At 44.9% G+C, this 57832-nt stretch overlaps 2 protein-coding genes across 4 annotated transcripts in view; one reads left to right on the plus strand and one right to left on the minus strand.

The window, feature by feature from the left end:
- Nucleotides 1-7150, plus strand: part of RASSF5 (Ras association domain family member 5) — a 133510-nt gene extending 126360 nt beyond the window's left edge. For all 3 annotated transcript variants that reach the window (XM_054981730.1, XM_054981731.1, XM_054981732.1), the window contains 3 exons: nt 1577-1874; nt 3254-3369; nt 5096-7150. In XM_054981730.1, coding sequence (XP_054837705.1) covers nt 1577-1874; nt 3254-3369; nt 5096-5248 — 567 coding nt within the window. In that variant the 3' untranslated portion in view covers nt 5249-7150. The remainder of the gene's footprint in view (nt 1-1576; nt 1875-3253; nt 3370-5095) is intronic.
- A 2647-nt stretch (nt 7151-9797) lies between these two features.
- On the minus strand, nt 9798-53980 carry EIF2D (eukaryotic translation initiation factor 2D). Its single transcript, XM_054980630.1, has 15 exons — nt 53287-53980; nt 52074-52264; nt 50438-50521; nt 48080-48170; nt 46485-46592; nt 45250-45548; nt 44425-44542; nt 43461-43506; nt 42379-42482; nt 17839-17997; nt 17320-17409; nt 16516-16611; nt 14900-15020; nt 11878-12052; nt 9798-10092 (listed from the first exon to the last, which is right to left on the minus strand). The coding sequence occupies exons 1-15, from the start codon at nt 53340-53342 to the stop codon at nt 10022-10024; spliced, it is 1809 nt and encodes a 602-aa protein (XP_054836605.1). The 5' UTR covers nt 53343-53980; the 3' UTR covers nt 9798-10021.
- Nucleotides 53981-57832: the final 3852 nt, after the last annotated feature.

Raw genomic sequence — 57832 nt, forward strand, 5'->3', positions numbered from 1 at the left:
TAGACCATCCAATTCCTATGTAGTATAAGCCTTCAATAACCACAGCTCTCCCCGCCAGATGCATCTGACAAAGAGAACTGTAGTCCCCGAAAGTCCACGCCAGGCAATAAGGAGGGCAGCTTCCCTCAAAAGGATAGACTCCCTCTGAATACAAAAGGATTTTTCTCTCTCTCTCCATCAGTCCTCTTTCAGAGTTTATTCTAAGAACCTTCTGTGTAATTGGTGTCACCCATGTAGCAGCTGGGATGACTGTTCTGTAGCTAATTTGTGTCTTCAATTGAAAGTCTTTACAGCCACTGCAGCACCCTATGAATACCAGTAGGTGATTTTCCAGAAATAGTGGCTGTATTGTTCTAGCTTGGATGAGTCAAGATGAATATGTCCCACCCTTACTGTGGTACAGCTGCTGCCTCACATCCCACGTTCATTAGAAGTAGATAGGTTCATTTTTTTTCAGCCAGGGTGTAGAACCATTGAGAATCTGCATTTAGGTTTGAGTTCTTGACTATGTCCTCCTGGAAAAACAGCCTTTTCTACAGAGGCACCAAGGGAAAGCTTGTTTAAACTAATTGGAAACGAATCATTGTTCATTTGGTCAGGGGATCTTTCCACTTGTTGGATTTTCCATGTCAAGATGAACCAGTTCCTGTTACCATACAACACATCATCAACTTTATTTCCAATCACAGTGAACAAGGGAAGATAAAATGAAACGTAGTTTTTGTTGTGAAGTTACAGCTTCTTTATAACAACATTTTGTGATGGCAATGGAAAAATGTTATAAAACAGAGTGGAAAGACATGAGCCAAAAAAATTATTTTTGTACAGTGTCTAGTCTACTAAACATGGTCTACCTGGCAGTCAAAGACGAAGGGGTCTCGCAGAACCATCATTATAAAAGAAATGACTGGAACATAACACAGATGGTTATGAATGGGAAATGGTTTAATGAAGATGTGAAAGATTTGTACAGCTCTAAGGCTGTGTTGAAGCTATATTAGCTGGAAGGCTTTTTTTCAACTTCCATCCTTGCATTACATAATAATAATGTAAATAATAATACATAATAAACAATAATATTTGATTTATATACCGCCCTTCAGGACAACTTAATGCCCACTCAGAGTGGTTTACAAATTATGTTATCATTATCCCAACAACAAAACACCCTGTGAGGTGGGTGGGGCTGAGAGAGCTCCGAGAGAGCTGTGACTAGCCCAAGGTCACCCAGCTGGCTTCAAGTAGAGGAGTGGGGAATCAAACCCAGCTCTCCAGATTAGAGTCCCGCGCTCTTAACCACTACACTAAACTGGCTCTCTACATGTCTTGTTAGGTCTTCTGTGATGTGTTTTATTTCTCAAAGCATTTAGCCCAGGGTGATTACCAGTTGGGTACTCATTCATATAACCAGAAAGGAATAACACAGGCATGGAAAAATGGTGAGTTTGCTACCTCTGGAATGAAGTTATTTATGGAAATTAATCCTGTGTTCCAGCTAAGTAGAAGATAAAACAAATGCGGCCCAACTTGTCTTATCCCCAATAAAGTGTCACTTTCTTTGACTTTGCCTCCACAGAATGATGATGGTACTTACACGGGTTTCATCAAAGTGCACCTCAAACTACGCCGGCCTGTGACAGTCCCGGCAGGTATCAAGCCACAGTCCATCTATGATGCCCTCCAGGAGGTCAACGTAGCCAACATGACAGAAAAGAGAACATCCTTCTACTTGCCCCTGGATGCCATCAAGCAGCTGCACATCAGCAGCACCACCACTGTCAGTGAGGTCATCCAGGCACTTCTGAAGAAATTCATGGTGGTGGACAACCCACAGAAATTTGCACTTTTCAAGCAGATGCAGAAAGATGGCCAAGGTGAGACAAATAGGCCCTTGGAGGCAATCACAATTTTGGTATCCGGCTGCAATTAAGAGCTGCCTGCAAACTCAAAACTGGGTTCATTTTCAAACCCAGTGACACTGCTGCATATGTAAATGGTAAAGCCTGTAATATCCATTTGTGCCTCCCCCACCCCCTTAGAGTGGCCTGAGTTAGTACTTTAAAGGTTTTTAATGGATGTCTGTTCATAATTTTTGGCTGTTAAAAATTGGCATCTGATGTACCCAATGTTGAATTTTACCTGAAAGCCACTTAGAATTAGGCAAACGTATCTTAGATTATTTGTTTTTAAATTATATGTCTACTCACTTAAGTCTTTTGCAGCTCTCTGAATAAAATAAAAGGGCGGGGGTTGGAATGGAAACATGATTGCAAGCCAGCATGGAAATGCTGGCCTTCAATTACATTTCAGATGTAATCACATTTTTCAGAATGTACTCTGTGATATGCCCAACAACGAAGTGTCTTGCAATTAGAAAATTTTGTCTGCTCAAGGGTCTTACTCATTTCTGTACTTTGTCAGTGGGAGGAAGGTTGTCAAATCCAGGATTTCTCTCATTATATAACATGCTTGAACTGTTATTTAACAGACATATGGCAAAGCCATGATGCTGTGCATGGACCTTGCCTTCATTCAAATTCTTCCTCATGTGGCTACGTACAGAAAAAGGATAACCTGTTGTGGGAATCTGAGGTCATAAATACTGGTAGCCAGTGGAGAGGGAGCTTGGAATAGGGAGCTGAAACTTGAAACACTACCTTTGCTGAGTGACCTTGGATAGGTCTGCTCATCCGTACGAGGTCAGTTGGTATTAAGCCTGCTCTTGTAAAGTGCAAGTTGGGCCAAATCGTGCTGCCGGGAAGCTGCCACCTCCACAAGGGATAAGGTAAGGACATGTACGTGCACAGGTGCTTTGAGTTCATTATAATCCAGTCCATCTTGAGTTTGATATCCACAGAAGGAAAATGCTTGTAGCAAGAGGCCTTCTGTCTCAATAGCAAAATCTCAGTGCTGAACCAATTGACCTAGCCCCTCTTTGTCCTTCCTTTGCTGGTGGAATCTAAAATAAGTGTTATAAAGCACTGTAGTGACTCACTGCCAGTCACTCATTTGGGAAAAAGAAGTGGGAGGGTGCAGTGTTTTTCTGTCTGATCTTTGAGAACAGGGGCTCTGTGTCTAGGATGGCCTTAACCCTCTAATAACTATGACGGGTAAAGGAAGGTTTTTCTGAATTTCACTTACTTCTGAGTATTGCTTCATGTCCCTCACAATGGAAAAATATGCTGCTCTTAAGTATACATTTGCCTGTGTTGTTCACAGATCTCTGACAGTCCTGTGTTTGTCCCTTTTGCAGTTCTTTTCCAGAAACTCTCGGTAACAGAGTATCCGTTGTACCTCCGACTTATAGCCGGTCCCGACACAGACATTCTCAGCTTTGTGTTGAAGGAAAATGAAACTGGGGAGGTTGAGGTATGTCTGGAAGCAGCTTTAACTTTTGAACCTGCACAAACATGCTCAGCTTTCTGAACACATACAAGCAGAGAGTTGTAGCTACAAAAGCAGAATCTGAGTGGGTGGAAAAAGCAAACTTCCTGTGCTTGGGGAATGAAATAATATTAGATACCACCATTCCAAGACAAGAGGAATGCTAAAGCAAATCGAAAGATTTTTTGAGCCTTACTCTAGTCAAACCACTGATTTATCAAGGTCAGTATCTGTGTGTACAACAGGGATCACCAAATCTTTTTGAATGTATGAGCACCTTTGGAATTCTGACACAGGGTGATGGGTGCAAGTACAAAATGGATGCCAGTGGAGGTGTAGCCAAGTATAAAATGGCTGCTGCAGGAGGCAGAGCCAACTACAAAATGTCAGGGAGTAAGGTCATGCATAACTCTAATAGTAACTCTTCAGCGTTTATTGAAAAGCTCTGTTCGACAAAATTCCTTTCAAAATGAACATACTGCTTTAAAATATTTTCTTGCATACACACACAGTAACTCAGTGAAGATTCTTGTGCTGTTTTTAAAAATCTGCATAGCCAATCAGATCTCCAATGCCAATAAGTCCTACTAGGCAAAAGCTCCACCTGTCCTCACCTGCTTTCTGAAAACACTTGGAGAGTTTGCCAGACTGAGCTTGGAAGTGACTTGGCGCTGTCAGTAACATCGACATATTTTGGGCAGTGGTAACAGAGGGCTAAAAGCTGGAAACCTTATGCCGTAATGGGAGGCCTTTTAATATATGGTGTCACCCACCTTGGAAAGATTGATGAAGCTTTTGCTGATTTATTGGGAGTGGCAATTGTGGCAAGATGAAGCTACGTTATAACTGAGAACTATTTCAATCTTGTATTAACATTAGGCTTGAATTTTCCTCTGTATTTCTGCAACAATTAATGACTGAAGATGTTTACATGAGAGAAAGTGAATATGTCCTGCTGAAGATTTCTTTATATTTAATCTGATGAAGGAACTGGATTCCAGAAACGGGATAAATACTGGAAGCCCGTTGTACTGGTCATCTGTTTGTGGCATTGTTTGCATTAAACCATTGTGAATATTCTGTAATTTAATTTGTTGAACTGTTACTGACACATTATAATGTTTAAAAGGACATTGGTGTTACTTGAGTAATTATGAATTACTACCACCCAGTGGCTCCGTTGTGTTGTTATTTATACCACAACGTGGTCCATTGTATGTATTATAATGGGAGGCCTGACAGCTCTAGCACCAGGAAAAATGTCAGGCACCATGACACCTAGGGGCACTATACTGGGAACTCCTGGTCTACTCTGACTCATTGCTACTTTCCAGAGTCTGAGCTAGCAGTGTTTCACATCACTTACTGCTTGATTCTTTTAATCAGAGATGCTGAAGATTGAACCTGGGGCCTTCTGTAAACAAAGCAAATGCTCTATCACTGAGCTACCCCACCCCTCAGGTCTTTTTTCTGCTTTCAAACTGAGATAGGAAATGGTGTGGCATTTGCAGTCTTTCCCTGCTTTTTTATCTTGAATGTTCTGGAGCAGCAACTGTCAAAGGAAAAATGTGGGACAGGAAGGGCAGATGATTAAGGATGTTTTCACCAGCAGACAAGGCTATTTTTTCTTTCTCCTTTTCTCTTTCTCACACACATCCATATTTTCTGTCTGCCAATCTTAAGGGTCACTTGTGTGTTTTTTCCTCTGCAGTGGGATGCCTTTTCTATTCCAGAGCTACAAAACTTTCTAGTAATACTTGAGAGGGAAGAAAAGGACAAAATCCAGCAAGTGCAGAAAAAATATGACAAGTTTAAGCAAAGACTACAGGAGGCCTTGAAAGAAGCCAACGGGAAGCCTGGATAACAAACCCTGGAAGTGTGGCTAGTGATGAACTTCAAGTTACAATTATTTAAAAAAAAACATTAAAAATCAAGACTTTTTCTCAGGACACTTTCAATTAGTTGCTGTCTAATATATCAGAGCTGGTAACTATTATATGGATATTGATATTTCAAATCTTCTGGTCCTCCAGAAACCAAAAATGTATGCTGCTTCTCCTTCCATCAAAGTGATACTTAACGGCACAGTTGGGAAACTTTGCAGCAAGTGCTGAATGTCCAAGGAACTGGGCTGCTTGCACTGTAAATGCTGAGGGCCAGACCAAAACTGCTCTCTTCCTTCTCAAATGCCGGTATCTCGGCTTCTGGATTTGTGTATGTGTGGCAGAAGTGCAATGAATGTGCTCTCTGTGGTCATTTCATCACATGCAGAATGTGATACCCGAATCTCTGCATTAGCAATGGATTCTTACTGCTTTAGGGGTGTGCCTGTGTGCGTGCATGCATGTGTGTGGACACTGTAGGGGATGCCAAACAGTGGTTGCACAGTGTGAAGAGAATTAACTAAAGAGATGTCACAAAGGCTAGAGAACTAGAGCTGGTCTTGATGAGCTTTAGAGTGCTGTTGGCCTTGAGTAAGAGTTTATATTTTCTCAGGGGGAAAGTCAGCTGCTTATATCTTATTTTTTAGGCAACTCAGGAGGACTGTTTCCTTGGTTAAGGCCCCAGCCTGATGTTTTAAGCTTAATCCCCACTATTGCCAACCTAGTTCCCTCTTGCCCTGTAGAAATTAGAACCACTGTGAGGAATCTGACAATGAGCTGATTTGGGCAGTCAGTGCTAAATACCAGTCTTCTAGTAGAAAAACTATACCAGGAACCTGAGGAGAGGATCCTGTTATCAGAACACAGACAATGGGAGGCTTGTGGCTGCCCACCTTTCCCTGCAACTGTATTTTCAGTGTGGGCAACTCTACCTGATTAAGGTGGTGCAAGTTACAACCAATTAGTCCTGTTGTAGTATGGCAAAGACAAAGATTTCACACACTGAAATTAATGGGACCTGCAGAAGTCATAAAAGCATTTACTCCTGAATGTCTTGCACGCCGTACCCTGTAGCTGTCATGCTTTCTTCTGTGTTATGAGGAACTTCTGTGCAATATTGGGAAACTTAAATATTTGTGATGGTACAGGGGCTAGTATGAGAAAGGTGCATGTCAAACAATGCAGATAAAACTACTTTGAACTATTCCTGCTTACAAATCTATCTTAAGTGTGTGAGTAGACTGAGGAGCCGTTCTGACACAGCCAGAGCGGTGCAGGAATCCTTTTTCTATGAGGCATCCCTTGTGGGCAGAGTTTTGCATGTTAGTGATGCAGTGATGGTTGGTGCGGGTATGAATGATTCAGTGGAGAAGACGGACACAGTTCAGTTATTCCAACACTGCCTGATTGGATCACCTCATGGAAAACTGGCTCACAGCCAGCACTGGCTAGGTCTGAAGGATATCCAACACAGTCAGGATGGTGTGTACCGCTTGCTAGCTATAGTAGAACAGTCTTTCCCTGTTTATCTGTAGTTGCAGGCTTTGAGAGACACTTAACCCAGATTAAATTCTCTTTCTCTTCCCAGCACCTACAGTCTTGATTGTTAGTCTAGCTCAGGGGAAAAGGGGGAACTGCTTAAATTGGGTTAAGTGTAAGACGGTAGCCCCTATAAGCCTGGAGAAGATGGGCTAAGAAGAACTATTGGCACAGCGCAGAGAAGGCAAGGGACATAAACAAGCACATGTAAACACCACGCCCTGAAAATTATTCAAAATCTTCATAAAGCACTGTAGAAATGTATTGTCGAAGGCTTTCATGGCCGGAGACCGATGGTTGTTGTGGGTTTTCCGGGCTGTATTGCCGTGGTCTTGGCATTGTAGTTCCTGACGTTTCGCCAGCAGCTGTGGCTGGCATCTTCAGAGGTGTAGCACCTCAGTGAGAGATCTCTGTCTTTTGGTGCTACACCTCTGAAGATGCCAGCCACAGCTGCTGGCGAAACGTCAGGAACTACAATGCCAAGACCACGGCAATACAGCCTGGAAAACCCACAACAACCACTGTAGAAATGTTTGGATTCATTCATTGAGGAAGGACTCCAGGAGTTTTGCCAACTGTGGCACCAGTGAGAGAGGGCGAGCGCAAAACAAAGGATAGTTTCATAAGTCATTGACATTCTCCCTAGAAATGGTGAGTATTCCTTTTTAAAAAAAAAAATTAAACAGCTTTTTGGAGCCTGGCACCCTCCTGCTCCCCTCAGCATGTCTTGAACATTTTTCTAGAAGGCATGGCTTCTTATGCAAGTTATGTGAATGCTGCTGACTAAGCCTCCTGAAAAACAGGAGGGAGTGTTTTCTTTTTTTTAAAAAGATGATATAACTATGGGGCACAAAGAAGAGGCTAAATTAGCAATGCTCCAGTTGCAAGAGAAAGGCAGAGTCACTGGAACTGTGGCAGAGCAGCCGCCCTAGAGTCGCATTAGAATAGCCCCCGCCCCCCCGCTGAACCTTAAGAAGCGCAGACTACTGCTGGCAGTGCCTTTGTTAGTATATTGTGTTGCTTGCATATGTATGTGTGTAATCCTTCCCTTCTCTTTAATGTAAAAGATGTAAAATCTGTATAGAATGGGAATTAGTGAATGCTTATGTGGTAAATACATTTTTGCAATGCTGTAATTTATTTTTACTACCAGTTTAATCCTATGACATTAAAGAAGTCACCTTCCAGCTTTTTTTTTTAAAGCTCCTAAGCAATTTGTTCATGCGATACAAACTGTGTAAGATGCTATTAAAAATAAACAGTCCCTGTTAAAGCTGTTTCAAAGAGAGCTGGTTTGTTAACTTGTGCCCTCCTCTGGTATTCACTAATATTTCAGTGCATAAGCAAACAACGTTTATTTTATTTATTTATATCTTTTTTCTCTCCCTGGGAAGACTTAAAACACCAACAGCACTGCGAGGGAGAGTGAGCCGCCCAAGGTGACCTAGTGAATTGGTGCAGTGGGGACAGGAACCTGGGTCGCTTCGCTCCGAGTCCAGTATGTTAATCCCTGCATCATGCTAGCTCTCACTTTCCTCTTCAGAAACTTTTTTTTGGACAGGGACTGTATTTTTAATTGAGGAACAGACTAGCACCACAGCCTTTGCCTGCCGTTTCACTCCCTTTCTGTGAACAGTAACAGAGGCTACAGCAGAATCTTCCGTGTAGCCCTTCAACTGTTCCCTCCATTGTCCTCTCTCTGTGTACAAAGTGCATGTTGTCTGTGGCACTCTTCCTTTTTAAAGGGTTATTCTATACCAGTTTTGTTTCAAATGCTTAAAGTAATCTGAGCCTGTTATCAGAACATTAACTCATTTCAAAATTGGACAGACAACATTTTTCCTCCTGTAGAAGTTCTGTATTGGGGGGGGGAATGTTCCCCCATTTACATGGCATTAAGTAACAAGCCTATTTATGAGAATTAGGTTAAAAAAAAACTTGGAATGAGGAGTCAATCTCTATACCACTCATGGAACTCAAGCAAGCAATTTAGCAGTTACCTCTAGAAAATAAATAATAATAATAACATTTGATTTATATACCGCCCTTCAGGACAACTTAATGCCCACTCAGAGCGGTTTACAAAGCATGCCATTATTATCCCCACAACAAAACACCCTGTGAGGTGGGTGGAGCTGAGAGAGCTCCAGGAAACTGTGACTAGCTCAAGGTCACCCAGCTGGCTTCAAGTGGAGGAGTGGGGAATCAAACCCGGCTCTCCAGATTAGAGTCCCGCGCTCTTAACCACTACACCAAACTGGCTCTCCAAACTGAAATGGCCAACTCCATTATCAACAGAATATTATTTCCAAGATATAAATACAGACATACTGAGTACTGCCAGTTGGGCACCACACTTGGAAAATGTCAAGAAAGGATTCAGTAGAGAGTTAATAAGATCCAAAAGTTAAATGATAGGAAGAAATACAGATAGAATAAGGCATTGTTTAACGTACAGAAAGGTCTGCACTAGTATATCATTGTACCATACAGTGAGGCATAGCGGATTGAATTTGGGACTAGGAATGGGGAAACTCAGGTCTTCTACCACAAAACTCGCTCATTCTCTATGTTATCTACCTCACAGAGCTGTTGCAAGGCTAAAATGGAGGAGGGGAGTACACCGTCTCTCCTGTTGTATATTACTGCTTTAGTGCAATATCCAGCCATGTGTGGATGCAGCCTAAGACTCGTATGTAGCTTAATCATTAATGTACCCAAATGATACGGTTTCATGAGTACCCTTAACCTGTCAATGACTTTTTTCAATTGCTGCTTCTCCAGTGATAAAAACAAACTGATGGAAGAGGCCACAGGGGACAGGGGAATACAACAGGTATATATAGTTATTGTTCTGCTTTCAGAGGCCTGTAAAAAATATATAGTGCAATCCTAAAACGAGTTACACCTTTCTAAAGCCACTGATTTTCAAGAGTATAACTCTTGCACTGTTCACTATCTAATTCTCACAACCCTGCCAGTACAAAGTGATCCAGTAATTAAGTAGATTTAATAACTCAGACTGGTACAAATTGTGTTACATATTTATACGGCACATATATAGCCCCAACCAGCTGTGTAAAAGCTCACCAAAACATCTGGGAAAACCATTTATTTTTTAAATAAAACCATTTTTATAGCTAAAGCAGTTGGATTACTTATCTCTGTTGAATAAAATAATCTATAAATAATTGAACTCTAATCTTCAGTCTTGGCTATTTCTTTCGACCAGTCTTTGGTGCCTTCTCTAGGCCCTGGATGTATTTGCGATTTATCTGGTAGTCCTCTGCAACAAAGTCAAATATTAACAAAATAACCCATCTGTATTGGTAATTAAAACACTTCACACACAGTAGGATTTGCAGCTTGATACAAAAAACTTACGAATGCAGCTTGATACAAAAAAATAACATACAAATAACAATTAGGCCTATTTTTTTAAAAAAAATTAATTGTATGAGTCTTTCAATTAAATGGGTATACTTTTTTTAGAAGACATACAACTGTTTCATAAAACAGGCACCATCTCTAAAGGCACTCCCACTATGAAAGAGGAGGAACCCGCAAGTATGCTTCTACTGTCGTTTCTGGTTCATTGCACTGTTTAATGTCATGTTAAATTGCTTATATATTTTGTTTCAGCTCTATCAGATTGCTGCTTCTTTTCAAATTTCTGCAAGCCATACCCTGTTGTATTGTTTATTCAATGTCCCAGCCATTGATTGTATTGACTTACACTGTGTAATCCGCCTTGAGTCTCAGTGAGAAAGGCAAACTATAATTTATTTATTTATTAGATTTTTAGTCTGCCCAGCCCAATGGGCGGGCTCAGGGCGGAGAACAACATTTTAATTTACATAAAAACATATAAAAGCAGATAAAACATGACAATAAAATTTAAAACACTATATACAATAAAAACTTCTCAGATCGCAATGGAAGAGTTACTTCATTTCAGACATGGCCCATATATCCATATCTATAGATATATATAGGGTGGCGGACAGATCTTTTTAAGTCAAGTCAAGTATGGTCAGCGGGGGCCCAGCCTAGCTTCCACCATATGCCTGGCGGAACATCTCTATCTTACAGGCCCAGCGGAAGGATAATAAATCCTGCTGGGCCCTGGTTTCATTAGACAGAGAGTTCCACCAGGCCGGTGCCAGGACCAAAAAGGCCCTGGCTCTGGTCGAGGCTAGGCAAGCCTCCCTAGGACCAAGGACCACCAAGTTTTTTGTGTGTAGAATGAAGTGTCCTCTCGCGTATATTTAGGGAGAGGCAATCCAGCAGATATGCTGGAGCCAGTCCACATAGGGCTTTATAGGTCAGCACCAAAACCTTGAACCAGACCCGGTACTCAACTGGTAGCCAATGCAGCTGACATAATATAGGTGTTATATGTTTCCCTATTGGGACTCTTGCAATCACCCGTGCAGCAGCATTTTGAACCAGCTGTAATCTCCAGATCAAGCCCAAGGGAAGCCCTGCGTAGAGTGAGTTGCAGTAGTCTAATCTAGAGGTAACCGTTGCTTGGATCACTGCTGTTAGGTCGTGGATCGACAGGTAGGGGACAAGCTGCCAGGCTTGTCTCTGATGGAAAAATGAAGACCGGACAACTGCTGCGATCTGTGCCTCCATAATCAAGGAGGCATCCAAGATCACCCCCAGGCTCCTCACTCTCACAAGCGGTGCAAGCGGCACTCCATCAAGAACAGGGAGCTGGAGTCCCGTACCCATGGACCCCAGACCCACATGTGGGACCTCCATCTTTGTGGGATTTAATTTCAACCGACTCTGCTTCAACCACCCAGTCACAGCTTCGAAGGCACGCTCCAAGACATCCAGGGCAGAGTCAGGCTGGCCATCCATCATCAGATGTAATTGAGTGTCATCGGCATATTGATAATTAAACAAACAAACAAACAAAGCTTCTCCTGAGATGGTGCATGGCATCAACAAATCTACTGCTTGGCTAATGGGAGAGACTTCTTAACTGATCACAAGATTCTGATCTGAACCAGCTAATCCCAATATTGCAACCCCATGTGCTACCACTTTTCTAGTTACTTACCCAGCAACAGTTTAGCAAGATGGTTGATTTGATTGCCTTGTATCTGAACCTGAGCTCTGTCCTTGGCTCCTGGGAGTGTGTTGACTGTGGCACTGGCCTGGACCCTTTGCTGAAGAATATTGGCAACAGCTTGTGGATCTAAACCATACAGCTCCAGATTCTTAATTATTGTTACCTGTGAGCAAGACAGAAAAAAATGTATCGTGAGCTAATGGCAGTCTATTATACTATTTTACTTTCACCTGAGGCATTCTATTTTTATAGGCAAGTAGCACCAGTAAGCCCAAAATCTGTGTCTATAGGATGTTAGTTTGCACAAATAAATGGTTTATAACACCAATATATAAATTTACCAACGTCTTCAATACCTAGTGGTTTCAATACATGATACCACAAATGCTTTAATGCACCTTTTAGATCTATATAGCGACTTTTTAAATGCAAATTGGAGCTGGGCAGTATTAGCAACAAAGTCGGCAGATGATACCAAATTATTCAGGGAGGTGACAAACAGGACAGATTGTGAACAGCTCTAGGAGAATCTGTTTAAATTGGGTGACTGGGCAACAGTATGGCAAATGAAGTATGACAGTGTTGAAAAGTGTAAGGTAATGCAACAAAAAAAATCCTAACTTTAAATATATGCTGATGTGATCAGAACTGGCTAAGAGAAGAAAAGATCTTGGGGTTGTAGTGGAACACCAACTCAGTGTGCATCAGCAGTAAAAAGGGAAAACGTCATGATTATTAGGAAAAGAATCCTATACATAAAGCCAAGCCGTGTTGGCAAAGACTCACTGTGGGTGCACCTGTACCAGGATAAAAGGTCAACTGTCGGCGTGGCAGGCCTCTGAGGGGCCTTGGAGGTGGCAGGGAGGTGCAGTGTGGAGGAGCCCTGGCCCCACCCTGTGGCCTTCCTGCCACCCCCACAGCCATTGGAGGGCTGGGCTGGGCCTCCATGCCACCGTCGGCAGGCCTCTGAAGGCCTGTGGAAGTGGTGGGGAGGTGCAACATGACGGACCCTCGCCCGTCCCCATGTGGCCTTCCCACTGCCTCTGTGCTGGCAGTGGGGCCGTCGGAGGTCCATGCTGAGCCTCTGTACCGCAGGCGGCAGGCCTCTGAAGGGTCACAGAGATGGCAGGGAAGCACAGGGCAGGGGAGCCCTGTGTGCCCCCCCCCCATGTGGCCTTCCCAGGCCTCTGTGCTGGCTGTGTAGCTGTTGGAGGGACACACCTATGCAGCCCTCCCAAGGCCCTGCTATTACAGCCTGTTGTATTTATTTTCACAACGGGCTCTGCCGCTAGTTGAAAATAAAAGGACCAATATTGTAATGCCCTTGCACAGATACAGCCTCATTTGAAATAACATACAAGTTTGGTCACTGTCTCTCAAAAACATATTGCACAGTTGGAAAAAATGCAGATTGAAACACCTGGAAAAATTGCACAGCTGGAAAAAAGGGTTGAAACACCCCTCCTATGAAGGAAGACTGAAGAGTCTGAATTTTCAGTTTAAAAACACAGCTAAGGGGGAGAAGAGACAGGATAGAGGTAAAATTATGCTAGGACACTATGAGCTGCACAGGTTTTTTTAAAGCACACACACACTTTACATCTAAATTGAGCTCATCCATGGACTCCTGACCAGGACAGGCTTCAAACCCTAATTCATCCCAGGTTTGTAATCATAAATCATGAACATCACTATGGACAGCGTAATGTATTAGCTTAACATCCCCGCCCTCAGGCTGCTCTCCAGTGGCAAAGGAGTTAGGTAAAGATGTAAACCCCAAAAATACAGGTCTGCAAAAAAGTAAGACAAGTGCTGTTTGAGGAGAGAAAGACATAACCCTGGGGTGAAAAGACTGTGCCAGTAGTTCTTGTCAGTCTGCAGGAACTAGACCGATGTCCCACCCATCTTTCTTTCCCCAGGCATGTAACAAGGAAAGCAGTCTGGCCTGCAAAGGGCATTTCTAAATTAGCCAATTTGTATACATTGTTCAGTAATGCAAGAGATATATGAACAACGGGCTCTGCCGCTAGTTGAAAATAAAAGGACCAATATTGTAATGCCCTTGCACAGATACAGCCTCATTTGAAATAACATACAAGTTTTTATCTTAAAAAAGATATCATAGCACTGGAAAAAGTACAGAGAAGGGCAACTAAAATGATTAAAGGGTTGGAACACTTTCCCTATGAGGAAAGATTGAGGCGCTTGGGGCTCTTTAGCCTGGAGAAAAGACGACTGAGGGGAGACATGATAGAGGTTTACAAGATAATGCACGGGTTAGAGAAGGTAGAGAAAGATGTGTTTTTCTCCCTTTCTCACAATACAAGAACTCGTGGACACTCTATGAAATTATTGAGCAGTCGGGTTAGAACAGATAGAAGAAAATACTACTTTACACAAAGGGTGATAAACACATGGAATTCGTTGCCACAGGAGGTGGTGGCAGCTACAAGCATTGCCAGCTTCAAGAGGGGACTGGACAAATATATGGAGCAGAGGTCCATCAGTGGCTATTAGCCACAGGAGATAGATGGTATTCTCTTTGTGGGGAGGTGGTGCTCTGTTGTCTTGGTGCTGGAAGGAAGGCAGTGGGAGGGCTTCTGGTGTCCTGGCCTCACTGACAGTCCTTTAGATGGCACTGGATTTCTAGCCACTGTGTGTGACAGAATGTTGGACTGGATGGGCCACTGGCCTGATCCAACATGGCTTTGCTTATGTTCTTATGTAACAAAGCAAACCAAGTAAGTTATTACCTTGCTCACTGTAGAAGTCTGAAGTAGTAGACTTTGCGCAGAACACTTCTTCCTGACCTACATCTTTTCCACACTGTGACACTGAGAGATCTCTATCTTTTGGTGCTACACCTCTGAAGATGCCAGCCACAGCTGCTGGCGAAACGTCAGGAACTACAATGCCAAGACCACGGCAATACAGCCCGGAAAACCCACAACAACCATCGTTCTCCGGCCGTGAAAGCCTTCGACAATACATCGAACACTTCTTCCCTTACCTTTTTATTTGATGATCGCTGTGCTATGGTTATATCAATGGGGTCAATATTTCCTTTCCTCACTATGGGTTCATGCCCTGCAAAGGTCACCTGATGGAAGGACTGCAGATGGTTGAGACACCTGTCAGAGAGTTATCATTAAAGAGTTAACCTGCCCAGTACAACCTGAAGGGATGCTAGCTGTCAGCATGTCTGGCTTTGCCATTCCTGCAGTACTTAAGTATCAACTAGATCTTTTGAAGGAATACATCTGTACATTACAGCTTTGTTTATCTGTAGGTGAGGCAGTATAGGCTGACACTGGACTATGTATGAAGCGCAGCTACTAGCAGGCAACAGAGCCACAACGGGGAATAAGTTATGCCTGAAACATGGTAGTTTGCTAGGCTGTGGTGCTCCTCCTCGGTGTTTCTCTGGATGTTGGCCTTTAGTTTGCAAAATCTGAGCAAGGCTATCAATGATGGGATATTTTGAGATCATTAATTCATAGGGTCACCATAAATCAGAAGTGGCTTGATGGCTCATCATACTCACTATGCACACAGGATTTGCATTTAGCCTCAGGTTCAACCACCTTACTGGCTGCTTCACGCAAGAGAGTTCTTGATGTTGTATAGGAATTATGTCCCTTCAGATATATCATGAGAAATATGCCCAAGGCTTAAGTTGTACCACTGTCCAGGCCTCGAGGCTCTTTACAACAGTGGGCTTAGAATATTTACAACATTCCAGAAGTGTGCTCCGAGTACGATTGGATGTGCTGGCCCTCAGCACCAAGTAGACACAACTTGGGCCACAACCCATTAAAGACAAGCACTTCCCAGGTTTTCAAGCAATCATGAGTATGTCCTGAGCCATCTAAACAAAATGTATCTGAAGCATAGAGGAGACACATAAAACCTGTTAAGAATTAGTTAAGTTAGTCAACAGTGAAGAGGGATTCTATCTGTGTGTCCTTCATTTCCAATACTTTTTTCAAAGTCTATAGTCATGCTGCCCATGGAAATGGGGAATTTTTTAGCATGTGCTGGAACAGATTACTTCATGTAATGCACACAGGCAAAGAACTCTGTTCTGGCTTACACACCACAGAGCACCAAAGTACTAGGTACTTGCTTGGCCATATGCTGATTTAGACCTATGAGTGATTTCAGCCTTCTTGACATTACTGAATACTCCCACATTGCATTAAAAGCAACCAAGAGAGTTATTAACAATACTATCAAATACTCTTTCAATATAAGAAGAGTACGCAGGGAGTCATTTTTAATGGCTGCCCATCAAGAGCCAGTTTGGTGTAGTAGTTAAGAGCAATGAGACTCTAATCTGGAGAACCAGGTTTAATTCTCCATTCCTCCACTTGAAGCCAGCTGGGTGACCTTGGGTCAGTCACATTCTAGGAGCTCTCTCAGCTCCACCCACCTCACAGGGTGATTGTTGTGGGGATAATAACAACATACTTTGTAAACCGCTCTGAGTTAAGTTGTCCTGAAGGGTGGTATATAAATCAAATGTTGTTGTTATCAATGCACTGCAATGTGATGGTTTGCATTATATGAGAACCCAAGGCAAAGGCTACAGTTGGCCTTTAGCACACTAGAACTCTCTTTCCTTACCTGCTAAAAAGGTCATCCCACTTGAGTGCTGAGATTTCATCTTGCTCTGATTTGTTCAACAGGCAGTCACACAAAACAGGATTCACCTTTACAAAGCTGCAGTCAAATAATATTAAAAAGAAGCTTGTTCTCTCCCCACTATCTGTTCACTGATACTGTTTGCCTCTTCAGCATATTATTAAAAACTGGATTGGAATATCTAACATTTGCAAACTCCATCTTAGACCCCAACTGCCCCCTTGGCTAGTAAAAAAAGACTAAATGACAAAAGCCCTGTTTACTTATTACATTTCTGAATGTCCTATGTTTGGCTCTCCTCCACCTGGGCAAAGAATTAGCCATAACTTCTCTTGAGCTGAAGACTACATGTCTGTTCACCGCTATACCACAAAAGAAGGTAACTGGGCTGTGCGTGCAAGAAAGCAGGCTGTTCCAGCTAAGGTGTCACACACTGCTTTAAAGCCTTCAGTTGGGATGCAGTATTAGGGTACACTTACATCCAGCCCACAGGCACAACCTCTGATGGCAACTCACATGGCAGCAAATTGTGCTCATTTCCTTTCTATAAAAAAGACAAGTACAGGCCACGTGTATGACTGAAAAGGCAGAGATTTCAATGCCAGAAAAGGTGCCTGTTTTTTCTAGCAACGCTTCCAACATTTTTAGTTTAGCATTAATGTGCTGATCCAAGAGCAAAGGAAGCAACAGTACACCAACAGTCCCTCTAGACAATCCATGCTATTGGCACAGGCAAAGAAACTGGTATCCTACTCTCTGCTCAATACAGCCTCAGTTTTTACATACTTTTTGTTTGTTGCATCAACCAACTCATTAGTCTTCACATAGTCGATAACAGCACTTCTCACTTCACTTCCGGAAAGGGTGTCGCCTTTCCTGTAGGTAAATGGAACTTTCATTACTTGATCTGTTATACTTTTGAAACGCAATCTTTAGTATGTGCAAATCAGATTCTGGAAAAACTTCCTATTACAGAAAGATTTCAGAACAACTTCTCTTTTTTAAAAAAGTGAGGGAAATGGTTCAATCAAACCAGACTCTTGAAAGTGCCCCTCACCAAACATTAATGATTTAGGGGTTTTTCTTTCCTGGTAGGCCATTTCCTCCAAACTGTTATACAGATAGCTGGCCAGCTACAGTTCTGGCACTGCTTTTTCCCCTAAGGCTATGGACAGACATACACACCCACATACACACCCTTAAGCACTTGACTGTTTCCCCTCTCTAGACGTCCTGGGCCATGGTATTAGGCAAAGAACAATGGGATGAGACAATGCAGATGATTGGTTTACTTAAATGCCTTACTTATATCTAGACTCCTGGAACAAGGGTGCCATTTTGGATGAGATACCATAGAGCGGTATTATCTCAGGAGGGTGGTACAGCTGCTCTCCATCAACACCTTTACAATCTTGGGCAGGTGATTCAGATGCTGCTATTTCAGGTACCAAGAAAGATCTAATGCTGAAATACAAAGGGGGAAAATCAGTTTCATATTGTTTACTGGAGACATACTGTGAAGGCTAACAAAGCTAAGAGACAGGAAGGACAAGCCTCTGCTCTTCTGCCTTGGAGGCAATAAACGCTCTATATCTCTCTTCACATCAGACAGTACCATGTGAAAGTCCCAGCACCAAGTTGTTTAACAAAGTTCATGCTTATTCCAGCTTCTCGATCAATATCTGTTTCCCTAAAATAAGCCTCACGTGTGGCTATTAATAAAACGTGTGTGTGTTTGTGTGTGCCAAAATACAATCTAAATAATATTCCTGAAGAATTTAAAAACCACATAAGGAACAGATTTGCAACACTAAGTTTAATTGATCATGAGCCAGAACAACTATGGGCTGAAACCAGAGATATTATCAAGGAAGAATGTGCAAAGACTATTCCTGTAGCCAAAAGAAAGGAGAAACCTAAATGGATGACTGAGGAAACTCTTAAAATTGCTAAAGATAGATGAGAAGCAATAGCGAAAGGCAACAGAAATAAGGTCAAAATTCTAAATGCAGCTTTTCAGTGGCTTGCATGCAGAGACAAAGAAATCTATTATAATAACCAGTGCAAAGAAATAGAAGAGAACAACAAAAAAGGAAGAACAAGAGACTTGTTCCAAAAGATCCGAGAAAGCAAAGGGAAATTCAAGCCACGGCTTGGGATGTTGAAAGATCAACATGGAAATATAGTATTTGATCAGGACAAAATAAAGGAAAGATGGAAACAATACACTGAAGAACTATATAAAAGAGATGGAAGGATAACAGATACTTTTAACGAATCTTTGGATGAAGAACCAGAAATCCTAGAAAGTGAAGTAAAAGCTGCACTCAATGCAATTGGGAGAAACAAAGCACCTGGAGTAAATGGAGTACCAGTAGAGCTATTTCAAGCTACAGAAATGGAATCCATCAGAATCTTAACAAGAACATGTCAACAAATATGGAAAAAAAAACAATGGCCCACAGACTGGAAACGCTCAGTCTACATTCCAATCCCCAAAAAAGGGGATGCCAAGAAGTGCAGCAGCTATCGGACAATTGCATTAATTTCCCATGCAAGCAAAGTGATGCTCAAAATTATACAGCAAAGACTCTTACCATTTATGGAATGAGAAATGCCTGATGTTCAAGCTGGATTTAGAAAAGGAAGAGGCACCAGAGATCACATTGCAAATTTATGATAGCTAATGGAACATACCAGGGAATTTCAGAAGAAAATCAGCCTGTGTTTTATAGATTACAGCAAAGCTTTTGACCATGCGGATCATGAAAAGCTATGGAGAGTCTTAAAAGAAATGGAGGTGCCACAACATCTGATTGTTTTGATGTGCAACCTGTACTCTGGACAAGAGGCTACTGTCAGGAGGGGAAATTGAATGGTTTCCAATTGGCAACAGTGTCAGACAAGGATGCATATTATCTCCCTAAGAGTATATCATAAGGAAATCTGGATTAGATCTATAAGAAGGTAGAGTGAAAATTGGTGGGGGGAACATTAACAATATGAGATATGCAGATGACACCACATTACTAGCAGAAAATAGTGAAGACTTGAAACGACTACTGAAGAAAGTTAAAGGAGAAACTGCCAAAGCAGGATTACAACTGAACATCAAGAAGACAAAAGTAATTACTACCGAGGAATTACACAATTTTAAAGTTGACAATGAGGAAACTGAAGTTGTTCGAGACTTTTCTATTCCTTGGCTCAATCATCAACCAACAGGGAGACTGCAATGAAGAAATTAGAAGATTGAGACTTGGAAGAGTAGCTGTGAGGGAGCTAGATAAGATCCTTAAAAATAAAGATGTCTCTCTGGGAACCAAGATCAAGGTAATCCAGACTATGGTATTCCCCATTTCCATAGATGGATGTGAAAGTTAAGACAGTAAAGAAAGCTGACAGGAAGAAAATTGATTCATTTGAAATGTGGTGCTGGAGGAGAGTTTTGTGGATACCATGGACAGCCAAAAAGACAAGTGGGTACTAGATCAAATTGAGCCTGAATTCTCCTTAGAAGCTAAAATGACAAGACTAAGGCTATCGTACTTTGGTCACATCATGAGAAGACAAGATTCTCTGGAAAAGTCAATAATGCTAGGAAAAGTGGAAGGCAGCAGGAAAAGAGGAAGACCTGAAATGAGATGGCTTGACTCAATAAAAGAAGCCACGTCCTCCAGCTTGCAGGATCTGAGCAAGTCTGTTAAAGATATGACGTTTTAGAGGTCTTTCATTCATAGGATCGCCATAGGTAAAAGACGACTTGACGGCACATAACACACACATTTCTGTTACCAGAACTGCTTTTTATTATAAGGGGGAAATTAGCTTTAGCAGTCTGTAACTTAAATTTAGCGCGGATCTTAACCTATGTTTACGGAGGTCCCGATCCCAGACACTCTAGTGAAAAAGAGGCAGACAAGGAGTAAGGTCCAAACACGTGTATTGAGTGTAGCGTAAGCCTAGCTTGCACAATCATACAAAGAACATACAAGGTCTAAGAAATACAGAGTAGGAAATACAGAGACGTTCGCATTAGCTGGTTCCCAACGATGATAGGGGGAATACTCACTTATCCTGAAGCGAAGCAGAGACACAACAGCGAGGTGGCCCAATGCCAGCACTGGAACCACAGACGGACAGCAAGGAAGTCTGGATAGGAATGGCCTAAGCACCGAGTGGTCTGGGAGACCAGCTTAAATACCCCAAAACGTACCCTGGGGCTGGTGCTGTACTTGGTGGTTCTCACAGATTAAAACAAAGGGTCTAATGGGCTACTGAATGGCTTGGATGGGCCACTTTGGTAATCAGATTGTGATAAGTGACACCTCAGGAAGAGGGGACAAAAGAGGGAGGGGGAAATCCAAGTGGGCTGAAAGGATGTTCCAGCGGACAGGGCTTGTCCTGATGTCATCAGCTTTGGAATGCGGAGGTTTCTTTGAGATGCATTCTCTAAGTGCTTGGGATGGTCGGCACTTAGTTCCTTCTCCGGGGCGGCTCCTAAGATATGCAGAGCGGGGCGAGGGGCTCTCGCTGCGGACGTGGTGTGCCCGCTTCGCCGAAATGGCTTCCCAAAGCAGTCTTCTTCCCAGGGTCTTCTGGCTGCCTGAGAACATGGATGCCGGCTGGGCATAGCTGGGGCTGAATAGCAGGCTGCCCGGTAGCGAGGGCAAGCTCGGCGACCGACCCGCGGGAGGCTCCAGGCGGGAACTGACCAGGGAGCGCCTAGCCAGGCTCGCTGGAGGTTTCCCCGGCAGGCGCCCGGCTGCTAGCCGCGGCTTGGGCCCATATGAGGCAGGCTTCCATGGAGGCAGCGGGAACAACACTTTAAAACACAGTCCAAAGCAGGGAACAGGCACGGTCCGTGGCAGATGGCAGTGCAGGCACGGGGCACACTTGTAACACAGTCCAAAGCACACTGGGAGGTCCAGATACAGGTTAGGGCAGGGTTGCCCAGAAGGAGAGTCCTTTGTGCAGTTATCCAAACATGGAGTCAGTAAACTACACAGTCTATTACAGCAGCAGGGTAATTGGCACGCAGGCAGGAAACTGACACGTGTATCAGAACACACACGTGCAAAGCAGTCTTTGTGCAGCAGTGAAACAGTAACGCAGGAAACTTTAGCACAGTTCATAGCAGGCTTCAAAGCAGGGGAGGGGGCCTACTTGGCAACAATTCCCCCCCTCGGAGACCCCGGGACGTCAGGCGCGCGGGTCTCCGAACTTGACTTCAAAGGCGAGGTGGTCGGCAATGTCCGGTGGTCGAGCTTCGAGCGAAGAAGGAGTGGGAAGGGAAGGGGGAGGAGGCGTCACTCAAAAATTTAGTTTGGAGAACCACCTAACCGAATAAGTGCAATTTAGATCAGCCAATGGGCTGCAGGTCTCTGGGTTCACACCAGGGGGTGTGCTAAGTGCAATTGTCAGAATAGATAGTAATAATTCATAAGCAATAGCAATTCATAATTACATAAGCAGTAATGAGCAATTCATAGCAATGAGTAATTCATATGCAGTGGCAAATTCATGGGTATAAGGTTAAAAGCGAAGGCAATTCATGAGCCAATTCATGAATACATGATTAAAAAGGCGAAGGTAATTCATAAAAGTACAAGCAATTCATAGATAGGTGATAATTCATACAGGATAAAAGTGAAATGTGCAAGCATGGCATAATTCATTGTGGGGAGGCTAATTCATAAATGGTTAAAATCATAAATACAAATATATATATAGGATTAAAACAATAATTCAGGAAGTTAAAACCAATTTCATAGATGATAGCAGCAGTAGTAAAAGCAAGTGCGGGGAAACAATCCATGAGGGGCAAGCGGCGGAAGGGCTCATAGGGGACAGAAAAATAAACTCTGCAATTAAAAGACCAATTCATACAGTCAAATTAAAACCAAATTCAGACAGTCTAAAACCAATGTTTAAATACCCAGTAAAAGAGACCGTTCAGGAGGGGTCTCATTTAAAACCAAATTCATAAAACGGTAAATAGGCTAGAATTACCTCGGCGGAGGGAGTCAGGTTAAAAAGGCAATTCAAAAGGTTAAAATCAAATTCATAGGGATAAAGTTCATGGGCGCACTTGCAATAGATAGAGAGAGGGACTAGTTCGGGGCTAAATTCATGGGAGTTAAAATTCATAAAAGTAATGGGAAGAAATTCATAAAACCATAGAGTAACAAAGATCACAGACGGCTCAGTCCGCAGTACAGCTGCTGGACTGGGTTGCATATTTACAGGAACAAGCAAACTTAGTCCATGTGCTCCAAAACACACTTCCACCCCCCCTTGCTGTCTGCGTCAATCCGCAGAGCAGGGTCGGTGGGCGGCGAGAAGGGCTCCAGGCACACAGTTCTAGTCCTCATGGAGGTGGCGCTGCTGGCGGTCGTTTGGAGACGGGCCGTGGGCTGGGAGGCAGAGAAACATGTCCCCCCCTAGTCCACAAGAGGGCCTCGGAGCGGTGTCCAGCAGCAAAGCGTCCATGGGGCCGGTGCAGGATTCATACACATAATAAACATAATCATAGTTCATACCGGCACAAGCAATAAAACAAACAAGGGTTAAAGGAGGGCGCCAAGAATAACCATTAGGGCAAGAGTGGGTCTGGATTGTAATGATCCAGACGGTAGGACAGCTGGAGTTGCTGGAGCTGTCGGCGGCTCCAACAGCCCAAATAAAGTAATGAGGCACATAATAAAACTTGAAAGGCCAAGATAACAATAATCGGGTGCAGAGCCAAATTGTAAATTCCAGTGGCAGTGGGGCTCCAGCCAAAGAGGGTTTCCCACCACGAATGCTCGCCGGTGGTCTTAATCCGCTGGACCAGATCCAAAATCTCCTTTCCGTTGTGGGACACAATCAAAGCAGTAGTGTCCCCGTCCCTCTGGATGCTCTGGAGGGTGCGGTGGAGCTGCGGGTGGGCCAGGAGCTCGTGGATTAATTCCAGACCGATGCCAAGGGAGATGGGCTTCACATGTCGATAGATGGAGGGTGCCACCAGGATCTCTTCTTGGGTCCAGACCGGTACCGTGTAGGTGAAGTCGCAGGCTGCCACCGAAGACAGGTTGCAAAAGCAGCGGTTGACTCCCGGGATCACGGGCTTGAGCTGGAACGAGTTCAGGATCACAAAGTCGCAGGCCGTTCGCACGCAGGCACATCCTTTCCCAATGTAGACCACAGCGGAGCCGTTCTCCTGGACGACCTCGAAAGGGCACTCATTGAGGGCGTTGACTTGCGGGGCTACACAGGGGTGATGAGGTGCGAAGGCTTGGTCTTGGCAAATGAAGCCGGTCTGGTCTCGATGCTGGCACCCTTGGAGGCTGACGAGCTGCCATCCGGTCGGGGTGAAGCGGGCCCAATGGTCGGGGTGGCGGGCGTAGAGGACTTCGGTGTTGCTGACTTGGAGTCCCAGAGGCACGACTGGATACACGTGGAATGACTCGTGCGCACTGGCCGTTAATAAAAATAATTTAAGCTCCTGGGTGGTCGGTGAGAATGAGGAATTTACAAGAGACCACCAGGATTCAAGCTCCAGTTCAATGGGTGACAATTTAGGCATAATCAATCTTTTAATTTCCAGGGGCAAATGCCCATCCGTGGCTTGCCGAATTAGCCCCATGGCCACAGCCTGATTTAATTGTTGGGCTTGCATACATGCCATGGCTATTGACATGTTGCGTTCCAAAGACTGTGTCCCTTTGAGCAGCAGAGAAAAATCTCTTTCAATTTGACTCTCCCAGTTAACTAAAATGGAGCTGATCTCGTGTTGCCCATTCGAAATGGAATTTAGGGACTGCACCACCGGTTTACCTAAGTCGGAGATGCTAGTCGTGACATGGGCAAACTTATTAGCGAGAGTCTCAATGTTGACCGAATCCATGATTGCTAAGCCTCCGGCTGCAGGAGCAGTCCAGTCGGCAATGCTTCGTCTGGCACGCGAGAGAGAGGGGGAGGGATTGATCCACAGTTGTAGCCATGCATTCCAACCCTTGCTACCGGCCTCCAGATAGGGAGCGCACTGCGGCAGCCTCTGGGTTATATTTAACTCAGCTAAGTCTATGCGGATCTCTTTTAAAGACATTTGCGGGCGGACTAGAACTCTCTCTCGAATGTCAGTTTTCAAAACATGGGAGCCCACTATATGCGTGCCGCCTTGGCTTAATTGTTCATTGCTAGCAATCAAAGGGTCAATTTGGATGGTGTGGGTCTCCTGGGTCCGGATCAGCAGGGAATAATTGCCTGGTTTGTGAGTCAAATTTACAAAGAGCAGCCCAAGCCGGTGAAATTTCTCTACTAGGGGCTTGGTTTGGCATTCGGGCGTCTGTTGAACCAGTATCCAATCGGGTGGGCCGTGTTTGGCTAGGTCTTCCTCCTTTACAATCCAGGTCAGGTTCTCCCAGCGTTCTATAGCAAAGGAGAGAACTGCACCTGAAGGGGGCGTGATAGTGACTGATGCAGTTTCAGTGGTAGTGGTGCCTAGTAGGATGGTCATTCTAAAGGGGTCTCCTGCCTTCCATACTGCGGCCGACACTAAAATAACTTCACAGTATGGTCCGAGAGCCTCAGTGACAAATGGCGAGGTCTCGAAGTTGGCAGGGGTGGTATATTTGTCTACCACCGGGACTGCGGTGGGGGCAGGCCTGATACGGGGAAGAAACATACATGGAATTGGAGCGAGTGGTGACACTGTGTCAGTGGTCGAGTAGCACACTAGTTCTTGGGACATAGTTTTTACTCCCACACATAAAATAACAAGCTCTGGGGGTCGGATCCACTGCTCTTCACAACTGCGGAAGTTTGTGCGATCCGTGGGGGTGGTCATATTGCTCTGCTGCACAACCTTGCAGACCATCATTTCGTTTCCTGCCAGTGTATTTATGCATCTCCAGTGGGGGTAGGGCATTAATTTGGACGGGCGTCCCTCTATTAGGGTGCCTGCCAGCACGAGCAAACACAGGGTAGCCAGGTGCCTCATCTCCTGGCCTTCTTTTTCTTTTGTGGTGAAAATATCCTGGGGAGACCTGCGGATATAAGTACAGGCTCCCTGAGTTTATTGCAGCAAAAATGAATGAAGTAAAGCAGGGAAAAAGAAGGGTGTATTTCTGCCAGCACTGTATGTTAAGCGGGGTTCGAACGAGAAGTCCCGGAGCACTAAGCGAGCCTTCCAGCTTGTTGCTCTGGGGAACTCCTGTGCGAGGGTTTCTTTCTAAAGCATGTATATTTCGGGGGGGACGTCTTTGCGTCGAGCAAGGGTCGGCTGTGCGTTAGGCGGGATTATGCAAACTCGCCCCAGGGGTCCCTGGGTGCCTGGACTATGTGGCTTTCAGGTGCCCCTTGCTCGGTGGCGGGCTGTTTTTATTTTGCGGGCTGAGAGCTGTCGGTCCGGCTCGGCCTGGCCTTGCCGTTTTAAAACGAAAAAAAAACTAAAGAGCGGTTTCCATTAACTATAAGGGTTGCTGCAGACGGGGGCCCTTGTTTTAATTTTTCAAAAATAGGCCTTCGTCATATGTTTGCAGGACAACCAATTTTTGGGGGGGACTCCCTCGGGAGGCCCCATTTTCTGGTTTAAAAAAAGGGTACACCGGGCAAAAAAAGAAAAATACACTGAGCAAGAAAAATGCACTGAGCAAAAAGAAAAATACACGGAGCAAGAGGCATACGGGTGTGGGGTGCTTTTAGGTTGCCCTCACTTGGAAGGCCTGGCAGGGCTTCATTTTAACTTCAATATGTCTCCCCCCCTTCTTTTCCCTTATACGGTACGGGCAAGGGAAAAGATTACGTGGGGCGGGCGGCTGCTGGCGGAAAGGGCCGAAATGGAGCCGAAGGTGCTCGGCAGCGTTTATCGAAAAGCGGCGGAGGCGGCCGAGATCTGCCGGCGCCACTGGGTCTGGGTGAATCGGGGGGTCATCTTGGCGCGGGGGATCCTGGCTATGTAAATGAGGTACGCTGCCCCTTGTGCGTGGCGAACGCACCTCAATAACATATTCCAGAGGTCACATATTTACAAAATACTGGCGGGTCTTTTACCTTTGCACTAAAGCGTACTGGCTGGTGGCGCCGTATAGCAACTCACCATGACGAATATGAACATTAGTAAAAGAGGGATGTTGGGCTATCTGGGGGACCTTTTCCAGGGGAGGCACGGCCCTCAAAGCCAAAGCCGACCATCATGCGAAAGCGTGGGTCTGGCAGGTGAGACCCCGAATCTACGTAGATGCGGGATCTTCACCAGCACGGCGGGTGATATATTTTCGAATACAGGGATCACCTTATTTGGTGGTTCCACCATGTTCGAAAGAATACAGTCACCTCTGGGCTCAAGCCTCTCCGACCACTTTCACACACAGCAAATCTCTTTTGCCTGTGCAATTTTTTTCCGAACATGCGGCTTACAATCCAATCAAGAATCACTTTCGGTGGTGGTCCTATTTGGCTTTGATTGCCGTGTCTTCTCCTAAGGGTCCCAACTGTGGGGCCCGCCTAATGAAGTTAAAGAATAGAACTGGAAAAACTCTTGACCCTCACACTTACATCTACATATTCTACTGTTTCTTTTATACTAAAGCTACAAAGGTCTGGTCTAAGGGGACACAGGGTATCTCTGGCCCAGGGTGAAGGGATATCTGGCGAATCACTGGGCAGAGGGGGGCTGGGCTGGTGGTGGCTCCCCCAGGGTCGTACACAGGAGGGGCGGTTTGGAGCGGCTTCCCTTTCCATTCTTTTAATTGAGAGGCGTGAAAGTATTTTAGCCAGGTTTCTCCTGTTTTTCTCTGGATGGCTACCTGATAGACGGCTGGGGAGACTCTTTTTGTGATAGGGACTGGGCCTTGCCATTTGGCTGCTAGCGAATGCGCCTTTTGCGAAAACTTCCTGTACAGAACGAGCTGTCCTTCTTCCCACTGCCTGGGGTTCCTGACCCATCCTAGTTTGCGGTCCATATCTTTCTGAGCTGTGCCCAACCTCCGGGCCACTTGCATGTGGACGGCGTGTATGGATGAGAGCAGATCCTGGACCCAAGCGTCATTAATCACTACGGGCTGCATATCGGAAGGGAGCTGCGTATCTAGCCAGAAGGCTTCCGGGAGCTGCATTCTTCGCCCTGTCATAACCATATGGGGTGTTAGCCCGTGAACTGCGGTAGTGCCTCTAATGGCCATTAGGATTATGGGGAGTTTTTCATCCCAGTCTCTCCCGGAGGAGCGAACCATCTTGCGGAGAGCCTCCTTGAGGGTCCGGTTGGTTCTTTCTATTGCGCCTGAAGCTTGAGGGTGGCCTGCTATGTGGAAGCGTTGCTGGATGCCCAGTGCTTTACAAAGCTCCTGTGTTACTTCTCCGATGAAGTGTGAGCCTAAATCAGAGTCCATGACTCTCACAATGCCCCATCTTGAAAAAACATTATTAAACAGTAGTTTGGCTGTGGTGGCTGCATTGTTGCGCTTGCACGGAAACGCTTCGATCCATTTGCTAAAGGGGTCTATGACAGTGAGGCAGTAGCGATTGCCGCGAGCAGTGGGGGGAAGGGGGCCGATAAAGTCAATCTGTATGCGAGCCCAGGGTCCATCAATTCTCTGATGCTGGAGGGGAGCTCTAGGTCCGGTGGGGTCTGCATTGACCATCGCGCAGGACAGACAGTTGTCTACCCATTGCGCTACTTCGGTGCGCATGCCAGGCCACCAACCAACCTCTTTTACCCTTTCCAGAGTCAGATCCTTGCCTCGGTGTCCCTGCTCGTGGACAAACTGAATTAAGTCAGCCCTAACTTCCAATGGCACTACCCAATGGCGTTCGCCGGCTGCATCTACTGCCCAGACTATGCCTTCCTCTTCTCTGATCATGAGTCTCCCTGTCTGATCCCTTCCTGCGGCTAGGAGGTCAGTTATTTCTGGGTCAGATAGTTGCAGTTGTGCTAGGTCTAGTGTTCCTGCGGTTCCCTGAGCTTGGCTGCGGGCTTGTGCCCGAGTGGTGACAGGGCGGAGGGGACAATCGGTGGCCGATTCCGGTAGGGGAGCATTTTCAGTGGCGGCTGCCTTGGCTGCGAGGTCTGCCTGGTCATTCCAGTAAGCGGTCTCTGAGTTCGTCTTCTGGTGTCCCTTGACATGGGTCACCTGCGTTGGGCCTGAGCGGGACTGGAGGAGTGCTGCTACCTGCTGCCATAGCTGTAGGTGGGCTACGGGTTTCCCATCGCTGGCTCTCCACCCCTGATTCTGCCATACCGGGAGCCAGACTGTGGCGGCTTTGGCCGTCCAATCTGAGTCTGTATAAATGGCAAGTGGGCTTTCTGGGGCCTCAAACTCAAGCACTGCCAGAAGCGCTTGCACCTCAGCCGCTTGGCTGGAATGGGGGCGGGCTGGACCTTTGAGAGTATGGGCGTCGCTCACTCGCACGGCGCCGTAGCCTGTCCGAGGGGAGCCCCCAACGTGAAAGGAGGAGCCGTCACAGAACCAGCATGTGAAGCCGTTCTGTCGGGCTTCCTCTAGCGGGACTCCCCAAGTAACTGGCCAGACAACCTGTGGTGGCGGGTCCAGGGGGCACTCGTGCTCGGTCCCGGTTACCAATAGGCCATAGGGGGCTGGTGGCTCAGTGGTTTCCTTTTTGAATTCTACTCCGCGGTTGACCAGGGCCAGGGTCCACTGTGCTATGCGGGCGTTTGAAACTTGTCCGTCTTGTATTTTTCCCGACAGGATATATTTGAGGGGCGTGTGAGTGGTTTGAACTATTGTACGTGAACCTCCTATGATAAATTCCCAATGGGTCAGACTCCAAACTAGAGCAAGGCATGTCTTCTCGCATGGGCTAAACTTAGCTTCTACTGCGGTTAGGTTGCGAGAGGCATAGGCTACTACTCTAGCGGTTCCCGCTTGCTGCTGGGTGAGCGTGGCTCCTATGCTCTTGTCTGATACTGCTAACTGGATAAAGAACGGCTGGGTGACATCTGGATGGGCTAGGGCCGGGGCTGCGGCCAGGCTGCGCTTTAGCTCGGCTAAGGCTGTCTGTTGCTCCGGTCCCCACTCCCAGGGGGTGTTCTTCTTGAGGAGAGCATAAAGGGGGCGAGCTTTGTCTGCAAAGGACTCAATGAAGTCTCGGGAAAAGTTGAAAGTTCCTAGAAGGGCTCTAAGGGAGGGGACATCGGTGGGTGCAGGCAGCTTGGAAATGACCTCCATTCGCTGGGCGTCCGGGGTGCGACCCTCGGGTCCCAGGGTCAGACCCAGGTACTTGACGCTGGTCTGAACCAGTTGGGCCTTTTCCCTGCTTGCCTTGAACCCAGTCTCGCGGAGGAGTCCCAGGACTTCCCTGGTGATTTGGCGGGCTAATTCTTCCGTGGGGGCGTGGACTAAAATGTCATCCACGTAGCTCAGTACGTGGGGCCTCGAGGAGGGTTGGAGGCGTTCCCACATCTGAACTACATGGGCATGACAAATGCTGGGGCTGGAGTGGAATCCCTGGGGTGTCCGCTTGAATGCGTATTGCTGGCCGCGGAAAGTGAACGCGAACTTGTACCAGCAAGACTCATGCAACCGGATAGAATGGAAAGCGTTGGCCAGGTCTATGACCGAGTAGAACCGGGACCCAGCGGCAATGGCCGTCAGGATCTCATTGTACTTGGCCACAACCGGGGCAACTGGAGGGGTGGTGGCATTCAGGGCACGGAAGTCGACCGTCATTCTCCAGGTCACTCCATCTGCTTTCAGAACTGGCCACAATGGGGCGTTGCAGATGGACTGCATCGGGAGTATGACGTCCCACTCAATGAGTCCTTCTATAGTCTTGGCTATCCCTGCCTCAGCTTCCGCTGGGTACTTGTACTGTCTTTGGGGAGGGGGGTCCTTTCCTTCAATCAGGACGCAGGCGCCCTTCACTATCCCACACTCGGCTTTATCTGTCACCCACACTTCGGGAAAGTCCTGAACCCAGGGGTCTCCTGTGATGGGGGCGAGAGGAAGGGGGGCCTTGAGGGCTGCGCATCGATGGACTGCATTAACAAAGTCTGGGCCTCCCGGGATGCGCCACAGGAGCCCGTTCGCTAAGTCAATGGTCAGTCCCTCGGCACGGAAAAATGGCATGCCCAAAAGTCCATCATCTTCTCCCCGGTTTGCGCATGCCGAAATCCGGGTGGCCAGGCTCCCAACGGAGAGGGGGATATCCTGCCAGACCGGGGATTCCTGCGTGCCGCCTCCAAAACCGGCGAGCTGCATGGTTGTGGGGGTCTGAGTTCCCTCTGTGACTAAGGTGGGCCGGAGTATATTAAGTGAAGCTCCGGCATCTATGAGGAGAGTGGCAGGCTTCTTCTTTTCCCCGGGAGTCCCGATCCCTGCCTTCACTGTCGGTCTCCCCCATGTGTCCGGCTTTAGTTTGGCAACTATGCCCACGGAAGGAGACTGGGACTCGGGGCAACCCTATGCTGATCCTGCACTCTGGTCGGTGGAAGCGGCGCTTCCTCTAAAGGGGTTGTTGGGGCTCGGGCGCTCCCGGACTGCAGCTATCGGGGGACTCGAGAAGGGAGGGTCTGGCGGTAAAGGGGGCGCTGACGGGGGTACTGGGGGCTGCTGCTGGTCTTCCCACTCCATGATCGCCTTCATTAGAACGGACGTGGGCTTTCCGTCGAAGAGCTCCATGTTCGCTCCAATGTTTTTGAGGCGCATCCAAAGTTCCCAACGGAGGGAGTCCCTGGACTGGGGCGTGCTGCCTCGGTCCCGGTAGCCCTCGTGGTCGCCCTGCGGTGCTCCCCAAGCATTAGACTGATCTGGAGGCGGGTAGACCTGATGGTGGTACGGGTGCGATGCTCGCGAGTGAGGAGGGGCTATGGGTGCATCCTGCAGTCGGGGCTCGTGGGGTCCTTGCTGGGAGGAGGAACTGTAACTCGGGGCGGGTGCAAAGGAGACTCCCGGGCGGTAGTCCCTTGGTCCTCTTCCCCGGTTAAAGCTATTGCTCCGTCCCCTCAGGATTCCTCCCCTTGCCTCCGGATACGGGCTGCGTCCCTGTGGTCGGTATTGAGAGTGGGGGCCATGATTGGCATAGGTGACTGCACTTATCGGCTCGCTCTCCTTCCTACGAGAGGCCGGGGGCTTCACATGGCGGATGGCGCCGGTTTCTCGCAACAGGCCAGCAATGCTTCTGATGCGAGCCTCCAGGTCTCCCCATGAGATGCTCCCGGGCTCCACTCCTGCTAGTGCTAGGCGGGTGGTACTATTGAGTCCATCTAAGACTGCTCTCCTGAATTCTAATTCGTCAAAGTCGGGTACATCGCTTGCATCTAAATCTACTTCATCTGCTAGCTCAGCAAGAAGCTGTTTCCTAGATAAATATGCCTCTGGATCCTCTCCGGGTTTTTGAGACTCTGCAATATACAGGGCTTTCAAGCTTTTGGTGGGCCACAGGAATGCACAAATTTCTTTAATTGCTCCGTACTGACTGCGGGTGGCTAACCTTCGGTTCGAGATATAGGCATTCAGGGCCGAGACTATTTCAGGGGCAGCGCATTGGCGGGCCAGCTGGGCCACATCGGAACCACTAGCGGAAGGCTGAGAGGTGGTCACATGGGTGAACCACTGGATGGCTGTGTCTCGGTTTAGGGGTCCCATACGGTCTGCTATGGCTTGGAGCTCATCGGGCCTCCAATTGCGGGTTTCTTTAACGACCCGGTCTGTTTTCCTGCCATCCTCGTCCATGGATACAATTTCCTTGGTGGCTATTGGGTGGAGGGGCTGTGGGGCTTCCGCAGGCTGGGGCGAAGGGGGTGACCAGTTGTCGGTACTACCTTCGGGGAGGGCCAAGAGGGCTGCGGGATGCACGGCGGAAATTACGGCCTGCTGCATTCCCAGGTGCTGCTTTAGGGCCTCTAGCTCCGTCTTACAAGCGGAGTGGTCTGCTGCGGCTATCTTGGCGACTTTCTGCTCTGCCATGAACTGGGCAGCATGGGTTAATTTTGCAATTTTCTCTTGTCCTTCAATTACTGCGTGCTCAGCCATATCGGCACGAGCGGTGGCTACTTCAGCCTTGTGCTGGGCGTCCTGGAGGGCAGCGGCTAGTCCCTGCTTCTCCAGCATGAAGTTAACGCGTTCTGAACGCCACTCGGCTGCTCTTTCCTCATGTTCCTTTTTTTCTCTCCTTAGCTTTTCTATCTCCTGTTCCTGTTCTTCCTGAGCTATCTGTAGTTTATTAATTAGGGACACGCTGTCCTGTAGGGCGGTGAAGAGTGCCCAGGCTCCATACCTATCTTTCTTGCTAGACCTAGGTTTCTCTTTTTCGCAAAAATCTTGGAAGGCGCTTCTAACTATCTGGAGTGGGTCGGGTCCCTTGAAGGAACCGGCTTCCCAAGGGCAATCTCCTTTCTTAACTAGCCACTTCTCCAGACGGGGCACGGTGGGGGCTGCCCGGTACATTTTTCTTTTTAGTTTAAGGCTGATCTCGGGGGAGGTTAAAGAGTAGATCAGCGACACCAGGGGTGGGGCGATTAAAGCTGCTCAAGGGTTTTAACAACTTCTTCCTCTCTATGTCCCTTTTGGGAGGTTTATCCTTCCCTCAGGTCCTCAAGGGTTTTTACCAGGGGGTTTTAAGGTCCTACTTTTAGGTTCACAAGGGGATTTTTAAGGGTTCTACACTCGGCTCTTCTCCACCAGGGGAGAAGGAAAATTCCTATTCCCGTTTCAAGCTTGCCTACAAGCCACGGGACCAGGAAAAGTTTACTGGCTCAGAGGGTGCTCTCAAGCTCTCTAAGCCCAAGAACCAAAACGCTCAGTGCTTCCAAGCCTCTGCTCAGAAGCCAAAGCTCAGGGGTCTCCCAAGCCTCTACTTGGAAAACCAAAGCTCAGGGGTCTCCCAAGCCTCTGCTCAGGAACTGCAATTAAGGGGGTCTCCCAAGCCTCTGCTCAGGCAACCAGAAATGCTCCCAAGCCTCTGCTCAGGAACTGAAGTGCTTCCAAGCCTCTGCTCAGAAGCCAAAATGCTCTCAAGCTCTCTGCCCAAGAACTAAACTCAAAGTGTCCCCAGGCCTCGTGCTCAGAGACAAACGGTTAAACTGTCTCCAAGCCTCGACCAAAAGACTGAAAGCGCTCAAGGACTGCCTCTGCAAGTCCCCAAGCGAAATTGCTCAGGAGTAAATTTACTGTACTCCCAAGCGGAAAAAGCGCTCAAGAGTTCTACTAACTCTCAAGCGAGGTGCGCTCAAGAGTTCTAACAACTCCCAAGCAAAAGTGTGCCCAAGAGTCCCACTGACTCCCAAGCGAGGTGCGCCCACGAGTCTGACTTAAAACTCGCAAGCGGAAAGGCGCCCAAGAGTCTAACTTAAAACTCTCAAGCACGGTGCGGCAAGCTGCCGCGGGGCTTCAGGAACCTGGCTTCAGATTCCCAAAGCTAAACTGACCAAATGGACTAACGATCCCTTCACGTTTCCTCCGGAGCGGGGATTGAAGCCTAAGTGCTGGCAGGAACGGGGTTTGGACGGGCTTAGGAGAGACGGGGGAGGGCGGAAGAGAATTTTATATGTGCTGCTTCAGGATATATATATAAATCTATAGAGCCTACTTCTGGGATCCCACCCACATAGACGCGTTTAGGCGGCCCGGAAAGTGGCCAGGAACTTCACCAGTTCAGAGGTCCTCACCCACAGTACACCGGTTATAACGGCTGGAGGGCCTCGCGGTGCACCACAAAAGGCAAGTAGTCCAAAGCTGGCTGAAGGAGGAAATGGGGAAAAGCCAACCCACAAGATAGAAATGCTCACTAGAGCCACACACACTCACACTTTTAATTCCCTAAGCTAAATTGCGCTCTTTGCACTGAGGTCTGGAAAATTTTCCTCTAAGTCAGTTCGCTGAAGACACGCGTGTCGACTCACGTGTATTCACACGAACCGGGTTATGCCCGCATTCTCCACCAGTAAACTGTTACCAGAACTGCTTTTTATTATAAGGGGGAAATTAGCTTTAGCAGTCTGTAACTTAAATTTAGCGCGGATCTTAACCTATGTTTACGGAGGTCCCGATCCCAGACACTCTAGTGAAAAAGAGGCAGACAAGGAGTAAGGTCCAAACACGTGTATTGAGTGTAGCGTAAGCCTAGCTTGCACAATCATACAAAGAACATACAAGGTCTAAGAAATACAGAGTAGGAAATACAGAGACGTTCGCATTAGCTGGTTCCCAACGATGATAGGGGGAATACTCACTTATCCTGAAGCGAAGCAGAGACACAACAGCGAGGTGGCCCAATGCCAGCACTGGAACCACAGACGGACAGCAAGGAAGTCTGGATAGGAATGGCCTAAGCACCGAGTGGTCTGGGAGACCAGCTTAAATACCCCAAAACGTACCCTGGGGCTGGTGCTGTACTTGGTGGTTCTCACAGATTAAAACAAAGGGTCTAATGGGCTACTGAATGGCTTGGATGGGCCACTTTGGTAATCAGATTGTGATAAGTGACACCTCAGGAAGAGGGGACAAAAGAGGGAGGGGGAAATCCAAGTGGGCTGAAAGGATGTTCCAGCGGACAGGGCTTGTCCTGATGTCATCAGCTTTGGAATGCGGAGGTTTCTTTGAGATGCATTCTCTAAGTGCTTGGGATGGTCGGCACTTAGTTCCTTCTCCGGGGCGGCTCCTAAGATATGCAGAGCAGGGCGAGGGGCTCTCGCTGCGGACGTGGTGTGCCCGCTTCGCCGAAATGGCTTCCCAAAGCAGTCTTCTTCCCAGGGTCTTCTGGCTGCCTGAGAACATGGATGCCGGCTGGGCATAGCTGGGGCTGAATAGCAGGCTGCCCGGTAGCGAGGGCAAGCTCGGCGACCGACCCGCGGGAGGCTCCAGGCGGGAACTGACCAGGGAGCGCCTAGCCAGGCTCGCTGGAGGTTTCCCCGGCAGGCGCCCGGCTGCTAGCCGCGGCTTGGGCCCATATGAGGCAGGCTTCCATGGAGGCAGCGGGAACAACACTTTAAAACACAGTCCAAAGCAGGGAACAGGCACGGTCCGTGGCAGATGGCAGTGCAGGCACGGGGCACACTTGTAACACAGTCCAAAGCACACTGGGAGGTCCAGATACAGGTTAGGGCAGGGTTGCCCAGAAGGAGAGTCCTTTGTGCAGTTATCCAAACATGGAGTCAGTAAACTACACAGTCTATTACAGCAGCAGGGTAATTGGCACGCAGGCAGGAAACTGACACGTGTATCAGAACACACACGTGCAAAGCAGTCTTTGTGCAGCAGTGAAACAGTAACGCAGGAAACTTTAGCACAGTTCATAGCAGGCTTCAAAGCAGGGGAGGGGGCCTACTTGGCAACAATTCATAGGCAATCCCATCAACATAAGAAAAAAGTGATTATGAGTGTTTCTTTCCACCTCTGCACTTAAGACTGTGTGGTTTTAGAAGGACGTTTTCCTATAGATGTACAACATGTACTCTGGTAATAACCAAAAAAACCAATGGACCAACAGTTCAACACTTATTCAGAGGACTTTAATTTTGGGAATGAGAAGACTGGCAGGGTGGCTCAATCCACATTTGGTCCTTGCCAGGTCACTTGGTTGACCTTCACAGGCTTTGCAGTGCACATGGTTGACTTCCTCTATCAGAGGGCTTCCTCTATACAAAGATGGCCATTATTTGAACAAATTCCAAGTAGGACAAAGCAAAAGGGGACAGAGGAGATTAGATTACTTTTACCTACTGGATGAATTGTCAAAAGCTCTGTCCCTGTGACCTTCTAAAGAACTACTGTGCCACTTCAGCATCCCAAATCATAGCTAAGACAAACTCCTAAGACGGCTCACTTGGCAGCAGCTACCTCTGCCCTCTGCCAAGGGAAAAGGGAAAGAAAAAACTGGCCTCTCTCTCCTGCTCTCTGCAGAATCAACTGCAGCTTCAGGAAAGGGAGATATTTAGAAAGTGGAATAGGTAAGACAGAGGAGAGACAAGATTTCTCACATCAGGTCCAGTTTGACCCTCAGATTTTTAAAAATGAGATTTGGCATATTAATGGAAGATAGCATAATGGAATATCCATGTGCACAGACAACATACACTGAATAACAGATGTTGGAGACAAAGAAACACTCTAAATGAGCTCCCTATTCATAGCCCCCTTGACATCACAAGTAGCCATTGTGACCGACCTAATGCAAAGCAAAGCACTGGCAGATGGCTCTAGGATTTCCCAACATTATACACATCAATACAAACAAGCACAAATGAGACCCTGTAAAAGCCTCTATCAAATCGCCACCTCAGAAAGCTATGCATGTATGATATCGCAAAAGAGTTGGGGAGAAGAAAGTGAAAAACTCCCCAGTGGGGATGCCACAGAAGATCAGCAGCTCAACAGCCAGGGACCAACCCCAGATGAGATTCCCAAGGAGGAGAAAGGAGATGAGGGGCTACCGTGTATCCTCATCAACACCAATTCTTCACCAGTGTTAGCGGAAGTAATGGGAAGGCTTGCAAAGAGAGCATGGGCAGCAGTAGCGAGAGATGACCGGTAAGCATACCCATTCTGACTTACGTTGAGAAAGAGTGAGTTTTACGTATATAGGTGCGTGCAGTAAGGAATACAGCCCAGAGGACCTTGCAAGCTTCATAAGCACACCAAGCATCTACATTTTATGCACTGCTTATCACTATTGCATTTCTATGCCTGTTCTAGTTACTGCTACTGTCCTTAATATCAACGTGTTTTCTGCCAGTATCATGCATGCTTTTAAAACCACGAGCAAGCAATTCAACAGCTGGGCTAAATCAGCCCCCCGTTTAATTGGATGACAAGAGCATAACGGCTTCACAATTACAGACTGCTACACTAACCTGTAGCATCCCTAAATTCCTGAGGTGGCATACTAGTCATAGCAACCCATATGGTATCTGGCTGAGTGGAGATTTGAATGCATGATCCTAATGTCTCCGACTGCATCAAGCTCAGATCCTATGGCAGCTTTCCCCTTGCATTTCTCTCCAGCCACCGTGAAAGCTTTCCTCTGCTGTGGCATTCATTCCTTCTGTCAGTAGCACTTTCACATGCACAAAACCAATGTTTTTCAAGAAGTGAGCACCACAGCAAAGGAAGGCCTCTGCAGCTTCAACAGTGGCTGGAGAGAAAAGGGAATAACGTCACAGGAGCCAAGCCTCAGGAGCACAGTTGTGTACAAATTGAACAAACAAGTTAACAATGAACAGTGCCCACCTTGCCTATACTTGCCAAATGATGCTGGCTCTAGGGACTTTAGATCTTACGTGCATTTGTTTAAAATATTTATAAACATGTCTTATTCCAAAAGAATTTGGGTCCAAAGTCATGTAATAGTTGGTTATACACATTTGGAATGATGGCATTCCAAATTTTAAGGCAGCTGTAAAAACCATTGTTCTTAGCAAGGCATTGCCTTTGAAATTTGCTGCTGCTGTGGGGAATAACAGCAATACCACCAACCAGTGATGGGCATTTGACCTCTGCCTGCCTAGTGCCTCGTAGCCGCCTGTCAAACCCCATCATCATCAACCCCCCCCCCTTTTCCTTGTTAAACCCAATCAGCAGCTCAAGTGAGGAGCTCCATACCCTCCTTTTCCCGGGCTCAACCTCTAACTGGAGCATGACCCAGGCAACCACCTCTAGGACAGGGGCTAGATGACATATTTGCCTCTTCCAAAGCATCTCTCTGTTAACATGCAACTTCATTGTAATTGTTAACTAAGCAGTAACTTTTGCCTGTATATAATAGTCAGTATAACTGATATCTGGCTGAACGCGCAGACTAGACTGGGACTTTGCCAGGTCTGCACACCAGGTTTCTCATATCCAGTGGATGGGGACAGTATTGCAACAGTCTCCAGGGATACCATTTCCCTTGCCAGGTATTTCATCAGCAGTGTGCACCTGGGGCTGGGGTCACAAGTTAGACTGAGGATTCCGGTAATGCACCACTCACCTTGTTTGGAAGGCCCAGTGGCCTTCCTATCCAAAGTTAACCATATCGGTTTTAGAGACCATTGAGCTGATAATTCTAGGGGACTTCAACAACCAAAGCAAGGCCTGATTGTCTAGTGCAGCTTCGGATTCCATGGCTGCTGCAATAACCCTGGCGTTTTCTCTATTAACACTGGACCTGAGACACAGCAAAGCGTACACACAATGGTGTGCTGTCTGAGACAGGAGGAAGGAGAGCAAAGAGCAGAGGAGTTCATTAGTCCATCTTACGCTGTCCTCTGCTGGGTAGGTTTCGACATTGGGTTCTACTGCTTGAAGCACAGTTGGTGATGGAGGTGTCCAGGAGTGCTTTTTTGCAACTAAGCTGCAGCCATTCCTGGAGACAGCAGTCCTGGCCGCAGTTATACATGCCTTGGTAATATCCAGATTAGGCTTCTGTAGCACACCGAGCGCAAGGGCATTTGAAAACAGCTTGGCAACTTCAGATGTGGCAGAATGCGGCAGCCTGAAATCGAGCTGGGGCTCACGGCCAGGGCCATCCAATTACGCTGATCCCAACTTGCCTTCAAGCTCAATGAAAAGCGCCGTTAACCTTACAAGCTCTAATTAGCGCTGGCCCTGGCTATCTGAGGGACTATCTTAACCCATACGAACCTGCCCGTGATTTCATACTAACGGATGCTGCGTCGCTTCCACCTGCTTGCAATAAATTTGGGGAGATGAGGGAGCTCACGAGGCAAGACTCTTCGACAACGGCTCCCAGGCTTCCTAACTCTCCAGGAAGTCTCTCTGGCTGCCTCCCCCTCTGAACTTTTCACTCCAGGGAGCTGCTGGTGCGAGCTGAACCCAATACCTCGCCTTTTTACAGCAGGCATCAACTCTTTTTACTGGCTTTTAAGGCTTTATCTTCAAATTGATTGTTTTAATCTGGCTGGATCTTACTTGTTGCTTTATTGTTGTTTGCTGATTGGAGTGTTACTGCTTACTATTCAGTGCTTCAATTACTGCTTTCATTTTAGTTTATTGCATATTTTGTGCTTTTCCCTTTTGTTAAGTTACCCTAAATGCAAACACTCCTCTTTTATTTATCAGGATAAGCTGTTTATGGAAGAAAAGTGGTTACAGACTGCCAAAGCCTGGTCTTGAATGGTTATTTTTTGCCTTTCAAAACTAAGCAGCAGAGAGAGGCTGAAAAGGTATGACCTACCCTGTTGTAGCAGCAATGATGCTAAACATTTCCCTGGCATGCAGTTATTAAAAGGTCTGCGCTTTGTAAGTGGAGAAGTGTTTATCATTAAATTGGGGAAGTGCTGAAAGTTGAGCAGTACAACGAACACTCATAGCTTTTGAATAAGTAGCAATAATGAGGTTTTTTTAAAAAGGAAATTGTGTTTTCTTTTTTGAAAGAATGGAAGGTCTCTGTTTTAAAATTTGGATTTAATGCAGTATGACTTTGTAAGAGACATTAACGGTCTTAGAAATCAGCATTTCATCCCTACTGCAAGTTACAAGCACAACCTGATATGAATGTTGCTGTCTCCAACATGAGCCGTTAACACTCTTTAAAAATTGGCTTATTTAGCTTCTTCTGGGTAGCAGCAGCAGTGGACCCTAAAACACAGGTAAAGATCTGCCTTGGGTCTCCGTGAGGAAGGTGGACGATAAATAAATAAATAAATAAACTGTTCTGGACTGCACACTTTGTTCATAGTTTCCAGCAAAGAGACACTTTTCCGTGATGCATATTTTAAAACCAGAGTTGATCAAAAGTCACATTAGGAAGATGTCAAAGTACAGAGAGGCCTGAAGCATTAAGATGTTCCCAGCAATCACTGATATTACTATTTCTGTTAATGTGATTAATGTTTTTCTCCACTAATTTACACTGCATCATTATATAAAATGACAAGCGGGGACACACAAGGACTTGCAGGAAGCATTTTATTTTCCACTCCCCCATTATTTCCTCTTTTCCTTCCCAGAAAGCCCCCACAAGGTCTCCCCTTTCCCTGTTTTTTCCTCTCCTTCCCACCCACCAGTCCACCTACCTTTATTTGCCCCCTGATTGCAGCTTTCCCTCCTTCACTACCTCTGGTGCCCTCTACCCAAGAAAAGTATGGCCCAACTGCATAGGGCCAGCCGCTGGGCCCAATTGCACAGTGAGGAACCTGCAAGAAGTTGCAGAGGGCCACCTCACTTTCCCGTTTACCCCCTCCCCACACGACTTCCTATTTCCCTCCTCCAGGCAACTCCCATATCCTTATCTTTCCCTGCTTCCCTTTCTCCTTCCCACCCACCCACTTTTTATCTGTTCCCCAGCCCCAGTCTTCAACTACATTTATTTATTTATACTATACCTCCACATCAGGGACCCAAAGCAACTTACACCTCTCCTCCATTTTATCCTCCAAATAGCCTTGTGAAGTAGAACAACAGGATTCTAGTCCAGTGGTATCTTAAATACAAACCACAAATTTCAGGATATAAGCTTTCAAGAGTGAAAGCTCCCTTTGACAGATGCTTTGTCTTTTGAAAGTGTGTATACACTGAAAATCATGTTGGACTTTAAGGTGCCACAGGACTCAGTCTTGCTGTTCTACTGCAGACCAACATGTCTACCCACCTGAAACTACCTGTGAACTAGGCTAGACTAAGAATGTGTAAGTGGACCAAGGTGACCCAGTGAGCTTTCACAGCAGAATGGGAGTCAAATCTAGATATCCAGATCCTGGTCTGAAACTTTAACCACAAGTCCTCACTGGCTTTCAGAGGTGGCTACTGTTGTACAGTAGCACGCAGCTGGTCCTGAGTCAAGCAAGAGGCATGACAGCATGTCACCTGGTGTTTTCTGCCAGGCCTGGCCTCAGATGTTCTCCCTCAAAAGCCAAAACAGCCCTGGAAATGGCCCTGCCCATTCCCTCTTGTCTTTTACTAACAGAAAACAAGGTTTGAAGGCTGGCAATAGTTGTGGTTGCCTAGCAACCCCGCACTGGTCACTGAAAGGGAATTCATTTCTTAAAAGCTACAGGTGCCACTTCTGTTATCTGGGTGTGTGTGTGTGTGTTAGATTTCAGATTTTTCTGCAAACTTTCGGCTTTTTTCAGGTTTGTAGAAAGATCTGTCTTGTCCATGGCTCCAGTCTCTGGCTTTAAGTATTTGGCCAAGTTGAGAATTAGATATATTGATGATAGCACATTCCACAAATAAGCAGTGTGTGATCTACTTATGCAAATGCTTACTTTTCCTGTTTTAAGCCTACAACATTGAAAATTTAACAAACTATCTGGAAAGCAAAAAAAAAAAAAGCTTCTGTGTAGTTCTGCCAAACTACTCATGATTTTACACACTTGTTACCTCTTCTCTTCCTTGCCCAGCCTTCTCCCTACCACAAACGCTTTGATAACAGACCTTCCTCTATTTAAACCAAAATCTTAGCTCTTTCTCACCCAATTAGATTTTTGCCTTCTCTAACCAAGCCTTAGATATAGCAGTCCATTCTAGGATATTAATTAGAATTACACATTCTATATGTGTTAAAAAACACACCCATCTTGCCTTTCTTCCAAGCAGCTCAGGATGTTGCACAAGACCCTTGCTTCCTGATTTTATTTTCACAACAACCCAGTGAGGTAGATTAGACTGCGTTACTGGCCCAAAGGTGCCCAGTTTGAAACAGAGTCTCCCAGATTCTAGATTCTAGCCACAACGTCACACAGACTACCTTACAAGAGATTATGTGAGTATAAGCACAGACCAAAGAAAACTACTTTGTTACCAGTGAAGTAGCTTCTGTTATTGATCGTAGGCTCAGTCCATTAATCAGCTTCAAACTGAAGTAAAGCAATCCTAACACAGACACAAACAGCCCTTTTAACCTCTTCTCCACTGCTTCTCCTATCTCATGCTCCCAATGCCCACACATGATTCATTATCTTACCGCTCATGTCTCCAGTCCACATCCACAATGCTCTCCACTCCCTTACTCAGTTCCTTCACCTGAAGAATCTTCTGTTGCTGCATTGACTGTAGGAACTTGGAGAACTAAAAAGAGAAAGGCAATTACAATCTGATGCTGGACACAGAGCAGAGGTGAGGAATGCTAGAGTTAACACTATCCAGTGGATTGGTGCAATCAAATCGCTGAAGAATTGTTTGCAACTGTCTGTTGAGGTGTGATGAAAATTGTGATTTGGAAAGGTAATGTGATATGATGGACTTGTTTCAGAGTGCATTCATACTGAGATTACTTAACATTTGGTCTTGTAAATCCAAAGACACTCCTCAATCCATGTATACGTTGTAAAGACACTGGCAGTGCAATCCTATGCCGAGTTACTCCAGTCTAATAACAATGAAAGCAATTGGTTTAGACTGGAATAAATTTGCACAGGATTGCACAGTGGGATTACTGCAAAGGTAAGATTACAATGTAGATACACTTATCTCCTCTGAGATACTAGCTATAGAAATATGTTCTTTCTACTAACAAAAACCATTTAAACATTTCTCTGATTTGTGTACTCATAGTGAAATACACATGCAATGATCTACATGCACATATTTTTTCCCCAACCAGTGATCCACTCTCTTTGTGAAGGGTGTGGAGAGAGACAGAAGCACCTCCAAATGGCAGTGGACCAACAAGGCAGTTTGGCCTGAAACACCACAGACACCAACTTACACGGCCAACAGCAGTTCTCCTGAGCTCTGCCCATGGAAATATGTACACAGCATTCCACAGAGGTGCATAGACAGAAGACTTGCACCTCTGTAAAACTCTGTATCCAAACTCCATAGTTTCTTTTCTGAAAGTTGCAAATTCAACATTTAATTTTGCTCATTTGCATTATTCAAATCTGACTCATAAGTCTTCAGAGAAAGAGTTTTTCCCCTCTGCTTACAGCTGGGCATTTAAATATGAGAGACAGGGACAAACCCTCACCCTTGTTTTCAAAGTTTAATCATTAATTTTTTCCCCCACCCTTAAACAGTACTTGGAAAAAAGCAAAACACTCTCACCTTCTTGTAGCTGGATTTCTTTATGTCTATTTGTTGACCTTTTGGACTATTGGTAAATTAAAGAAGAAAAAAATTACATGAATTAAATAGTTGGAATCAAACTTAAACAACTCCTAGGTTTGGGCCAATTTTTAAAAAAGATGTTTTTTCCAGCTTTCTCCTACTCTTCACAAGAGTTTTGGATTAAAATCAGCATACTTATTGTGCCAACTCATTTCTACTGGTTTAAAAAAATGGTCAAAAATGTTAAAGATAATCCATCCAAGGAGCAATTCATTAACACACTGGCTGGCTGCATTTCTGATCCACTGATAAATGGTGCTGCTTATAGGAGGGAACACCAAGAGCTCTCGCTATCAGTGCAATCCTAAACAGAATTACTCCAGTCTAAGCCCATTGATAGGCTTGCACTGTGTGTCACGAAGGCAGGAACTTAACTTGTACAGAGTGGCCACAGTTCATTCAGTGGTGAGTCACATGCACTGCATGCGTAAGCATCCAAGTTCAATCCCTGTTATCTCTGACTAAAAGAATTCTGAGTAGCAGGGCAGGGAAAACCCAGAAAGCTACTGCTAGATGGACTAAACTGAATAGGGCAACCAGACCAATGGCTTGGACTAAATATGTATCAGTTTCATATGTGGTTTACAAGGGTTTCGAAAGACAGTCCCTTAAACCCAAGCCTAAAGGAAAATAAACATTACAGACTGATTGACAATGTATAACTGGTGGTAAAAGGGAAATTCTCCTTAGCTGTAGCAATTTCATTCTAAACAAATGTCTTTTAAAACCAAAACAGCCTAGAGGACAGAAAAACTTTCTAAAAACTAGACACCTGGTTAATTGTATGTCCTGGTTACACAGCATTGTATTGACAGATCAGGTGTTTCAAGTAAAAAGCCTGTTTTTCTCTAATACCCTCACCCCTCTCTGCCCAAGAGAAGAGAGATCTGACTATACCTACCAGCATGAGAACATGTAATTACGCAGAAAGGTGCTGGTCAGCAGAGGGAGCTCAGACTTCTTTATTTTACATTTTAAGGCATGGAAGAAGCACTGATGAAGTAATGCATCCATTTGTTCTGTAAAAAAAATGGCACAGTTTGTCCCTGAAATTCGACACAGAATACAACATGGGCCAGGTCACCAGTGATAATAATTACAACGAGAACTTCTCCACTCTAGCTCTAAGCTGGGTCAACATTAAACAGCAAGAAGATTAGCATGCTACACCACAACAGGACCCTGAACTCTGAACTTCCACTTGCCTTTTCTGACATCCACTCCTTTTAACAAGTCACATCATGGCTTGTATCTCCTCTTTCATGTACACAGCACTCTTTTTAAAAGAATCAGTGAAAGTATGCCAAGGTTGACAGGACTCTACTGCCCAACCTAGGCTTCTACTGTAGCAAGCTGGGACACCTGCAGCAATCACGGCGCTCAATAAAACCTTCCCTCATTTGTTACAAAGTCACCTGGGGTATGCCGTGGTATGCGGCCATTAAGTGAATGTAAGGCTACTGTGTAGCCTGTAAGCCTGGGACCTCCAGAGCCGGGATGCTATCTCCAAACACTGGCTAAAAATGCATATATCCCCCTCGCCCATTACATCGCCCACCATAGATAGAATGTACACAATGATTTTGTAAAATGTGAGGTGCCCCGAAGTCAGTGAGCTATACCTGCCTCTCTTGTCACACAATCAAGCAACTGCTCTCTTCAGCCAGAGAAGAATTTCTAGAATTCATACAGAACAAACCCTTGAGCACCTCCTTAACAGTGATACCTTGTGGACTCCTGCTGTCTTCCAGTTCCTGGAGAACATCCAAATCGTCTTCATCAATAGTCTCAGCAGCTCCGTTCTCACTAGGCTGCTCCTTTTCTCCCATTTCAGCACTCTCAGTAGTTTCAATGAGGCTCACATTCCCAATGTCTATTTGCAGGGATGGATCAACAGGGAGGCTTTTTTCAGGCACTTTGCTAGGCTCTCCTTTATCGTCCTGTTCCTCCTCTGCAGCATGTTCAGTGACAGGTTCGGCCTCCAGTGTGACTATTGTGGGTGGACATGTCTTGTCACCAAAACTCCTTTTTAATTAAAATGTGTAATTAAAAAATCAACAGAAGGCATAATAAATCACACTTTAAATTCCCATTTTAGCAAAACAGAAAAGAAAAAAAAGACAGAGAAAAGATAAGATAAAGTCAGTTAAAATAGAGTTGTGAAAAACCCATCCTCTTCACCCTAAAGAATGATTACTCTGTAAACATGAGAGCAGCAGTAGACAGCAGTTCCAAGATGATCAGGGTTAGAACAGTTTGAAAAAAACCAAGGAGCCTACTACATTTATTTAATGCCAATTAAGTGCCAAGTGGCAGCAGATGGCCATAGATGAAGCAAGGTCTTGTTTGCATATTTCCCACCAAATCCATACTTTGGCTAGGAATTAGAGTATAATTTAAGGAAACCATAACCTCATAGCCCACTAAACAGCACAAGACACAGGTTCATTTTAAGGGAAAGCTCCTATTGCTATTCTGGAACCAGGAACACACATGCATGTCCTAATCTAGTATGAATCGTTTGTTCATGGACTTAGGCAGGAAAGAAGGGTCACATGAGCTAACAGGAAACTGGTAGTACAAGAGCTTCTGAATAAATCCCTCACCACACTCATTTGACTTTGGTGTACTGAGAATAGGGCACCTGAGCCAAGAACATCCTGCCTCAGCATGACGCCTCATTGTGGCTATAAGTATTGTTCAAAACCATGCACCTATGTGGATCTAAGACTGTTGGGAAGGACTTCTGCTAGTCACACTGAAGTCCTGGCTTAAGACCCTTTGTCAGTTGAAGCTCAGATACTAGTCAAGGCTACTTGTTTCCTCATTGTGCACTGCTCAGGGCTAATTCTTCTCCAACCCAAACTTTGGAGTCCAGAAACTATTTTACAGTTAGTCAAAGGTCCATATAGCTTTGCTCTCATTTTGTAAATTATCTGTTGCAGCTGGTTATGTACCCACCATAGCTGATCCATGTAAGTATGCAGCACAGTGAAGCCTTTTCCTTTCATTCCAGCAGCCAACATCTCCATAGTGGACATGGTAGCTATTCCAACAGCCACTGGAGCTCTGAAAGAAATATAACGTTTAAAAGTTACCACAAAATGCTCATTATATCTAGAGCAAGCTATGCATTTGCAACTCCCAGCCTAGAATCTCATTAAAAGGGTAATGGCTCAGCCCTGCTAGAGCAAGCCCTAAGTGGTTAAGAATAAATCAATGGGAACTACATATCTTGGAACAGTAAACAATAACGAATTTTAAGAAGTCCAAGCAGTTGCTCTTCAAAGCCAGAGTTTTAAAAACCACTAATTCTAGGAGCCGGGTTTAAATGTTCAGTCATTAATCTCCTCCAAAACAGTTGAAGTGATGGAGGTCTTCTAATGTCCTCTGGAGGCTGTTTCACAGAATCAGAGTATCTAGGATAATAGTCTGCAAACAACTGTCATTTTTTGTACTCTTGCAGAGGTTGGAACCATTACAAAGTATTGCTGTGCTGAGTGTAGCTACCACATGGGCTCAGACAGACACAGCCGGTCATTGCGGTATGTGTGGGCCTCAGGTCACAAAGGGGAATCATTCTGATGCTACTTTTCCTTATTTACATTTGTAATATACATTTAAGCAAAAAACAGTCAAGCATATCTTGGTAAAAAAAGACAAGGTCACAAGTTGGATGAATACTTGTCAGGGATGCTTTAGGCTGATCCTGCACTGGGCAGGGGGTTGGACTAGATGGTCTGTATGGCCCCTTCCAACTCTATGATTCTATGATTCTAAGTCTAATATAAGCATCTAGTAAATCTCTTCCAAGTTTCATGTAGGACACATGCATGGTAATTTTCTACCATCGTGGAGGGGCCACTGTTTAGTAGCAGACCACTTGCCTTGCATCTATATAATACCAAATTCAATCTCTGGTTAAAGATTTTCTGGAAGTAGGGTTGGGAAAGCCCTCTTTCTGAAAACTTGGAAGACCTGCCAGTCAAGAGTGGGTTAAGAAATAGCTAATGGACCAATGGTCTAAATGGACAAAGCAGCACTTTGTATGTATTGCTAAGGAGAGGTAAAGACAAAATAATCTAACTCCCCCTCTTCAAATGTGCAAACATAAGGTTTGCAGCCTGACCAGGTACTTAAACATCTTGGGACTTATAGTTTTTAAACTTCGATACAATAATCCTTAGCAAAAAAAAAAAAATTAAGTTCCATATATCTCCCAAGATTGGGGTGGGGGTGGGGGGGATTTTCAAATACTTTGAGGCTTGTAACCTACAAAAACCTAATAATTTAAAATCATTTGACAAACATTATTTATAACTCGGGTTCAAATTTACACATTTTAAAAACATTTCTGGGATATTAAATATACATCATGACAATACTTAACATGCTCTTGTGCAGATTTCTAACCAATTGGCACAACTATGTGGCATTTTTTTTGTTGCATGGATCTGGATTTGATCACCATAGAACTGCATATGATCTTTTGTTCACCATCTCCAAATATGAAATAAGAACAAAGACGAAATATTCATTTTCAAGAGAAATCATACCTGTTTCCCACCAAGGTAATAGCACATAATGTACCCCGATCTATCTGAGGAAGACCACTAGAGGGCACTACAACTCCAGGAAGCATTAGATCTATGGAAACAAAAAGCAATTAGCATCCTGCAAAACTTTTCAGAACAGCTATCACCTTTGCCCTACAACCCTTTTTTTTAACTTCAGCTAGAAACACGATCTAGCACTCTTTCATCAAGCATAATCTTTTCAGCAATGCTAGTGCTGGCTTTGAGGCCTACACAAAACATGACCCTTGGTTTGAAGGCTTTGACTTTTTGTTCCTAACAACCAGTAAGACTTTCCTGCCAAATTTCCTATCCTCAGTTTTGCAGCCACAATACTAAAATTCATCACCTGGAAAACAAATAATACAAATCTGCTACACAAAAAAGTTGGAAATTAAATAAGTTGGAGGATTTCTTTTTCCATTGAAATGAGGAAACAGGAGGAATGGAGCTGGCTTCCTACTTCAGGGACCAAAGCTTGCAGCGATGTCTACTTGATCCTTTTAGTGGCTGCATGCAGTAACCAAAATTTGGGCAAGTTGTTCAGAGGTTTACACTTTTTTCAGATTCTATAAATTCTAGAATCCATACTTGAAAAATACACACACTGTTTAGAAAGCAATGCAAATTATTTACATTAAGCCTCACACATGATTCCAACAAGTTACATTCCTAGATCTTATTTTTGCTATCCAAATGTCTTCTCATAGCAAAGCCTACTTCAATTACACCATCAGGCTAACGGTCAAATTAAAATAACTAGCAGATCTGAGCAACCATTCCCCGCACTTCTATTCTCAGCTTTCAAATTTGCCTAACTCTTTCAGAGCTGCCAGCAGTGAACTCAGGCACTGAAAGAGCAAATTCTCTCTCTGGAAAGACAAAACACACTAAGCAACTTGCCATAGGAACAAGGAAGGCTTGCCCTTGCAGATTAAGAAACACAATCCAATAAAAACGTTCATGATTGAACGATCTGACCTGGTCTCCCACTCTCATGCCAGTATGCAGAAGGCATCTTAAGAATTAGCAGCTATGTAATGAAAGTCTCCCTTGATTGGTATATTATTTACTTACAACACTTAACGACCTTTCTAAATAACTGATGTCCAACAATGCACAACTCCAACAGAATGGAACTGGAACATCATATATTAAAAAAAATACTAATCCTGTATTAACAATGTTGCTGAATTGAGATCCAAACATTGCAACTTTCCCATTCACTGCAACTAAAAAATTAGGTTACTACTTCCAGGTCTCTCTCAGGTTTATCTTTATATTTTTGGTCTCAGTGAAGACCCAACATGGCTGCTTATTAAAAATCTTTTATTTTCTTGCATGTTTCCCTCAAATAGCTTAGAGTGTGCACAGCCCTTCCTCTCTGCCCCTCCATAGTGTCCATAAACCTTTCGGTCTGATTATCTGCCAGGCTGATTGCTATGAAAGACCAGTGGGTTACTTACTCTCAACAGAACTTCTTTCACAAGATAAACCATTCTGAGTCCATGGCCTGCTCTATATTAACCTAGATGGAGCATAAAAACTTTGCAGGAACTAAATGCCCACATGGATTAAAAAAGATGTAGATCAAATGCAGTTAGGACCCAATGGATTACGACCCAAGAGCTCTAAATTCTCACATGTATCTCTGGGGAGAATACAACAGATTCTCTCTCACATATGACATGTACATTGTGTCTGAACTCCCCTGATTGAAAGACACCCCCCCCCAAAAAAAATTACAAAAATTGTATGACTGGAATCGAATTCTAGTACCTGCAACCTACCCTTTTTAACTCACTGTCCATCTCCAGCTTTTGAACACAAGCACAAACTGATGCCATGTGTGAAAGAAAGACGCAAGTCAAAAGCAGGTACATTGATTTGTCCTGCAGGGTACAGACAAATGAATAACCCTCTACCTGTATCCTAGCCACTAAATAAGTTTTCCTAATCTACATACAAAGAGTAACCAACAGACAGAAAATTGTTGCCTGAGCTTGTGTCTGAGCCATAGTTAAGCTCAAAAATCATGTGGCTAGGCAAATATAGCTTCTATAACATTAACATTTAAATTAACAACTTTGTTTGGTGGCAACTTTTCCCCTTCCTTGAAGGGGCTATATAAAGATATTCAGAATGCTTTGATGCAAAGAGAAGCATACTTTGTATTGGCCACAGTTTATTTACTTAAAAGCAAATCCGACTTGATTTCAAAGGACCTAACAACCAAGCAGTGGGCCCAGGGCTGCAATGTAACAAGCCAAGCCACAAAGATGAACTTCAGCAAAGGCAGATTGATTGTGCAATGCCAGGATTCAAGCTCAGTCTGCTTACCTGCTCCTCCTGCTAGTTTGTGCAACACAGGTGGCCAAGTTGTGATGGCAGGGAGAAGATGAGGATGAGACCACAGGGTATACACTGTCCCAAAGAGAAAGCAAAATGTTTGAGTCTTCAGCACGATAATTTTTGCTTGACTTCAGCCCTCTGCAATTTATTATCATTCACCTCAGCTTTGAGTCAAGCGGTAAAATTAAATGACAAGAAAGCACCATTTATAACCCCATTTTCCTAAGTATCTGTGCTTTCAATGTGTTCTCTGTGGCTTCAGTATGAATGTTATCTATAGGCTAATATTTGTATTGACATTGAAGGAACCCCAACTCTACCTTTTATTATTACACCAGTTTAACCGGGTAAGAGTCTTTGTACACATCTAAGGAAAGGGGGCATTTGAAAAGCAACATATTGTATTGGGGAAGAAATTTAACCCTTAATGGTTTATTTTTTTTACTGTAGGCTGAAATCTATATTTATTTATTAATTTATCTTATAGCCAAAGACCATACAAAAATAACTGACACTTGAAGCACATCATAATTTCTAAAGAAAAGGCCATAATGTAAATACATCATAAGGCGGGGGCTGCAGCTATCTTCAATATTATATGTAATTAACCCAGTTTATCTCACTGTATCCTGAAGACAGATTAAGATGGGGAGCCATGTTAGTCTATCTGTAGTAGTGGAAAAGAGCAAGAGTCCAGTAGCACCTATAAGACTAACAAAATTAGTGGTAGGGTATGAGATTTTGTGAGCCATAGCTCACTTCTTCAGATCAGTATCTGAAGAAGTGAGCTGTGGCTCATGAAATCTCATACCCTACCACTAATTTTGTTAACTTATAGGTGCTACTGGACTCTTGCTCTTTTTGACTGTATCCTGAAGGGCAGAGTAGAGAACATTTAAAGCCAGTAGACACAGACTTGGATCCAGAGAAGCATTTCCACCAATGGAACGTAACTTTCTCACCACCACTCTCCTGCTACAGCACCAAATGCACCCTGACATGTTGCTCCTGGTGAACAGCCCCCCATCACAGCATTTGGGGATGTGGTTGGAGCTCAAGTGGAAAATGGGAAGTGAGAAAGCCACTTTCTGTGGGTGGCAATCCTTCCCTGCAGAAATGTTCCAGCAGATCCAAGCCAAGATGTGTTATTAAAAGACACATGGGCCCCAATCCAAAAAACTGTGAGCCCTACAAGAGGTTATACACCTGCTTCTGCTCTCACAAATCTTACAGTGCAATCAGGACTGGAGAGCAGAAGCCTCTCAAACCCTCAGTCAACTTTCAGGTAAAGCCAAAGTTGAAGAAGAAGGGCCTCTGGACCTAGGCTGTGTTCCCTCTTCCTCCTGCCCCATCACATTTTCAGGACAGCATCTTGAAGAGTTAGTTTCACAGTGAAAACAGACTTTGAGAGGCTGCACATAGGCCAGAGATTATAGGCTGCTTGTCTCTGACTGTAGATATGTATCATCATCATCGTCAGGTACTACAATACTCTTCTGCTTATGGAAGTGATGGGATTCAGACTTGAGACTTGTTCTGCTGCAACTTGTCCAGAGTGAAACAGAAAGCCAACCATTACCAGCCCCATAACTACAAACTGCCTGCTGCAAACATTTATCTGTACCTGTTGGATACAGAGTTTTCTCAAATTCAAATAGTACTGGATTCCTGCTATTAGCATAAACTGTGAGCGCCTCTCCTTTGTGAGTGTACAACTTGATAACATTCAGCTCTTCTTTATTTGACACAACCTCAGAGAGCTGTTCAGCAGAGAGTGTGGGAAATGTGGCTGCAACATCAGCTCGCAGCTTCCTCCTACAATGAAAAAGCACATGTTTATTTCTACACACTACTCCGAAGGTATAGTTAGTGCTACAGTTTCTTAAGGACAGTGTCTATTGTTGATTACTAACCTGTAGGACATATGATACTTACGTTGTTATCAAATACAGATATTAAAACACTCATATTCTTAATATTTTAAATATACATTTTATACCACCACTCCACCCATTTACAGAAACATAAACAATACCATTAAGCTGTGACATTAAAACAGATGAAAATATATTTAATAAAAAGTAAAATAATCACAAATCAGCTGCACTATATCTTAAATCTCAACGCTATGGTTTTGATTCTAGTAATAATAATATAAAAGGTGACAAATTGCACAACAGGATTATTAGTCATTGTAAGAATGATTAGCTTTTCACAATGGAATTATATGTCAACTGGACCATTTCAACAACAGGGCAAATCCATCTATTACATTTGTGCGCAGATAAAGGGTAAATCTTCTTTCAGTTCTGTTACTTCCATTTTTGCCTGTTATTTCTCTATTTATTCAATGAATGTCTTTTCAACATCTACAGGGTAGTAAACAATATAAATATACACTTGATACTGTAAAAACCAATGTATTAATTAAATCAATAAAATAGAATAGCCAGCAACGCAGAAAAGAATCCAATGAACCTCAGAAATACATTTCCAGAAACCAAGTGAAAACAGGATGGTCTTCACATGGCATCTAAAAGATGAACATGTAGGTGCCCATTAGGCCTTGTTTAATGATTTGGAAAGGTAGGTGAAAGCCTTCGACAATACATCCCAGTGAGTTTTCAGTAACGTATGTACATGTCACACAAAAGTATACAGGGCTTGTGTTTGAGGGAAGCATTAACTCAAATTTTTAAAGCCTCCTCCCTTTAGAAGAATTTTATGTAGCATCACTCACATTCTAATCCTGTTTGTCTGAAAAACGTCCTCGTTACCATTTCAAAGAGCGCCGCATGAACACTTTAGGCGAACACCTTTAAAAGAAGAAAGCTCACCTATCAGATCCTTTTATAGCAGTGTTGGATTTTACCCTAAAAGCTTTGGCAAACATGATCAGAGAAATCACAAGCTTCAGTTATGGCAGCTAAAATCCCGCAGGCTGCCTTCGATCTGCACAAAAAGCGTGAAGAAACTACGTTCATCGGTTGAATTACAGGTTCTTAGACTTCTTTTCTCGTTGCATGGACGCGGCCATTGTGTGGTGCTACAATAAAATGAATCCGTGGGGCAACAACTTGATCGCCCTACCGACAGCTGGCACGGACTTTACTAGACTGGCAGGGCCGCGACGTGGAGACGGGACTTCCTGGTTATTTGCGACGCCACTTCCCCCCTCTCTTGGGAAAGAATGGCGAAAAGTGCTCTCAGACCTCGCTGTTTCGATAGCCTGGTGCTGTGACCGCCGCTACCGTCTTTCTCTCTCAGACAGTTAAGCAAATGTGAGAGCGTACATTGTCTCCCACTCAGCCAAGGCTTGTTTGGTATAAAAAAGGTGGAGTTTAAACAGTTTTACACGCGTAAAAATGACCTGCCACATACGGTTACCAATCTCCGGTTGGTGGCTGAAGATATATCCCAGAACTACAACCCATCTCCAGGCTGCAGAGATCAGTTCTCCTGGAGAAAATGGCTGCTTTGGAGGTGGACTCTCTGACATTATACCCTGCCGAGGTCTCTCCCCTCCGCAAACCCTGCTCTCTCCAGGCTCCACTCGCAAAATCTCCAGGAATTTCCCAAATTGCAGCTGGCAACTCTAAAATGTTGTAGGTCTGGCGGGAATCGGGATGACTGAGAGAACGAGTGCGTATAAAGGTTTTTCTCCCTTATACTTGGTTCAATCTGTTTTTATAATCCAGGTGATGTTCATCCAACCGATTGCTCTTCTCTTGTTTCTGTCCTGTTCCATTCAAGAACTGATTTGTGACAAATTTATTTATTAACAAGCACAATTACAAACCTAGCACAGCTGCTGTGAACTGCTTGGTTCTATTTTTCCTTCCAGTCTGGAGTGGACTGAAGGAGTGGTCTGTCCAGGTTAAAAATTACCTCAAGAGATCCTCTGGGCACTCCCTGTGTTTTATCTGACCAACAGCTGACTGTCTCTCACTAATACCTGCATGAAAACTTAGCCTCTAGCAAGGCTTTCTCACCATTACCTGGTCCTTTTAAGCTGCATTGTTGTAGACAAAACTGGCAAGCTTTAATTTGGTTTCCCTCTTTATCTGCTTACTGCTTTCATGACTTGACTTTAAAGAAATATGGAACATTAATAACTACTATTTGAAAATCATTCTCTAATGGTCCTATTAATAATATATACCGCCGTTCAGGCAGTTTAAGAAGTATGTTGTTTTATCCCCACAAACAGACGCCCTAAGGGGTTGGGTGAAGCTGAGAGAGCTCTGGAAGAGCTGTGATTGATCCAAGATCACTCATCAGGCTTCAAGTGGAGGAGTGGGGAATCAAACCTGGTTCTCCAGATTAGAGTCCTGCCACTCTTAACCACTACACCAAACTGGTTAGAGCAACAAAGTGGGTTTCACCCATTCGAAGAATAAATCTCATATCTTGGTATTGTTCAATGTTCTTGTCAGATGTGTTGTAATTTTAACAAACACCTTATATGGTGTGTAATTTGCAAAAATTTTCAGCCACTGAGTCTGATAAACATGTATTTTATGCCACAAAAAATTGTACCTGGTCATAGGAAAGATTCCTGTTGCAATGTGGTATCCCCATGTGCATAAGTGTAATTTTTAAAAAAATTAGACTGGGGGAAGGTACTTATTTTATTTATATTTATTTATATTTCAATTTATATACCGCCCATCCCCAGGGGCTCTGGGCGGTGAACAGTTAAAATCGATATAAACGTATCCAAGAACTGATGGATTTTTAACACATGATTTTTAATGTTTAAAATTAAATGTTTTTGCATTTTTCTTACCTTTGGAATTTTACCTTAATATTTCCACACATTTTTTCTTCTTTGTTCAATCTTCTGGACTACCTGGCATCTTATATCACTCAACAATAGTGCATACCATCCTCTCTAGAATGTGCAGATGGGAAATGTGGAATGTCAATGGACTCAATGCAATATTGCCCAAAGTATGGAATGATCATAAAATGACTATCAGAGAACAACCCCTTAGACTCTGACTCCAACCTCAGGACACATCTAACTCTAACCCCAGGACAAATCTGGAGTTAAGCAGACCCGTCCTACCAGCTGTCTTCTTGGTACCTTCCTGCATTAGGTGAGTATCTTGGGCTACTGGAGAGTAGATACGATGGGATCTTACAGGGGGCCGAGTTTTTCCTTGTCTCAGAATATTCACCGCAAAAAAGAAATGCTCGGCACAGCATTTTTATAAAGGTGTATTGTCGAAGGCTTTCACAGCTGGAGAACGATGGTTGTTGTGGATTTTCTAATATCCAGCAGATATCAACAGATGAGTATCTGCTATATAGCCCGGAAAATCCACAACCATTTTTATAAAGGGATCAGAATGGAAGTAGAATGGAATAGCTGAGGAGGTTGCTTTATATAGGAGAGGACTGTAGTCTATTGCAACGTTTTATCGAATTTATCATTTTCCTCTTGCTGCATTGTCTTCTAGCTTTGTAACCCCAGGGGTTTTTTTCCCTGATGGGACATACTGGGATGCAGTACTAGCATCTTTTTCTGCAGTATTGACACTTTTCAGGCAGTGGGCTGGTGCCCCCAAAGCAGAAAATACCATGAATACCAGCATCTCTTTTTAAAGAAAAAAACCACTATATCACCCACTTTCTGAATTATGACTTTTCCTGCTTACAGAGCTTGTCAGGTCCATGCCTGGGTGCAGCTGCACCTGTGGGACTGCTGCCTGTCGAGTGCCCTTGGGTGTCGGCTCCCCTCAGCCACGTCTGGGACGTTGCTGTGCTGGGGGACCTTAGTGCTGCACCTGGGCTGCCTATAAGCAGCCTTGTCCTGCCCCAGTTGGGACACAACTGCTTTGGCTGCCTTAGTGCTTGTCCAGGGCTTCTGTGAGGCCTCCTGTAGGCTTGGTGCAGGCCTCTGGACAACAGCCGGAGAGGGGGTAGACCTCACCCTCTCATCTGCTGGATATTAGGAAAAACTTTTTCACAGTCAGAGTAGTTCAAAAGTAGAATCAGCTGCCTAGGGAGGTGGTGAGCTCCCCCTCACTGGCAGTTTTTAAGAAGAGGCTGGATGAATATTTGTCAGAGATGCTTTAGGCTGATCCTGCACTGGGGCAGGGGATTGGAGTAGATGGTCTGTATGGCCCTTTCCAACTCTATGATTCTATGATAAGCACAAAGATCTTCATATAGATTGTTGCAGAGTGGCCACAACAACCCTGTAATGTAGTTCAGTGCTGTTGTTATACCCATATTACAGACTGGAGCTGAGGGAGAAAGACTTAGCATGCAACAATACTGTACAGATCATATCTCCACATTGCAAATGGGGCATAGAGCTCAGAACAGGAAGAAAGGCTTACAGCAGTGAAATATAGTTCAGTATTATTATCATCATAGTTCAGGTTGTTCAGGTCCACAAATCACATAGGGGCTGAGACTGGTAGACAGTTGCTTAGAACAGCTCTCTAATAAAGGCGGTAAGATCTGTTCTTTTTTCTGTTAATAAAATATAACATCACAGATCAGTATCAGCACCAGAGTACAACTACTTCAAGTTAACTCCTTCCAGAATAGACAATCAATAATTACTAGTTCATGAACAATACTGATTTTGTCAAGTAGTATCTGTTTGTACCTTTAAAGCAGACCATGGCAACATGATGGTATCTAACTTGGATTTTTTTTTCATTCTGAATCTCCTCAGTGCAATTATATATGACTGTTGGAATTTATTAAGTAGTGCGTAAAAATGCTTTGGTGGAAGCTGTGTTCCCCACCCCAGCACTCGCTCCACCATACACTTTCTGCTTGCTGTTGGCTGTTTTCATTTCTGGCAGAAGTGATCCCACATTAAACATAATAACAATCTCAAGTTCAAGTAAGGATATATCTATTTAAACTTCCATCTCCACTGCCTCTTCCCAATGTGAAGCCAGCATTCAACTGAATACAGATGTCTTTTGCTCCTAATGCAGCAAAAGAATTTAAATTCCAAGTAAAATCAGAACACGGGGCAATGTGTGTAACTTTTGTGTCCCTGTGGTTACTCTGTTCTTTCTCTCATTAGAGCAGCTGGTGGTACTTCCTGTTCTGATAACATCAGAGCCTTGCAGGACGGGCTGAATTTCCTGCTGTTTCACTTTGCTCAGTATTAGAAATGGAGGCTTGCACACTGTCTATGCAGAACAAATAAAATCCTTTACTTCAAGTGGCAGCATCATGCTGAAATCAATTAAATCAGTACTCTCCAGTAATGTGGTTTATTTTGAACAACTGCTTACAGGATCAGCCCCTGTGCCTGGCCATATTTGCATCCCCAGCCAATGCAATTAAGCCCTACTAACCAGGGTCTACTGGGGACCTGCCGGGGGGGGGGCAGCTTGTCAATTATTT

The sequence above is a fragment of the Eublepharis macularius genome, chromosome 5 (assembly GCF_028583425.1).
Source record: "Eublepharis macularius isolate TG4126 chromosome 5, MPM_Emac_v1.0, whole genome shotgun sequence".
Classification (NCBI taxonomy): Eukaryota; Metazoa; Chordata; class Lepidosauria; order Squamata; family Eublepharidae; genus Eublepharis; species Eublepharis macularius.

Coding starts and splice junctions, on each gene's coding strand:
- EIF2D (XM_054980630.1), bottom strand. CDS start 53,342: ATGTTTGCCAAAGCTTTTAGGGTAAAATCCAACACTGCTATAAAAGGA. Junction 16,612..17,319: donor GTTGATGCAACAAACAAAAA/GTATGTAAAAAC, acceptor ATTTGACTGCAG/CTTTGTAAAGGTGAATCCTG. Junction 10,093..11,877: donor TCTTGCTAAACTGTTGCTGG/GTAAGTAACTAG, acceptor ACTTTGTTGCAG/AGGACTACCAGATAAATCGC.